The sequence below is a fragment of the Mobula birostris genome, chromosome 20 (assembly GCF_030028105.1).
Source record: "Mobula birostris isolate sMobBir1 chromosome 20, sMobBir1.hap1, whole genome shotgun sequence".
In the NCBI taxonomy this organism is placed as follows: domain Eukaryota; kingdom Metazoa; phylum Chordata; class Chondrichthyes; order Myliobatiformes; family Myliobatidae; genus Mobula; species Mobula birostris.
Window position 1 is genome coordinate 65,045,168 of NC_092389.1, and position 57,219 is coordinate 65,102,386.

Consider the following 57,219-nt stretch of genomic DNA (forward strand, 5'->3'; position numbering starts at 1 on the left):
TGAGCGGAGGCTAATGCAGTAGTTTGAGGGGATCCTGTAATATTTCCACTTTATTGTTGCATTTAGCGGTGGGAGGGTCGAGAGAGAGCGTAGAGCTGGCGGAGACAGGGAAGGGGTTTACATAGTAAAATAAAGTCAATATGATCTGAATACAGTTTCCTTACTGATGACCGAAATGTAAAGTGGCAGCAGAAAGCTAAAACTGAGCAACTACCTCCTCAGAGTCAATACTGGATGGAACAAATTCTACCCTTCCGCGTCTCGTCTGGTTGAAATGCATGAATCCGGATGCTGATGGCGGGATTCGTCCATTAGACAATCATCAACTTCCATGGCGATCCCTGTCAGCGACAGAACAGCCGACGAACGGAACAAAAACAGGAAATGCTGGAAACACATATTCAGACAAAACAGAATATGTGGAAAATAGTTAAATTATCTCTCCTCAGAATTGTTCTCAGAGAGACCCCTGACGCGAGTGTTAACCGGTTTCTCTTTCCATATGAACTGCTTGGGGCTCCGTGTTTCCAGCATTCCCCGAGTTTGTTTCCTATTCCGGAACCTCACTGACTTTACAAGAGAACATTGACTGATTCCAACAGATACAGCGCTGTCTGACACAACCTCACAGACAGACATGACGCCTCCCACTGAATCCGTCACAGGGAAGCAGGGGAGAGGATTCGAACTCGGTGCCGGAGTGAGATGTCTGTAACAGTGTCAGATGTAAATATATTATAAAACATTTCACAGTATTGATAACTATGAGGCACCACGGCTGGTGTGTTAATGGACTTCATTGTGTTGTCCATCATTTGCTTTATATTCAGTCATATCTCAGACATTTACGAAAAATCCACGACAGTTTCCTGTTACAACACTGAACTCCTCACTTTTGTTAAAGTGTTACTGCAGTCGATGGCTTGGATTGTTGCTCCTAAGTAGACAATCACTCACATTCAAATGCAGACGATCAATTGGCATAAACTCCGCGGGCTGTATAAACACAATATCTGCAAGTGAAGTGCAGCTTCGACAAGACAAAAAGCAGAGAGCCGAACATCTCATTATTAATCACAAACCGCTGGAAGAACGCTGCCTGACCCGCTCAGTCCCACAGAAACTGGCTGATTCGCTGAATTCCTGCAGCGGTTTGTTTTTAGATCCAAATCCCAGCATCTACAGCCCCGGTGTTTCCACCCCGATGCTGAAATGCTGAATACTGGGACTGGAATGTGACTGTTTAAACCAGCGGCTGAATCAATCACATCACTGGAATTAAAACTCAACAGCCACCCACGGCAGCTGACACCGCGGCTTACCGGGAATTCCAAAGGCAGAAATAAATGGATAGTAAACCTCTTGTATCCGCCAGATGACCAGAAACACCATTTCAGTGAGAATTTGTGATTTCTGCTGCTCCTGCATTCACAGCTCTGGCAGACAGCTGATGCATTCCAAGCGGCGCTGATTTATAGAGAGGATCTGTCTCCAGAGATACGGTTATACACCTCATTAACTTTAGTTACAGTTGCTTGAACAGACAGTTTAATTCAATACCATTTTCTCTCTTGTAAATATTGACGCGATTGGAGACAGAAAAAAAATGTGATGCCACTAATTCTTCCAAAATCCACGAAAGGATCAATTAAAGTGACCGTTACTTTAGCCACAGGCACTGTGTCGATCTTTCAATAATTCTCCGGGCAGGGAGAACTATCAAAGTTGTCCGTACTTTGCAACGTGCCTGTCCCAAGCTCGTGGCCCGATGCTTTCCGATGATAGTAGTCCATGGGGGAGACCCATGTCTGCTTTCCCCGGAAAGTCACCGAGTCACAGACTCACTCGCTGATTCACCGGCTTTTCGAGCACAAACACAGTTCATAAATATTCTATCTCTCTCTTTGGCTGTCACTCAGAAATCAGCCCCGCCTTTCATGACGTCACTCAGTCCCGCCTCTTAAAGTGACGCTCGGAGTTAATGAAACGAGAGCTCGTAACAGGGGCATCGGTTGCTTTGGGGTACACACTGACTTGAAGGTTGAATGTGGGTTTGTCGGTGAGCACGGATTTGTGGGTGCACACAAATTTGTACATATGTTCAGAGTAGGTGTGTTGACGGACTCGGGGGTGAACACTTAATTGGGAAAGCCGGTTGGGTTTAGCGGTGTATCAAATCTCAAAGTTTTTGCCTTTATACAGACTTCCATAATAAATGCAATATGATCATTAATCTCTGTTTTTGCTTTTTTTTTTACAAAAATACGGAGACAGTTATTCCGTGAAATGATTCTTGCTCTGGGATAACCTAACGTGCATGTGGGGCTGTGTGCTGATTTGGAGCTGTGACGAACCTCAAGGCAATTTACAGTGGCAGCATACTGTATACAATTTGTCGGGACAAACTAACTCCCACATATGGTCTAAATATTAATTCATTAATGTAATCACAATCTGTCACCGTGGGGGTTGCGCCTGTCAGATGTTATCAGGTGATCAGCGCGGTGAAATATCCGGTCACCTCGGTGTTTCAGTTCATTAGTAAAGCCGCGGGATCTTTCCCACCACCGACATCAGGCTAACCGGTCTATAATTCCCTGTTTTCTTTCTTCATCCCTTCTTGAAGAGAGGGACAACATTAGCCACCCTTCAATCCACAGGAACTGATCCTGAATCTAAAGGACATTGGAAAATGATTACCAATGCGTCCACGATTTCTAAAGCCACCTCCTTAAGTACCCTGGGATGCAAACTATCAGGTCCTGGGGACTTCCCAGCCTTCAGACCCAACAGTCTATCCAACGCCATTTCCTGTCTAATATACATTTCCTTCAGTTCATCCATTACCCTAGGTCCTTTGGCCACTATTACATCTGGGAGATTGTTTGTGCCTTCCCTAGTGAAGACAGATCCAAAGCACCTGTTCAACTCGTCTGCCATTTCCTTGTTCCCCATAATGAATTCACCCGTTTCTGTCTTCAAGGGCCCAGTTTTGGTCTTAAATATTTTTTTTTTCCCTTTTCACATACCGAAAGAAGCTTTTACTATCCTCCTTTATATTCTTGGCTAGTTTACTTTCATACCTCATTTTTTCTCTGCGTATTACCTTTTTAGTTATCTTCTGTTGCTCTTTAAAAGTTTTCCAGTCCTCCGGCTTCCCACGCATCTTTACTATGTTATACTTCTACTCTTTTATCTTTATACTGTCCTTTACTTCCCTTGTCAGCCACGGCCTCTCCTTACTCCCCTCGGGATCTTTCTTCCTCTTTGGAATGAACTGATCATGCACTTTCTGCATTATTCCCAGAAATACCCGCCATTGTTGTTCCTCTGTCATCCCTGCTAGGGTATTGTTCCATTGAACTTTGGCCAGCTCCTTCCTCATAGCTCCATAGTTCCCTTTGTTCAACTGTAATACTGACACTTCCGATTTTCCCTTCTCCCTCTCAATTTCTAGATTAAAACATCATATTATGGTCACTACCTCCTAATGGCTCCTTTACCTCGAGGTCCCTGATCAAATCCGGTTCATTGCACAACACTAAATCTAGAATTGCCTTCTCTCTGTTAGGCTCCAGTACAAGCTGTTCTAAGAATCCAACTCAGAGGCACACCACAAACTCCCTTTCTTGGGGTCCAGTACCAACATGATTATTCCAGTCTACCTGCATGTTGAAATTCCCCAGAACAATTGTAGCATTACTTTTGCTACAAGGCAATTTTAACTCTTGATTCGACTTACACCCTACATCCAGACTGCTGTTTGGGGGCCTGTAGATAACTCCCATTAGGGTCTTTCTACCCTTAGAATTTCTCAGCTCCATCCATACTGACTCTACGTCTCCTGATTCTATGTCCCCCCTCGCAAGGGACTGAATATCATTCCTCACCAACAGAGCCACCCCACCCCCTCTGCCCATCAGTCTGTCCTTTCGATAGGACGTATACCCTTGAATATTCATTTCCCGGGCCCTGTCCACTTGAAGCCATGTCTCTGTTATTCCCACAACATCATACTGACCAATGTCCAACTGTGCCTCAAGCTGATCCACTTTATTTCTCATACTCCGTGCATTCATACATAATACTTTTAATTCATTACTCCCCTCACCTTTCATATCAATTCCTATTTCACTTGGCCATACTGTACGATCCTTCTTGAGCTCTCTGCTCCGTTGATTCTGTTGTCTTTAAATTATATTCAAGTTTAAAACTTTCATGATGTTTGGATGTGATACAAGCATAGGCTTTAAGATTGTGCCGTGACGCAGTAAAGTGGCCCCTCCTTTCGGCTTCATTGACTGAAATAGGACAATTACCCTTACAATTGCGGACGCTGACGCTGATAGCAGCAGAATGGATTGACTTGAGTGGGCAAATAAATTATCATGTGTTAAACAATTGTGGGAACATCACACAAAGGTGTTTATAGTTTTGGGTGACAGGGTTCTTATCACGGAATATGGGTGTGTTGGGTAATGCAATATCTTCCACTGTCGCGTTCTCGATAACACAACCTTGTTATTAGATAATTAAGAAACGCCCTTATGATTTCTTAACAAATTTACAGATGGTGTCACTGGAAAAGAAGTTCGTCCTCATCTCCGTCCTAAATTTACTCCCCCGAATCTTGAGGCTATGCCTTCTAGTTCCAGTATCAACTACCAGTGGAAACAACTTACCGGCCTCTTACCTTATCTACCCGTTTCATACTTTTATATGTTTCCATAAGATCTCCTCTCATCATTCTGAATTACAGCGACTATAGTCCCAGGCAATTAATCTATCCTCACAGCCTAACGCCCTCATCTCAGGAACCAGACTGGTGAATTTCCTCTGTACCGCCTCCAATCTTTGCAACCTCCTTTGCAATCTTCCAATCCTCTGGTACTTCTCCCGTCCCTATTGATGATGGAAATATCATCGCCAGAGGCTCGAAAATCTCCTGTCTTGCTTCACACGGTAGACTGTGGTACATCTTCTATGGTACTGGCGACTTTACCAACTTAATACCTTTCAAAAGCTCCAGCACAGCCATTTTCTTAATGACTATCCACTCAAGCGCGGCAGTCGGCTGTAAGTCATCCCCACAATTGCCAAGGTCCTTTTCCCTGGTGAAGACTGAAGGAAAGTATTCATTAAGTACCTCTGCTGCCACCTACGTCTGCATGCACTCGATTCCAGTATCGCAACTGACTGGTTCTATTCTCGCACAGCTCATAATCTTGCACTTCACATGCCTATAGAATGCACTGGAGTTTTCCTTAATCCTGCTCACCAAGGCCTTTTCATAACTTCATTCCTAAATTCCTTCCTGAATTCTGCCCTGGAACATCGTAATTTTGCAGAGCTCTAACAGTAACTAGTCTCTTGATATACCTTTCATCCACTAAACAAGCCAAAAGAGTGGAACCACAGATCCGACAATATCACACAGCCTCTTTTCTCTCTATATATCTCCTTCTCCCTCTCCTACGCCCCCTCCACCTCCCCTTCCCATCTCCCTCTCTCTCTCTCTCTCTCTCTCTTTCTCTCTCTCTCTCTTCGTCCCTCCCTCTCCCTCTCTCTGTCCCTCCCTTTCCCTCTTTCTCTCTCTGACCCCCCTCCCCTATCTCTCCCTCTCCCTCTCCCTCTCTCTCTCTGTCTCCCTCACGATGTCTTAGTCGCTTCATTGTCTCTCTGTCTCTCTCATTCTATTTTCTCTGTCTCTCCCACATGCTCATTGCTTCGCGCTCACTTTCGCGGCATCTTCCTCGTGTCCTGTCCTTCACGCCCTCTCCGTCACGCCGACTCCCTCGTGCTCTCCCCCTCGCGGTGTCTCCCTCCCGCTCCCTCTCCCTCACGCCCTCTGCTTCACGCTCACTCTTGCGTCATCTCCATGGCACCCTCTCCCTCGCGCCCTCTCCCTCACGTGCTCTCCCGCGCGCCCTTTCCTCGCGATGTCTCATTCGCTGTCTCCTTCGCGCTCGCTTCCTCCATCTCTCTATCTCTCACACAGCGACAAGTGAAGGTAGCGGAACTTTGTCTTCAATTGTAAAACAGGAACATTCACTCACAGGAAGATAGTTCAAGTTGGCAGTGAGAAGCAAAACCTACAGGTAGAGAAGGAGGAGAGAAAAAGATGATGAAGGAAAGGACGGGTTTTGACGGGAGCGGGAATGGTTGATAGAGACGAAAATATACTCCAAGATCAGGCGGTTTTGTCAGAATCTGGAAGCGGGGGAAACAGGTTCACCTCAAGCCTCACTTTAACAGGGCGGGACGTGAGGCGTAAAGGAGATTTATCTGGGATGGTGAGGCCAGTGATGCCGTCGGGATCAGCTGTAAACAGCTGTTTGGGAACTCTAAGGCAACACAAACAAAGCGGGAAAAGAGTAAACAGTTAACGGGACTCTGATGAAGGGTCTCGGCTCGAAACGTCGGCAGCTTTCTTTTCCATTAATGCTGCCTGTCCTGCTCAGTTCCACCAACATCTTGTGTGAGGAAAAGAGTAGACAGTCGAGGTTTCGTGGCGAGACCCTTCATCAGGATCTAATTGTGTGTGTTGTTTTGTATTTCGAGCGAATACAGATTTGCTCGTGTTTGTTTTGTAACTCTGTTCATCGTGTTGCTTGCATTTACCTACAAGTGGGGGGATAGAATGGGGAGCATGAAGGCAGCTGAATTGTAAAACTTTACAGCATTTATTTCTAATGTTTAATGACTTTCAAAATCCGATTCAGTGGGTATTTCACCGCATTCTTCAGTTCCTCTCGGAATTTGCTCTGAGTCAGGGCGTAAATACACGTGTTGGTGCAGGAACTGAGAACCTGCAGCATTCCCGCTGTCTGTCCCGTGATGTAACGGGGATCCGTGGCAGAATAATCAGAACTCATTGAAATCCGTCTATAGATAAAAAATATCACGTATGTTCCCCACAACAATATGAAACTACCGGTTATGCTGAAGAGCAAAACAATAGACTTGCGTCGGTTTTCCATCTCCCGGTCTCTGTCATTCTCTCCACTCTTTTGTCCCCGGAGCCCCCTGCGGGCTCGACTGGCCGCTAGAATCCGCCTGACAGTCAGAATATTCAACAGCAACATCAGGAAGAATGGGGCACAAGGGGTTAAAATAAGGTCAAACATTTCAAATGCCGCCCAGGAGGGAGAGTTTGTGAAGCTCGGTGTATAAACACAATCCCAGGGAACACCATCAATTATTTCTCTGGGCCCGAATGCAAAGCCCCAGGGGACGGTCTCAAAACCGGCAAGCACACTCACTGTCCCGATAACCACAGCCGCCGTTCTCTCGGTGCAATGTTTTGTTTTCAGCTTCTCACAGCAAATAGCCACAAATCGATCGACGGTGAAAGCGACAGTCAGCCAGACTGAGGCCGCTGTGCTCGCAGAAATCAACCATAGACAGAGTCTGCACACAGGAGTGATGAACAGGAACGATCGGGGAAAATAAATCAGAGCAGTCCACCCCAGCAGCGGATCGAAGATAACGGCCAGGAGATCGGCGGCTGCCATTCCCACCAGGTAGCGAGTGATACATTTGGAGAGTCCGCACTTTCCCCGGGACAGGATCACAATCGCCACCGAGTTCGCTGAAAGAGAGACAGGGAATAGCAAGTTGAGAAAATACTGAACAAAAGCCAATGCGGCAGTTTGAGGGGATCCCGTAATATTTCCACGTTATTGTTGCATTAGCGGTGGGAGGGTCGAGAGAGGGCGCAGAGCTGGCGGAGAAAGAGAATGAGTTTACACAGCAAAATAAAGTCAATATGAACTGAATACGGATTCCTTGCTGACGAGCGAATTGTGGAGTGGCAGCGGAAAGCTAAAACTCTTAAACTACCTCCTTAGAATCAATATTAGATGGAACATTTTCTACCGGCGCCTTCCGCGTCCTGTGTGGATGAAATGAATAAATTCGGACGCTGATGGCGGGATTCTTCCAGCAGACAAGACCAAAAGCAGAGAGCCGAAAATTTCATTATTAAGCACAAACCGCTGGAAGAACGCTGCCTGACCCGCTCAGTCCCACAGAAAGTGTCCGATTCGCTGAATTCCTGCAGATATTTGTTTTTAGGTCCAAATCCCAGCATCTACAGTCCCGGTGTTTCCTCTCCATTCCTGAAATACGGGATACTGGGACTCGAATGTGACATAAAACCAGCGGAAGAATGAATTACAACTGTGGAATTAAACTTCAACATCCACCCACGGCAGCTGACACTGCGGCTTACCGGGAATCCCAAAGGCAGAAATAAAAGGATAGTAAACTTCTCGAATCCGCCAGATGACTGGATACATCATTTCAGTGTGATTCTGTGATTTCTAATGCTCCTGCATTCACAGCTCCGGCAGACAGCTGATGCGTTTCAAGCGGCCCTGATTTATACAGAGGATCTGTCTCCAGAGATACGGTTATATACCTCACTAACTTTCTTAGTTACAGTTGCATGAACAAACACTTTAACTCAATACCATTGTCTCTATTGTACATATTGGAGCGATTGGAGACAATATCAAAATTCTTTGGCATTATCTCAGCAGCGTTTCTGGTGGAAATGGGCCGGTAGATTTATTTTCAAAGACTGAGCTTTGTCAGGGAGCAGCTACACTTACAGATTTCGTCTTTTTGTTGGCTAATTATTCATCTCTGAACGGAGACCAGCGACACTGACCGACCCCTACCTCTGTCCCTGCAACTTCCCATTTTGAACCGTCCTTCAGTCCTTCAGCTTCTTCCTGGTGACACACACACACACACACACACACACACACACACACACAGAAACAGTTACACAAGTGTATTTCTATGTTATAGTTACTGTCCTGTTGTGCATAGTATTTATTATTAGTTACTATAAACTGCACATTACACATTTAGACAGACATAACGTAAAGATTTTTACTTCTCATGTACATGAAGGATGTAAGTAATGATGTCAATACAATTCGGAATACACAAACACAGATTCAAACAAAGATACAACAGAGAGAACGAGATCAGGATGGAAACGGAAAACTGAGCACGTTGCTAGTCTACAAACACGCGAACATCTGAAGATGTTGGCAATCCAGGGCAACACAAGGAACTCTGCTGAGTTCCTCCAGCATTTTGTGTGTCATGCTGCTGATGTAACAGTCTTTAATGAGTATCTCAAATTGCCAAAGGTTAAAAGAAATCGAGAATAAATATTTCAATCTGCAATGAAATGGGCAGACTGTTATATAGTACAAAAATACTGGAGATTGGCATATGAATAGGTGCATGGCGGCTGGAAATGAACGTTGAAAGACAATCGTGAAGTAAATCATTAGAAGTGAGAGGAAAGAGATAGAGGGAGAGAGAGGTGGGAGGGAGGGAGGGAGAGAGTGAGTGAGAGAGAGAGAGAGAGAGAGAGTGAGAGAGTAAGATAGAGGCCGATAGGCAAACTGACAAATGGATAGGTCAAGCAGGCAGAAAGACAGCCAGAAACAGATGCATAGCTTGCAGGATTGTGGTATTCCTCCTGTCTCTGGTACAGTGTGAGAGTGTGGGGTTTACTCTGTACCTCTCAGTCTATGATGCAGTGTGATACTGCACAGGACCGAAAGAAGTGCAGAAGGATATAAATCTTGTCAGCTCTATCTTGGGTACTAGCTTACAAAGTACCCAGGACATCTTTAGAGAGCGGTATCTCAGAAAGGTAACGTCCATTATTAAGGACTCCCAGCACCAAGGCATGCCCCTTTCTCACTGTTACCATCGGGTAGGAGGTGCTCAGCCCTAAAGTCGCACATTCGGTGACTGAGGGAGAGCGTCTTCCCCTCCGCCATTTGATCCCTAAACGGACATTAAATCTTTGGACAATACCTCACTTTTTTTTAAATATATGGTATTTCTGACTTTGCACGTTTTTTTAAATCATTCAATATACTTATACTGTAATTGATTTACATTTTTATTTGGTATCATTATTGTTTTTATATTCTTTATTATTATTATTTCCTCTTTTTTTCTCTTCTTGATTATGCATTGCATTATACTGCTTCTACTAAGTGAACGCATTTCACGTCACATTCCAGTGAATATAACCCTGATTCTGGCTCTGATTCTGAGAGTGTGGGGTAAATTCTGCACCTGTCAGTCTATGCTTTTGTGTGAGAGGGTTGAGTTCATTGAGTATCTGTCAAATCACTCTGTAAATAATTGCTTTCTGATGTTAGTCCGAAATCTCCCTTTAACCTGTCTCCATGTTTCCTTATTGATGGATTACTTTTGAAGCAGCTGTTGGCATCGTACTTACCTCTACCTTCAATGATTCTGAACACTTCTATCATATCTCCTCATATTATATGTCAACTTAGGCCAAATAGATTTAATTCTCTCAATCTTTCTGCATAGCTGACACCCAGCAGTCCTGCAATGAGAGTAGTCACCCTTCTCTGAAATACTTCCAGTGCCTTCACATCCCTTTCAAAATATGGAGATGAGAATTGTACACAGTTCTCAAGGCGTTGTCTCACAAGTGCATGAAACAGCTTAAGGAGACATCTCCAGCTCTGAACTCCTCTGAGCGCATTATGTAGCCCAACATTATAACAGCCTTCCTAATTACTTCAGTGCATTGCCTATATGTTGATAGTGATGTCTTGCAGGAGACGCAAATCCTTCTCATACAACGCACTTTCTTACTCAAGACCCCCATTGTATATTTATACATGTATCTATAATTATACTTACTATATGTAATATTTTACATTTACTTACATTAAATTTCATCTGCCATTTATCTGTCCAGATGTGGATTTTGTTTAGATCTACCTTTATTGATTCTGCTGCCGGAATGTGATCAGCCCATCTCTCTAATTTTGTGTCATCTGAAAACTTAACTAGTTTACTAGTTCTGTGCTGCTCCAAATCATTAATTTAAATAAAAACAGCAGCAAAATTGATTCTTGTGTAACTTCACTTTTAATATCTTCCTGGTCTGAAAATGATCCTCACCATAACTCTTTTCTTTCTGTTTTTGAGCCAATTCTGCACAGTTTCGCATCCCATACCCTGAATCTCCACCTCCTGTAATTTGAAAATTAACTTCTTCAGGGGTACGTTCTCAAAATCTTTCAGAGGCCCATGTAAATGATATAATCGCTTTAATGTTATCATAAATTTTAGTTCACTCTTCATAGACCTGCAACATATTGGTGAAACATCATTTACCCTTTCTGAACCCATGCTGCCTTTCTGCTAACAGAAGACCATAAAAATATAAGACATAGGAACAGAACTAGGCCATTTGGCCCATCGAGTCTGCTCCAACATTCAATTATGACTGATCCTTTCTTCCGCCTGCTCAAACCCATTTCCAGGTCTTTTCCCCATCAGCTTTGATGCGGCGGCCAACCAAGAAACTATCAATGTCTGCCTTAAATACACCCATCGACCTGGCCTCCACAGCTGCACGTGGAAAACATTCCTCAAATTCACCACCCTCTGGCTAAGGAAATATCTCCACATCTCTGCTTTCCATCGACTCCCCTGTATCCCGAGTCTGTGCTCCCTTGTCTTGGACTCTCCCAGCATGGGAAACATCCTTTCCACATCCACTCTGTCTCTGCCTTTCAACATTTGACAGGTTTCAATGAGAACGTCCCTCATCCTTCTAAATTCCAGTGAGCACAGACCCAGAGTCATCAAATGTTCTTCGTATGATAACCCTTTCATTCCTGGAATCATCCTTGTGAACCTCCTCTGGACCCTCCCCAATGCCAGCACATCGCTTCTGAGACGAGGAGCACAAAACTATACACAATACTCAAGGTGAGTTCTCAGCATCACATCTCTGCTCCAGTATTCTCCACCACTGAAATGAATGCTCACATTGCATTTGTCTTCCTCACCACCAACTCAATCTCCAAGTTCCAAGTTAACCTTTAGGGTGTTGCGCACAATGGCTCCAAAGTCCCTTTGCCTCTCAGGTTTTTGGATTTTCTCCCCTTTTAGAAAATAGTCTGCACATTTATCACCACTACTAAATTCATGACAATGCATTTTCCAACATTATATTTCATTTGCCACTTCCTTGCCCTTTATCCTAATCTGTCTAAGTGCTTCTGCATCCTACCTGTTTGCTCAACGCTACCTAACCCTCCAACAATCGTCGTATCATCCGCAAACTTGGAAACAAATCCATCTATTTCATCATATAAATCAGCAAAAAGTAGTGGTCCCAACACCAATCCCTGTGGAACACCACTAGTCACTGGCAGTCATCCAGACAAGGATCCTTTTATTCCTCCTTGCTGCATCCCTGTTCTTATCAGATGCTTTTCCAACTTGGTGTTTATTAATGTTTCTCTTACCATACACACGATACACATAAAGCTTCCTGGGAAGTATTTAAAAGGGACGGTGCTGTCACCCTTCAATGGGCCAGGAACATTTTAGCCCACTTCAAATCCTTAAAGGCTTCATTAATCTTTACACGGTTTGGAAAAAAGAAATCTTGTTATGTGTTCGTGTTTTTAATCATAGACTTCTGTAAGTACCCTTGGATATATGTGTCCGTCACTGAGATTTAATAACTTTCAACCATTTTAGCTGAAGCAGGACCTTACTTACTACGATCTCTGAATCAGCTAAAGCAACTTTATTTTTAATGTATTTGCAGGTGAACACTTTAGCAAAAGAAGAGTTAAGAGTATCCACTATGTCCTCGTCTGCATAATGTAACACCCAACTGTTATTCCTAATACGCTTAACTTTCCACTTAACATTTCTTTTATGACTGAACTATTGACAAAATCTCTTGCTCAATCTTAATATTATCAGCAATATCCTTCTCAAACTGCCTTTGGCAATCTGAACTTCCCACTTTACTACAGCGCTTATATTTTCATATGCCCTATGGTTAAGATGTATGACTATTTATTTTTCTGTATTCCTTGATTAGTTGTATTTTCTTCAATATTTTCATAAATCTTTGCTCATCCATGTAGTTGATCTATTGTTTTAATTTTGCATCTCCTGACCTTGGGTATGAACATTTCCTGCACTACATGTATTTCCTATTTAAATCGATGACATTGTCACTCAACTGACACAATGGTAAGCAGTTTCTTCCAGTTTGCCTTCTGAGGTTTTTGCCACATCTGCACAAATTTTGTCTTTGTGAAATTCAATCTAATGGCTTTCGCTTTTTTACTTATATACTCCCCTAAAGTACTTCGAGACTAAAAATGTGATGATCACTTGTTTCAGAAGGCTCAAGAACTTCCGTTGTTGCACGGGGCGACTGAGGAGAACCCAAGTACAGGACACCGGCACATCGACTGAGTTGGAGATGCTGGCGTAGACATGAGCGTAGAACAGCAACCCGGAGGAATCTTGACAAGGAGACGGGATCTACAGAGACTATCTTGAAACTAGAGCAGAAATTGGAACTAAACTCAGGACTAACGGTTCTAAGCGGACGAGAGAACGAAGTATCACACAAGAACAGACCAACAAACTGGCGACCTGTGTAGTGATGCCATCGTACTTATCTCAGTCTCTGATGCAAACCAGGTGGACAGTAATTAAGTAAACTAACAACAATTGGAAATCTAATGGCGGTAATTAGGGCATAATTAGGGAGAAAGGAGCATTAAAGGGGAACAACCAAACGGAACCATGATAGTACACTCCCCTCCCCATTCAACGGGAGCCTCCTGGCGATCCCCCAGGCTTGTCTGGATGGTCCCGATGGAAATCCCGGATGAGAGAAGGGTCCGTGATTTAGGAGCGGGGAATCCAGGAACGTTCCTCTGGGGCGTACCCCTCCCAGTCAACCAGGTACTGGAGACCCCTGCCCCGACGGCGGACCTCTAATAACCGCCGGACGGTGTACGCCGGGTGGTTGTCGATGATCCGGGTGTGGGGGTGGAGGGGGTTCGGTCGGAGGGCATGAGGGACTGACAGAAACTGATTTTAACTGGGAGACGTGAAATGTAGGATGGATCCGCATAGAAGTAGGTAGTTTGAGCCGAACTGCCGTGGGGTTGATAATGCTCTCAATCTCGAAAGGTCCCAGGAAGCGGGGGTCAAGCTTCTTGTGCTGGTTCTTCAGAGGAATGTCTCTGGACGAGAGCCACACCATCTGCACAGGTCGATATTTAGGAGCAGGGGCACGATAGCGGTCGGCAATTTTCCGGTTACTGTTGGCTGAGCGAAGCAGGGCCAAGCGTGTGTCTTTCCAGATTTTTTGGCTCCTGTGTATATGGGCCTGGACTGACGGCAACGTAATCTCTTCTTCCTGGGCGGGAAACAGCAGGGGTTGATAACCAAGAGAGCATTCAAAAGGAGATTTTCCGGTCGCGGTGCTGACCAGAGAGTTGTGGGCGTATTCTACCCATGCGAGATGGTTGCTCCAGGTAGACGGGTTGTTGGCTGTTATACGACGTACCGCCGCCTCCAACTCCTGGTTGACCCGCTCCCTTTGCCCGTTGGTCTGTAAGTGAAACCCACACGATATGCTAACTGAGGCACCAAGGCCTCAACAAAAAGATCTCCAAACTTGTGAAATGAATTGAGGTCCCCGGTCGGAGACAATATCCGAAGGGATTCCGTGAAGTCGGAAAACGTGGGTGACGAGAAGGTCTGCGTTCTCCTGCGCGGGAGGGAGTTTAGGGAGGGCTACAAAATGCACCGACTTGGAGAAACGGCCCACCACAGTGAGTACGACAGTGTTTTTACATGAAGGGGGTAGCCCGGTGACGAAATCCAGAGCGATGTGTGACCAGGGACGACCAGGAACAGACAGGGGACGAAGCAATTTCGCAGGTGGCCGATGGGAGGCTTTTCCACGGGCGCAGACGGATCAGAGACATAGGAACGGGTGTCGGCGTCCATGGAGGGCCACCAGAAATGTCTCTTCAGAAGGGTCAGAGTCCGATCGATTCCGGGGTGGCAGGCGAAACGAGAAGTGTGCCCCCACTGGAGAACCTGCGATCGGGCAGAATCAGGCACGAAGAGGCGATTGGGAGGTCCAATGCCTGGGTCAGGTTGCGTCCATTGGGCCTCTTTGACTCTGGACTCGATCTCCCAGGTGAGGCCAGCCACTATACAGGTTGATGGAAGGATGGTCTCGGGGTTAGGAAGGTCCCCCTCGGAAACGTATTGACGGGAGAGAGCATCGGGCTTCCTGTTCTTGGATCCCGGACGATAGGTGAGGGTATACCTGAACCGGCCAAAGAATAATGCCCAACGGGCCTGGCGAGAATTCAGGCGTTTGGCGGACTGCATATATTCAAGGTTCTTATGGTCTGTGCAGACGATGAACGGGTGATGCGCCCCCTCCAACCAGTGTCTCCATTCTTCCAACGCCAGCTTGACCACCAGCAGCTCCCGGTTCCCCACGTCGTAATTGTGTTCAGCGGGAGTCAGTCGGCGAGAGAAGAAGGCACAGGGGTGTAGTTTCTGATCCGGGGCCGAACGTTGGGACAGTACCGCTCCCACCCCGGAGTCGGAGGCGTCAACCTCCACAAGGAATTGACAGGAGGGGTCCGATTGAATCAGAACAGGAGCAGACGTGAAACGCCTCTTTAGTTCCGCGAATGCTGAGACGACTCGGAGTTCCAAGGGAAAGTTGTGGCAGGTGAGGTAAGTCGGGTCAGAGGAGCTGCCACCTGACTGTAGTTTCTGATGAACTGGCGATAGAAGTTCGCAAACCCCAGGAACCGTTGGAGTTGCTTGCGGTCCGTGGGTTTGGGCCACTCCGCCACAGCCCGGATCTTCTCGGGATCAGCTCTCACCTGTCCACTCTCGATCATTATAACCTAGGAGGCTGACCGAGGGGACGTGGAATTCGCACTTCTCCGCCTTTACGAATAACCTATTCTCCCCCAGCCTCTGCAGGACTTGGCGGACATGAAGCACGTGTTGCTGGGGACTGCTGGAAAAGATTAGGATGTCATCCAGATAGACAAACATGAAGCGGTTAATAAAGTCTCTTACTGCATCGTTAATCAAGGCTTGAAAGACTGCAGGGGCATTGGTGAGGCCAAAAGGCATGACCAAGTACTCGAAGTGGCCTAAAGGGGTATTGAATGCCGTCTTTCACTCGTCCCCCTCCCTTATTCGGACCAGACGGTAGGCGCTTCGTAGGTCTAACTTCGAGAAGATGGTGGCTCCGTGAAGTGGCTCGAACGCAGAACTTATCAGAGGCAGTGGGTACTTGTTCTTTATGGTTATATGATTTAGGCCTCGGTAGTGGATGAAAGGACGTAGAGAACCATCCTTCTTCCCCACGAAGAAGAACCCTGCGCCCACCGGGGAGGATGAGGGTCGGATGATGCCCGCCGCGAGAGTTCACTGATGTAACCCTCCATTGCTTCCCTCTCTGGCCAGGACAAGTTATACAGGCGACTGGTGGGCAGAGGAGCTCCCGGGAGAAGGTCGATCGCACAATCTTATGGTTGGTGTGGAGGCAAGGAAAGGGCGCGTTGATTACTAAACATGTGTCCCGGGTCGTGGTACTCCGCTGGAATCCTGGACAAATCAGGGGGTTCAACTGCAGGTGAGGTCGAGGTGGTTTTCACAGGGGAGAGGGCCGACTGCAGACAGGTGCCGTGACAAAACGGACTCCAACTGGCTATCCTCCCGGTGGACCAATCAATGCAAGGGTTGTGGCGGCTCAACCATGGGTACCCCAGAACTATTGGGGCTTGAGGGGAGGCGATCAAGTTAAATTGTACCTGTTCCCGATGGTTCCCAGAGAGAATCAAAGACAGTGGTGGGGTACAGTGAGTGATTCGGGTCAGAAGTCTTCCGTCAAGTGCCCGGGCTTCCAGAGGGTTGGTCAATGGCTCTCGAGGAATTCCGGCCTGGGAAGCTATATCTTCATCCAACAGATTCCCCTCAGAACCGGAGTCCATCAAGGCAGACAAGGACAGGGACTGTTGGTTGTAGCTTACAGTGGCTTGGACTCGCATCCGGGATTGGGGGACAGAAGGGAATGTGGTCTGACTCACCAGGGTCCCCCTTTCTATTGGTGAGCCCTCCCTTTTGGCCGAAGGGGACAGGTGTCACGAAAATGGCCAGACTGACCGCAATAGAAACAATCCCCTGCTCTTAATCTCCGGAGTCGCTCTGAGGGAGAAAGACGGCTCTGTCCCATCTGGATTGGTTCCTCTCCCGGGGTGGTGGAAACGGCCGGGCCGGATGCTATTCTAGGAGTGGGAGAAGGAGGAGAGAGGTTAGGGCTGGAAGTAGATGGTAAAGCGTGCCGTGGGGTGGCCAAAGTAGTAGGACGACCGGTTCTCTCCCTCTGACGTTCTCGGAGTCGGTTGTCCAGCCTTGTGGCTAGGGAGATCAATGAATCCAGGCTCTTAGTGTCATCCCTAGCCGCCAACTCGTCCTTTACCTCGTCACAGAGGCCTTGCCAGAATACCTCCTGGAGTGCCTCTTCATTCCAGCCCGAGTCGGCCGCTAGCGTCCGGAGCTCCACGTAGTATTCTGCAACACTACGTGAGCCTTGATGGAGGGTGAGTAGCCGCTTAGCGGCATCTTTACCGCAGACGGGACGGTCCAACATCTTCCTTATGTCTGAGACGAAGGTGGGGAAGGAAGAGCAAGTCTCTGGCTGACTATCCCAAATCGCAGTGGCCCACGCCAAGGCATTTCCTCGTAATAACCCCATAGTGTAAGCTATTTTAGATCTGTCCGTGGCGTACCTGGATGTCTGCTGCTCGAACCAGGGAGCATTGCAGCAGAAAAGCCCGACACTTCCCCAGATCTCCGGCGTAAGGTTCTGGTTCAGGGACGCGCTGCTCCCTTAGCGGACGTGTTGTTGACGCCTCGGGCGTCGCCACCACAGACTGTCTGGGCTGGTCAGACGGAGTTTCCGGAGTCGACGGGGTAAGATGGGTGGATACTCGGTCGACCTGTTCACTGACCTTTCTTACGTCTACTGACAGGCAACGGAGGTTTTCCATGACTTCCCGGAGCAGCTGGTCGTGCAAGTCCAATAGGGAGTCCTGGCTGGCGAGGGCTTGTTGCAGAGGATTCGTGTCCGCTGGGTTCATGTTGGCCAGTTTGTTCTGTTGCACGGGGTACCTGAGGAGAACCCAAGTGCAGGACACCGGCACGTCGACTGAGCTGGGGATGCTGGCGTAGAAGTGAACGTAGAACAGCAAACCGGAGAAATCTTGACAAGGAGACGGGATCTACAGGGACTATCTTGAAACTAGAGCTGAACATACGTTTTAATTGGACAAGAGAACGAAGTATCACACGAGAGTAGACCAGCAAACTGGTAACCTGTGATAGTGGTGCCGTCGTACTTTTTTCACAGTCCCTGGTGAAAACCAGGTGTACTGTAATTAAGTTGTCGTTGTCGTGGCTATCCCTCGAGGTCGAAGATGATGATCTTCGTTCTGAAGAAGTGGCCCACAGAGTGCAGACGTCTGTGCATGTATTTGTTTAACGTGTACTTGATTTTGCACTCCAAGAAACACACAATCAACCAACTGATTCCAATAGCACGGACACCACGACGATAAGAGCTGATGGATTTGTTGCGACCTTCATCCGCCTTCACAGCCGTTGAGTTCGAAGTAACTTCGTCCGCCTGTTCCACCGTTGAGGTCTTGGTTGGATTATTCTTTGTCAGGGACATCACCCTTGACCTTACCGCCGTGGGTGACCCTACCAGAAGCATAGCTCCAGACGGCATTGCTCTCGGGATCTCAGGACCGCACAAGCTTCTCCACCACGACAAGGTGACAATCCGCGGAGAAGTGTAATTAAGTAAACTAGCAGCAATTGGAAATCTCATGACTGAAATTAGGGCATAATCAGGGAGAAAGGAGCGTTAACGGAGAACAAACGGAACCATGACACATTCTTTAGAAATTACCTGGGGTTACCCATAGATCTCTATTCATCTAAGTTCAATGCACCTATCCAGGTGTCTCTTCAAAGACCCTATCGTATCCGCCTCCACCACAGTCGCTGGCCGGTTATTCTATGCATTCACTACTCTCTGTGTAACAAACTTACCCCTGACATCTCCTCTGTACCTACGTCTAAGCACCTTAAAACTGTGCCTTTCGTGCTAGCCACTTCAGTCCCCCGGGGGGGGGGCGGGGTGAAAAGCCTCTGACTGTCCACATGGCTAGTGCCTCTCATTATCTTATACACCTCCATCAGGTCATCTCTCATCCTACGTCACTACAAGGAGAAAGGGCTTTTTCACTCAACCTAAGGCATGCTCCCCAATCCAGGCAACATGCTTGTAAATTTCCTCTGCACCTTTTCGATAGTTTCCCCATCGTTCCTGTAGTGAGGCAATCAGCACTGAGCACCGTACTCCACGTGGGGTCTGCCCAGGGTCCTATATAGCTGCAACGAATCCTATCGGCTCCTAAACTTAGTCCCACGGTTGATGCAGGCCAATACACCGTATGCCTTCGGAACCACAGAGTCAATCTGCGTAGCGGCTTTGAGTGTCATATGGACTTGGACCCCAAGATCCCTCTGATCCTCCGCACTGCCATTAATCCTATATTCTGCCATCATAATCGACCTACGAAAATGAACCACCTCACACTTATCTGGGTTGTACTCCATCTGCTGCTTCTCAGCCCAGATATGCATCCTATGACTGCCCCGCTGTAATCGCTGACAACCCGCCGCACTATCCACAACACCCCCAATCTTTGTGTCATCAACAAGTTTACTAACCCATTCCTCCACTTCCTCACCGAGGTCATTTATAAAAATCAGCACGAGAAGGGGTCCCAGAACAGATGCCTGAGGCACACCATAGGTTACCGACCTCCATGCAGAATAAGACCCGTCTACAACACACTTTGCCTTCTGTGGGCATGCCAGTTCTGGATCCTCAGAACAAAGTACCCAGAGAGCGCATGCCTCCTTACTTTTTCAATAAGACTTGCATGGGGTTCCTGATCAAATGTTTTGCTGAAATCCATATACACTACATCTACTGCTCTACATCAACGGAAATGGCGAGAAATCAGTTGCATTTGGTTGAATAGGATCCAGGATCGGACATGATGGAATGGCTGAGCAGACTCGATAGGCTGAACGGCCTAATTCTGCTCCTATCTCTCTTTTAGCCCATAGAATCTTCACCGTAAAGTAAGTGTGTCTGTGTGTGTGTGTGTGTCTGTGTGTGTATGTGTGTGTGTGTATGTGTGTGTGTCTGTGTGTGTGTGTGTGTCTGTGTGTGTGTGTGTGTGTGTGTGTGTGTGTGTGTATATGTGTGTGTCCGTGTAAACCTTGGTGTGTGGCATTGTCGATAGGTTGGAAATGATATAGCAGGATATATTTCCTTTGGAGATGGAGTTTAATCTGGAGAGGTCTGCGTTATTTCGTCGTTGAAAAATAAATGCTAAGGGGCACTACACTGCTAATGATGCAACACTTAATATTTTCTGGTACAGAGATATCTTAAGTCCAAGCCTATGGCTTCCTCCAAGCTACAGGCTGCCCAGGTTGATGGGCTGGTCAAGAAGGCATGACGAGCTTTATTAATCAAAACACTTACCCCAACAATCAGGAAGTCAAGCTGCAGCTTTATGACTCTTTGGATACGTTGCATCTGAAATATTCTTTTCGATTCTGTTCGTCCCAATATTACCCAGATGTGGAGGCTGTCGAGAGGTTGCAGTCGTGGTCTGCCAGGATGCTGCGGGATGAGGGACTTGCGCTCCACTGTCCAACTATTTTATGATAGACAGATACACTAATGTACACTGAAATATCTCTGAATTAGGCGAGGGTGACATGACACCCGATATCAGTTTATAAGATTGGGAGAGTTATAGACAGGGTAAAGAACAGATGTCATTCTGCCAGGATAAAAGATATAATATCAGAGGCCATATGCTTCAGTTCAGAGCGGTAAGTTCAAATGACGAGTGGGGCACGAATGGAGTCCGAGGGAAAATGAAAGCGGCCACTGCAACCAATCTGTTTATTTTATGCCTTTCTATACACTGTCTACATGTTTGTTTCACTATCCCTCGTTGTCATTTGGGAGGCCTCTAGTGCACCCCCTCACAGTCATGACTTAATGCCCGTTACGCCACTGGTGTTTGGAGCAACTACACTGCTCCTTCATCTCTGCCTACCCTTGGTCTCACACAGTTATAGAATGATTCTTCATTGTTGGTTCCGTAAACTTATGACCAGTCATGGTTTTTGGCCTTGAGCTGAAAATCCGAACCTGAACGACTGGAGGACACTCTTAGTCTGGCCTCTACCGTTTACCTGTTTAGCATGGGTGACCTTCAAGAGTCAAAACACAAATCCCTGACGTCAGCCACCATAGATCCCCGAGGCATTGAAGCATGGAAGAGTCTGAACACCGTGACGAAATTATGGTCCTCTTGGAGTGCACAGACATTGTAGCTTCCCAATTCCTGAACATTAGTTTATTCCTCTCCATGGATATTGCCTGACCTGCTGAAATTCTCCAATATTTTGTGTGTGACCTTCCGTACTCCACTGCCCCACCTATATCACCATATTGTATGAAGCCTTGAGCTTGTCATCAACACTCCACAGGAGGCCATGTTGGGCTCTACAGTTACATTTTTCAAGCAGGAAATTTTATTTCTTTACGCAAGTAACATCGCTTTCAATCCATGCTTAAACACTTCCAGGATTTATTTGTTTTATTTGGTTTGTGTGTTTGTGTTCCCACAACTCATGTGGAGCCTTGAAATCGATATGGCTATTGGAAATGTGGGAACATGTTAATCGGTTGCACCTTATCAGCTTCCTCTTCTATATCCTGAGAGACACCCAGTGGGAGGGGGAAGGAGAGGGGTAATTGATTGTATCCTTGATCTGCAGTATAACGTCAGTGTTGTACTTATTTCTGCCCCTGCAGTGCTCGGACTAGACTCGCGTGTAACAGTGGACAACAGGACTGAGTGCGTGCAGGTCAGAGTACTCACTGCTTAGCACGTTCAGTTATATATCTCTGTGTCCCTTTTGCGACGGACTGGGATTGCACAGTGCCCCGTACACTCTCTCTCTTTCTCTGTTATTCAAAGCCATTGTGGACCACGACATCAGTCTGCTCGCCCTGCCTGTGCTTCCTCCGAGTCACGCTGAGCTCTGACACCAGTGAGATAACGCAACACCCTGCCGTCTCACTCGTGGCCACAGATACAGAGATGTGTGCTAAAGAGTTTCCTATCATTACCGTTCAACAAGAACACAGAACATGGCCACCCTCGGCTTAACGTGTCCGTGCTGAACACAAAGCTAAATAAAACGAAATCTCTTCTACTTGTTTTTACACTATGTGCCTCCCTTTCCTTCAAGTTCATGTGCTTATCGAAAGCTTTTAAATTCCACTGTAAATGCTTCCACAACTCCCCATGCAGAGCGTTCCAGCACCGAACCCTCTCAACGTAAAGAAATATTCCTGTTCTGTATATATTTACACATAACCTCCCTCTCACCAGAAAGCTGTGCCTTCCACTACTGGACATTTGGTACTGGTGAAATAGATGCTGACTGTCTACCCCTTCTATAGAAACCATAGAAACAACAGCACAGAAACAGGCCTTTTGGCCCTTCTTGGCTGTGCCGAACCATTTTCTGCCTAGTCCCACTGACCAGCACACGGACCATATCCCACCATGCACCTCCCATCCATGTATCTGTCCAATTTATTCTTAAATGTTAAGAAAAGAACCCGCATTTACCACCTCGTCTGGCAGCTCATTCCATACTCCCACCGCTCTCTGTGTGAAGAAGCCCCCCACCAATGTTCCCTTTAAACTTTCCCCGCCACTCACCCTTAACCCATGTCCTCTGTTTTTTTTTTCTCCCCTTGCCTCAGTGGAAAAAGCCTGCTTGCATTCACTCTATCTATACCCATTATAATTTCATATACCTCTATCAAATCTCCCCTCATTCTTCTACGCTCCAGGGAACAAAGTCCTAATCTATTCAACCTTTCTCTGTAACTGAGTTTCTCAAGTCCCGGCAACATCCTTGTAAACCTTCTCTGCACTCTTTCAACCTTATCTATATCCTTCCTGTAATTTGGTGACCAAAACTGAACACAATACTCCAGATTCGGCCTCACCAATGCCTTATACAACCTCATCATAACATTCCAGCTCTTATACTCAATACTTCGATTAATAAAGGCCAATGTACCAAAAGCTCTCTTTACGACCCTATCTACCTGTGACGACACTTTTAGGGAATTTTGTATCTGTATTCCCAGATCCCTCTGTTCCACTGAACTCCTCAGTGCCTTACCATTAACCCTGTATGTTCTACGTTGGTTTGTCCTTCCAACGTGCAATACCTCACACTTGTCAGTATTAAACTCCATCTGCCATTTTTCAGCCCATTTTTCCAGCTGGTCCAAGTCCCTCTGCAGGCTCTGAAAACCTTCCTCACTGTCTACTACACCTGCAATCTTTGTATCATCAGCAAACTTGCTGATCCAATTTACCACATTATCATCCAGATCATTGATATAGATGACAAATAACAATGGACCCAGCACTGATCCCTGTGGCACACCACTAGTCACAGGCCTCCACTCAGAGAAGCAGTTCTCTACCACCACTCTCTGGCTTCTTCCATCGAGCGAATATCTAATCCAATTTACCACCTCTCCATGTATACCTAGCGACTGAATTTTCCTAACTAACCTCCCATGCGGGACCTTGTCAAAGCCCTTACTGAAGTTCATGTAGACAACATCCACTGCCTTCCCTTCATCCACTTTCCCGGTAACCTCCTCGAAAAACTCCAACAAATTGGTCAAACATGACCTACCACGCACAAAGCCATGTTGACTCTCCCTAATAAGCCCCTGTCTATCCAAATGCTTGTAGATTCTGATTCTTAGTACTCCCTCCAATAACTTACCTACTACTGACGTTAAAGTCACCGGCCTATAATTTCCCGGATTACTTTTCGATCCTTTTTAAAACACCGGAACAACATGAGCCCCTTTCCAATCCTCCGGCACTTCACCCGTAGACAGCGACATTTTAAATATTTCTGCCAGGGCCCCCGCAATTTCAACACTAGTCTCCTTCAAGGTCCGAGGGAACACTCTGTCAGGTCCCGGGGATTTATCCACTTTAAATTTCCTCAAGACAGCAAGCACCTCCTCCTTTTCAATCTGTACAATTTCCATGGTCTCACTACTTGATTCCCTCAATTCCATAGATTTCATGCCAGCTTCCTTGGTAAATGCAGACGCAAACAACCTAATTAAGATCTCCCCCATTTCTTTTGGTTCCGCACAAAGCCGACCACTCTGATCTTCAAGAGGACCAATTTTATCCCTTACAATCCTTTTGCTCTTAATATACTTGTAAAAGCTCTTTGGATTATCCTTCACTTTGACTGTCAAGGCAACTTCATGTCTTCTTTTAGCCCTCCTGATTTCTTTCTTAAGTATTTTCTTGCACTTCTTATACTCCTCAAGCACCTGATTTACACCCTGTTTCCTATACATTTCATACAACTCCCTCTTCTTCTTTATCAGAGTTGCAATATCCCTTGAGAACCAAGGTTCCTTATTCCTATTCCTATTCAATTCCTATTCCTATGTCTCTCATGTTTTATAAAGTTCTGTCATGCCTCAGATCGGCCGGCTAGTCACCGAGGGAAACGGTCCCCGCTCATCCATTTTTTTTTTGTAACTGAAGCCCTCCTGTCCGGGCAATATCCATGTGAAACTTCTGTACACCATCCAGTTCCGGTTGCCTCACTATAGGAAGGATGTGGAAACATTGGAAAGGGTACCGAGGAGATGTACCAGGGTGCTGCCTGGTTTAGAGAGTATGCATTATGATCACAGATTAAGGGAGCTAGGGCTTTATTCTTTGGAGAGAAGGAGGATGAGAGGAGACATGATAGAGGTATACAAGATATTAAAAGGAAAAATAGAGCGGACAGCCAGCGCCTCTACCCCAGGGCACCACTGTTCAATGCAAAAGGACATGGCTTTAAGGTAAGGGGTGGGAAGTTCAAGGGGGATATTAGAGGAAGGTTTTTCACTCAGAGAGTGGTTGGTACGTGGAATGCACTGCCTGAGTCAGTGGTGGATGCAGATACACTAGTGAAGTTTAAGAGGCTACTAGACAGGTATATGGAGGAATTTAAGGTGGGCGGTTATATGGGAGGCAGGGTGTAAGTGTTGGCACAACAGTGTGGGCCGCAGGACTTGTACTGTGCTGTACTATTCTATGTTCTATGTTCTATCTCCAGATTAATAAACATCCTTCCTACGGCGTGATAACCAGAACTGCACACGGTGATCCAAATGCGACCAAATGAACAAGTTGTACAACTGTTACGCGACACTACAACACTTTCAATGCCTGTATGATGAAGGCAAATATATCGCGCACCTCCTTCACCATCCGATCTTCAAGGCACAGGACAGAGGGTCGTCGCTTTGAACAGAGATGGGAGGGTTTTCTTTAGTCTGTGGATGGTGAATCTGTGGTATTCATCGTCAAACGTTTGCTTGTGCTGAGCATTTCTGCTGGTGCACAGATTTGCTGGAATTTTTCGAATCATGAGACATTCGGGGACGCAATCAAATCTCTGTTTGAAAGTTCTACTGGCTGTCACTGTCGCCTGAAGCACTTAAGGCACAGGAAATACAAGACGAAGACTAAACTGTCCCTTCCTGTCTGTTGTAGCACCAGTAATTCTGCAGATGCTGGAAATTCAAGCAACACACATCAAAGTTGCTGGGTGATCGCAGCAGGCCAGGCAGCATCTATAGGAAGAGGTACAGTCGACGTTTCGGGCCGAGACCCTTCGTCAGGACTAACTGAAGGAAGAACTAGTAAGAGATTTGAAAAATGGGAGGGGGAAGGGGAGATCCAAAATGATAGGAGAAGACAGGAGGGGGAGGAATGGAACCAAGAGCTGGACAGGTGATTGGCAAAAGGGATATGAGAGGATCGTGGGACAGGAGGCCCAAGGAGAAAGAAAAGGGGCGGGGTGGAGAAAAACCCATAGGTTGGGCAAGGGGTATAATCAGAGGGACAGAGTGAGAAAAAGGAGAGAGAGAGAGAGAAAGAATGTGTGCATATAAATAAATAACGGATGGGGTACGAGGGGGCGGTGGGGCATTAGCGGAAGTTAGAGAAGTCAATGTTCATGCCATCAGGTTGGAGGCTACCCAGACGGAATATAAGGTGTTGTTCCTCCAACCTGAGTGTGGCTTCATCTTTACAGTAGAGGAGGCCGTGGATAGACATATCAGAATGGGAATGGAATGTGGAATTAAAATGTGTGACCACTGGAAGATCCTGCTTTCTCTGGCGGACAGAGCGTAGGTGTTCAGCAAAACGATCTCCCAGTCTGCGTCGGGTCTCGCCAATATATACAAGGCCACATCGGGAGCACCGGACGCAGTATATTACCCCAGTCGACTCACAGGCGAAGTGTCGCCTCACCTGGAAGGAGTGTCTGGGGCCCTGAATGGTGGTAAGGGAGAAAGTGTAAGGGCATGTGTAGCACAAGGATAAGTGCCAGGAGGGAGATCAGTGGGGAACTGTTCTGGCGCTCTGATTCCCATACCTTTGGAACTCTGGTTTAATCCCCAACGTGCAGCACTTCCAAACCCTCCTGTCCGGATGTTATTTCCATTCCACTTCAGGTGCAAACTGACTCTGCTGTGTAGTTGCCTCCTTCCCTGGAAGATAGCCCTTCCTTCTACAACAACTGCTTAACCTCATGCACTATTTCTTTTTTCTGAGCTTGCTAGCTCCTGGCACGGATTGAAATCCCGAGATCAGCTTTGCTCTTTGATTTAGATGCTTACTCTCTGAGGTCAGTTTGCAGGATCTCATCATTCTTCCTACCTATGTCACTGGTACCAACATGAACTTGGTTTTCACCCTCCGACTTAAAACTTTTCAGTACTACATGCATGATATCCCGGACATTTTCAGCCGGAAGACAACACACCCTCCGGTAATCTCGTTTTCGTCCACAATATCGCATTTCCTTTCCCGTGTCTAATGAATCACCGAACAGCACAGCTAGCCTCTTCACATTCCTTTCCTTCTGGGTCGAAGAGTCAGGCTCGGTGCCAGAGACCTGATTCCTGTGACTTTCCACTGCTAGGTTATCCCACACCCCATCCCCCACAGTATCCAAAGTAGATTACCTATTGTAGTGTGGGATGGTCCCAAGGTTACGCAGCACTAGCTCTTTATACCATTTTCCCATTCGGACTGTCACCCAGATTCCTGTACCCGGCACCACGAGTGTAACTTCTTCTCTATATGTCCAGTCCATAACCCCCAACCTCTCGAATGAACTCCAGCTCCAACACTAACTCATTAACGCAGAGCGTTGGAAACTTCAGCTGGATGCACTTCTCGCAGGCGTAGTGGTCAGGAACACTGGAGGTTTTCCTACTGTTCCACATCCCTCAGGAGGAGCATTCCGCTATCCTACCTGCTGTTGTAACCGAGCAAATATAAAGGAAGAAGAACAATAAGCTCTCCCTCAAATTTGTTGTTGTGTTTTGTTTTGTTTTTTTTTTTGTTGTTGTTGCCTTTTCTCATTGAAACCTCGAAGTCTCGAAGAACCAAAGCTCAAAATCCCGACTTGAGCTCTGTTTTCTCCAACGATGGCCGATACGGCAATGGTCGCTCCGCATGATACGTCTCACTTTAAGTTGTTCTTTACATTCAATCCTGTTTAAAGCTCCATACTGCCGCGAGTCGCTGCCTTTTTCTACTCAATCGGCGATCCTGCGGGAACCATGTCTACTCAAGCTTCTGCTGTCCGATTAATTGTATCCAATTCAAGGATCTTCCATTTATTGCAGCAGACGTTCAGCAATGGAATTACAACAGGAGCTAGCTAAGGTTTGAAAATCTATCCTTTGGAGTCGTCATTATCATTGTTTAAACGCACTTTGTTTCTTCTTGTCTTGCAATATTTTGCTTCCTTGCACATTCTTCACGTAATTCTCTGAATTCTTGTTGAAAATGCTTTGCGGTAACTTTGCTCAAATTCGCTGAAATTTAAACGTACTGTGTGTTCAACTGAATCGCTTGGGGATAACTGCCAAGTACGTTTCAGGAATTTCTACCCAGCCCATATTATGTTTAAAGATTCTGTTCTCTAGAGATGAAATGGCCTAGCTTGTACAATGCGAAGTAAATATTTTGAAAGCCTCCGCTATTCTGAATTGATTTCGACGATCCGCACTATTTGCTTGTTTTGTATTTTTGTTTTGATAAACTGCTTTTGGAACATGAATTATTACCTATGCTGGCTTCGTATTTAGCTTCCATGCTCTGTTCAAAACCTTTGCTTTTTTTTTATCGGGTAGGTCTAATGACAACATTACTGAAGTGAGCTGTTTTTTTTTCTCATTTTCCCTCCAGTTTTAATCCTACTTTCTCTCTGAAATGGATGGCGTGTTTCAAGAGATGAATAATAGTACGTAACGTCGACTGGCACCACTACCACGTTGAATGCAATGTCAATTTAATGACTTGTTTGGTATTCAAAACAACATCATTTAGGATGTCGTTGGGCTATTGATTATGTGGGCTGATAGATGTTAAAGAGCATCAGCGTATTCCATTAGTTCCTATTTCATGCATTTCATTACCAGGTGAACTAAAAGATCCATCTTTACATCTATGCAGAAAGCAATATCCCTTCTAGCTTGAAGCAAACAAACATTTTTATAAAAATCTGTCTTGCCCTTTAAAATTACTGTTGGTCAAAAGTCACTGAAGGCTTTGAAGCAAACTGTAATGGACAGATGTGATTGAGGTGATAGCCCCATTAACAAAGGTTTAAATTTTCCCAATCTTCACGCATTACTGTTATTCATTAACAGAGTTTCATGTTTTGCACTTTCATCATCTGGAGTAAACAAAATGTTTCGCAAGACGGTTTCATTTGGCTGTCGTAATCTATCTGTTATGTATATGAATAAATCCTCACTCATAACGTCCCTGCAGAGACAGCAACAGATATAAATACTCAGGCGATGCGGCGCCAGGGAATTAATGTGTGAGGCTGTCCCACAGCAGAAAGTGACGCGTTACTCTACATTGAAAATGCAGGGACAATACCTCAGCTTCGAGAACATAATGTACATGATTATTGCCGTCATCGGTTTGCCTGGGAAGTGAATGCAAACAATCAAGTTGTTTACCTCGGGTGTGAACAATTATGAAAATATAAGGAGCTGCCAAGGAATGGTAGCCCATCAGAGTTCTGATCAACGAAGCCTCAATTTAAATGTTCGAATCAGATCTGCAGTTATGCAAAGTAAACACCAGTCTGCAACTTATGCGTTCTTGCAGCAGTTTCCTGGACAATGTTGGAACCGGGAGGGCCACGTTTTGCTGGAACTCATTAACACTGAGTTAATTATTTGACTCATCTTTGTGGCAGGAATCAATCTGAGAAGCTGACACGACAGAAATGTGCCTGCGTTTATTCACTAACTTTACTGATCAAACTGGGCCAGCGGCTTCCTAACAGCGCAAACACCTGTCGCTGCAGATTTGCGCTTAGCTTCAGTTACTACTGATGTTGAGCAACCGAATCAATGGCAGTGAGTCAGCGGGAGCGTCTGTCACAGTAGAAGCGTACCCCTTGTTACAGTCGTCCCGAAGCACAGCGACATTGCTGAGACCATTATCATTTATTTCCTTCTCCCTCACGCCAGAATATAACTTCGCCCTTCGCCTCGCATCAGGCAGCGAGTAGTCAGAGCAGTCTGTAGTACTGCAATGCACTGACGATCGGATTGGATCACAATCTACAGGTATCGTTAAAATACTGAATATCCCCTGCCAGCGAACAGTATTCCTTCCCTCCCGCTGTTCGCCTTAATCTCATTGTGTCTTTCTTAATGAGAAAGCGGTTTGTTATGGTCCGGTTCGGAATGCGTCTAATCTTACCTCATTATAATCACTGACAGAAATTGAAAGCTTCTAGGTTGTGCATGTGACAGTGGAGACTTTGATATGACCCTGATATTAAATGTTCGTTATCCCACAATTTCTCTTCCTTTTCTCCCCTTAACTAGTTAACATAACAGCTATCGTCATCTTGTCCCGAGGAAAGTGCGGCCTGTCCACCTGCACAACCCGCTACCTCGTCGCCATGGCAGCGGCGGATTTATTACTAATTTTGACAGAAGTCATCTTGCTTCGGATTAAGGACCATTCTTTCCCGGGGACGTTCCTGGACATCACACCTGTGTGCAGTGTGATATTTGCATTGTCTCGTGCAGCAGCAGATTATTCTGTTTGGTTCACCGTCGCCTTTACCTTTGATCGATTCGTCGCTATTTGTTGCCAGAAGCTGAAAGCAAAATATTGTACCAGCGAAAATGCGGTTGCTGTTTTAACAGTAATCGGTATTTTGTTTCTTCTGAAAAATGTTCCGTTCTACTTTTTATTTGGACCTCGAGACATCATTGACAACATGCCTTGGTACTGTTATATCAATCCAAGTTTTTACTCCGACATAGGGTGGGTGGTATTTGACTGTTTTGATAAAGTTTCAACTCCGTTGACTCCGTTCGCTGTAATTCTGATGCTCAACGCTTTGACTGTCAGGCACATTTTAGTGGCCAGTCGGATTCGTAAAGAACTGGTACGTCGGAATAAAGAGGAGACCCGCTGTGACCGGGAACTGGAGAGCAGGAGGCGGTCTATTGTCCTGCTGTTCGCTCTGTCCGGCAACTTTATATTCCTGTGGCTAACGTTTATATTAGATTTCATCTATTACCATGTTACAGGAGGAGGGGAGGGTCGATATCATTCGGCAATAGTCTTAGATGACATCGGCTATTTGCTGCGGAATTTTAGCTGCTGCACGAACACATTTATTTACGTGGCAACTCAATCCAAGTTCAGGGAGCAACTAAAGAGCGCGATGAAGCATCCGGTCACCTTAACACTACATATCATTCACAAATGCGCCCCATGAATATACAGAGGTGAGCCAATTGATTCTTCAGTCCATTTGAAGCCTCTGACATTCATGTCCTATCAACAATATTTTGCTGCCTCTATCAGATTCTGACCCCCCAATTAGAAACACAAAGAGATATTTGTGTTATTTTCTTAGTGATATGGCAGGATAACAGATTCCTTGGCCCAACGACCAAATTACACGTATACGAGCAATTAAACTATTACCTCAATATGGTTTTTGGAATGTGCGAACTTAACACCCATATTTATTGCTCGTGGTCATGGGAAGGACATGCAAAATTCTTATAAAATGCGGTGGAATTAAATGTGGGTCTGCTGATGTAGACCACTTGGATGCTGAAGGAGTAACGTCGTTAAATATGACCAAAGGTGATCAGTCGCAGAGCTCAGTTCCTCCATGAAATACTCAACCATCAGCCATCCAGGGTAATGAATTCCACGGATTTATCGCGACCTTCATGACTGTAAAATTAACAATCAAACGTCCCGTTTTTGGAAAAAAAAACTCAATTACAGACACTTTCATCATAGATCTGTCACGTCCTCTTGAATGTTAAATATATATTAATGGTCATAGAACATAGAACACTGCCACTCAGTTCAGGCTGTTCGGCCTATGGTGTTATGGACAGTTTAAACTTCGCTAAAATCAATGGTATAATTCTCTCTGAAATTGATCTCCATTTTAGTCTCATCCAAGTACCTATACATGATTCTCTTAAAGATCCCTAATGTATTTGCCTCTACTATCACACCTGGCCCCCTGTGTTGGGCACGTGGCCAAGTGGTTAAGGCGTTCGTCTGGTTAGATTAGATCAGTTTATAAGGACACTGATCCTCGTTTATTGCCATTTAGAAATGCATGCATTAAAATATGATACAATGTTCCTCCAGAGTGATATCACAAAAAAAGGCCAAACCAAGACTAAAACTGACAAAACCACATAATTATAACATATAGTTACAACAATGCAAAGCAATACCATGATTTGACCATGGACACGGTAAAAAAAAACTCAAAGTCCCCGATCGACTCATCATCTACCGCAAGCGGCAGAAAGGAGAAACTCCCCCGCCATGAACCTCCAAGAGCCAACAGCTTGCCAATGCATTGGATGCACCCGACCGCAGCCGACTCAGAGTCTGTCCGAAAATTTAGAGCCTCCGAACAGCCCCTCCGATACAGTCTCTCCATGATCTGAAGGTCGCTAGTTCGAGCCTCAGCTGTAGCAGCGTGTTTGTGTCCTCCAGCAAGGCACTTAACCACACATTGCTGTAGCGTCTGTGCGAAGAGTGGCGCCCCACACAGACTTCCAATCTGCGCGTTGTAAGGCATGAAAATGCCCGACACAGTCCTCTCAAGGTCTGAGTCGACGTTCCTCCCCTCCCCATCCCCTCCCCATCACACCTGGGGCATTCCACCACTCCACCACTCTGCGTGTAAAGAAAACCAAACACCTTACTGCCGTTGTTACCTTAGCCTTTTCCCCAACACCTAAAACCTCATGCCTCCTCCTCATTACCGTTATAATTCTCGCTTTGCTTTCGAACTATCATCTTTTCATGCTCTTATCATCTGTACTCCTCTGTTATGTTATCACTCATCTTCTGAAGATCCAAAGAAAAATTCCATAGCTCGCTAAACCTATGACCTGTTCCGTAATCCAGGCAGCATCTGGTCAACTCTCCTCTGCATCCTCTTGAAAGTGTCCACATCCTTTACCAGAACTGAACAAGAAGTCCAAGTGTGGTCTAACTTTGAGCTTTATAGAGCTGGGACAACTACTCGTGGCTCTTGAGCTTAATGCCCCGACTAATGAAGGCAAACTCCACACGGCAGCTGAACAAACTTGCCAACTTTGTGTGGAAGCTTTGACAAATCTGTAACATGAGGTCCAAGTTCCCTCACTGCTCCTACATACACCGCCAATAATCCTGCCAGTAAGCACGTATTCTGACTTCAAGTTCGACATTCCAAACTGAATCAGTTCATGGTTTTCCCAGATGAACTTATTTGCAGATCTTAGTCAAGCTTTCCGTCCTATTAAGTTCCCTTTGTAAATCTGGACAGCATTATATATTATCATGACATTGTAGCAACAGCAAAATTACAAATACAGTCTTCCACTTTGTCTTCCATGTCATTTATTTATATAAAAGAAATCAGGGGGAGCAGAGGTCCCAGAATAGATTTCTGCGAATGAAATTCCAGGCAAAACACGCTCCACCCTGAACACTCTCTGCCTTCTACTGGGGGTGGGGGGGGCGTTAATTCTCAATCTGCACAATTTGGATCACTTGTCCCCTTAATCAATACACTTTGTCACATCCTCAAAGAATTCATAGACAAGGGAGCCATGAGCAGACTTCACAAAAAACATGTTGACAAATCAGACAATGGTTTTGAAATGCTACTAAATAACTTATGAAAGCATATTGTACAATTATTTTCCACCACTGAATTAAGTCTTATTATTCGATAATATACATTACCCTCAACCCTTTCCTGAATAAACGAGTAAAATTCAGGACACGCCAATATCCTGACACTACTGCTGGAGCCAATGACAATGCAAAGAACATCGCCAGTGACTTTATCATCTCTACGCTTGCATCCCGTAGTAGTCCGAGAATATCATCCGGTACTGGGATTTATCTATCCTGAGTTTAATCAAAATTCCAGACAGTCTTGTTCCATAACGTCCGTTTTTCATAATAAAGTTATTTTAAAACCTCCAACAACTATTTCAATGACAATCCGTTCATTCCTGGAATCCACCCACTACAATAGCTTGTACTCGCCGCCAATTCAACTACAGCCTTTCTTAAAGATAGACTATCAATGACACTCCAGCTGCAAATTAAATGAAAAGCTGAATACTTTTATCAAGTTTTATATACGTGCGTATATGTACGTAAACCAGACAATAAATATCAACTCCTTATTTGCATCTCCAACTCCATCTGAGCTCTTGCTATTCATACACACTACAACTAAAGTCGGGTAACATCCATTTTCAATCATTTAGATGTTCGTGTGCATTTTTGTTCCTTAGAGCGAATGGCACGATATCACATTTTAGACGCCAAGCTGCATTTGCGAAGCTATCTCAGATTTTCTCTGACTTTCAATATAGCAACATCTTCTGATCCTAAGAATCTTCCATTTCTGCTTATCGGAAAAGAATCTCCCATTCCTCTATTCTCATCCTCCCTCTCTCTCTCTCCCGCTCTCCGCCCGTCTCTGTTTCTCTAACCCCCACCTCTCTCTCTCTCTCGTTCTCTCTCTCCTCCTATACACACACACTGAGTCATTAACATGTCGTCAGATGAGATATCTTTAGATTGCAGATATATATATTTTTTTATCTGCAATCCTCTATTCCATGATGTTACACCGGAATTCGAACATTTTCCAAATTTGCAGAAGGCTCGAGTTCATCTTACTCTTTCTATCTGTCATTCATCTAACTATCTATCTATCTATCTCTCTATCTATCTATCTATCTATCTATCTATCCGTCCGTCCATCTATCTATGTATCTATCTATCTCTCTGTCTGTCTGTCTATCTGTCTGTCTGTCCGTCCGTCCGTCCGTCCGTCCGTCCGTCCGTCCGTCCGTCCGTCCGTCCGTCCGTCCGTCTGTCTGTCTGTCTGTCTGTCTGTCTGTCTGTCCGTCCGTCCGTCCATCTATCTATCTATCTATCTATCTATCTATCTATCTATCTATCTATCTATCTATCTATCTATCTATCTATCTATCTATCTATCTATCTATCTTTCTTTCTTTCCATCTATCTATCTATCTATCTATCTTTCTTTCCATCTATCTATCTATCTATCTATCTATCTATCTATCTATCTGGGTGTCTGTCTGTCTTGCTGTCTATATGTTATCTACACATACGTTTATACTTACTATATTAACAGAACTGTAGTCGCGCTGATACGCAACGAGTGAAGCAACACACTCCGTCGAGAAGGGTCTGGTTGAAGTCTTGTCTGTTTCAATCAGCGCGCTAAAGACCCCGCTCCCATTATCCCCCGCTCTTTTAGGGCGGGAGTGACGTCGGCTTCCGGGCCGAGGTCTGCCCCGCACTCGGAGCCCTCTCGGTTGCCGGTGGCTGCGGACTCGCCCGCGACTGCTGGAACCGGTTCACTTGCCGCGTGGGCGAGCCGCCACAATAGTGTGCCAAATTGTAAGTCTTCTCAATGTAATTGCTTATCTTCTTGTTTTACCCCCTTGACTCATAAAACTAACAGGTATGTATTCTGTAAAGGTGTCTCCATTGATGCCTATTATCCCACCAGTAATGCTGTAATTCATAACCCACCAATCCCTGATTTGCTAGGTGGAAGTTCTTTTATCCACGGTTGAAATTTTAACAGCTTTTGTAACTGAACCTCTATGTCCAGAGACCCATAGAAAGTGGACATATAAACCAATACTTTGTGTACGAAATAATATTTGATGAGTTTCCAACAGTAAATCTGTCCTGCTGCGAGAATTACCTGTTTTAAGACTCATCAAAACCGAAAAGACATCTGAACAAGTTACAACTTAACATGAACAAATTTTCACACCCCACTGTAAGCCTAAAATGAATGAAACGAATTCTACTGTATATACTGATAAATGGTTGGTATCTTTATCTTCAACAATAATTCATCCACAATAAACAGCCTCATTAACATCCCTGTTAAGTTATCTTCCGATTCTTCTGCAGCAATGTATAACATATCATAATAATTTTCCTCACTATACTGACAAATCAACAGATTCTCAAGCATAACAGAAATCTTAGACTTTATTAAGTCGTGTATCTAAAATCAACTAAAGGCATTGAAAAAAAAATGGTAGGGTTACCGAGAAAGCGACAGTGGGATATATTGCAAATCCAATGAACCCATATTCCCAGCGTGATGAGAACCCAGGCACCCAATACTAAAAACAGCCTTCTTGTGAAGTTCCCAACGGTCCTCCAACACACCTTTAACAGGATGATCATTTCTGCGCCCCCTCAAATTAATCATTAAATTCAATCTCCGCGATTTCAACCAGTAAATCCGAACCAGGAGACGACCTTATTGTACCAGAAGGAAATGTTAAAGCCTATGCTTGTATCACATACAAATATTTTAAAATTGAGATGAAGCTGATCCATAAGCCACACAGACATAATCAAGAACAGATCGAATTAAACAAATATAAACGGTCAACAAATATTTTCGTGCAGCACCCCAAGAATACCCACGTAGGTGCCTGAGGAGATTTACTGCTCCTTTATATTTATCAATTATTTTACTGACATGGTGCTTCTATGTCAGCTTATTATCCATCCACTTGCCTGGAAATCTTATCACTGACATATTTTCAAGAGTTTGATCATATGATTTCAAATCAATGTAGGTCTATTAATCCTGATCACAGTAAACCTTCCTTTATTAAATCCACCGGCTCCCCCAAGTCAGTGTTCAACCCTGATTCCGCCAACACACCCATTCTGTACATATCTGCAAATCGGTGTGCACCCACAAATCTCTGCTCACCGACAAACCCACGTTCAACCCTCAAATCAGTGTGCACCCGCAAAGCATCCGACACCTCAAAGTCTCTTTGCACTCACAGATTCGCTGGCATACTTCTAAGTCCGTACACATCCGCAAAGCCGCTTGCACCCCCAGATTCAGCGACAAATCTGGAAACCACTTTAAGACCAAAATGATGGCAAGCGATTCTGCTGTATATCCTGATAAATGGCTGGTAGGTCGTTTCATTATTGTTACCTATAATTCAGACACAAAAACAGCCACACCAACAATCCCAGTTAAATTATATTTTGATCCTTCTGTAAAAATGGTTAACCTCTCTCAATAATTTTCCTTAATATCTGCTGAACCAACAGATTCTCAGACATAACGTCGACTTCATTAAAACGTGTATCCTGAAATCAGCTAAAGGCATTGAAAGAAACAAAGTGGGGTTACCGAGAACAACACTGTGGGGCATTTTGCATGAGAACCCAGGCACTGGAAATTAAAAATACTCTTCTTGTGAAGTTCCCAACGAACCCACAACACATCGTTAACAGGATGATACTTTCTTTGCCCCTCAAATTAATCCAGTATATTAATATTAATTTCAACCCCCGCAGTTTCAACCAGTAAAGCCGAAACAGGAGACGACCTTACTGCACCACATCACAATCATAAAACCTCTGCTAGTATCACGCTCAAACATTCTGAAGTTGAAGATGAAGCTGATCCATGATCCACACACCCATAATCAAGAACAGATCGAACTGAACAAATATAAATGCTCAACAGATATTTTCGTGCAGCACCCCAGAATACCCACATAGACACCAGAGAATATGAAACCGGAGAGATCCCCGTCTGATCCTTCCAGTTATAGGCGAATATCAGTAACGTCTCATTTATGTAAACTTATGGAACATATGGTAATCGAGCGTTTGAATTATATTTTAGAAAAGAGAGGTGATATAGCATTTTATAACGTCAGCAAATAGATGGGATTTTAGTTTTCAGTAGCTACGAGACAGGTTATGTATTTTACAAACAGGATTAATAGACTTGCACTTGGTTTGAAATCATATGATCAAACTACTGAAAAAGAGTCAGTGGTCAGATTTCTAGGCATGTGGATGGATAATAAGCTGATATGGAATCACCGGATCAGTATAATAATTGATAAATATAAAGTGGGGGGGGGGGTGTTCACACTTTGGTGAGTGTCGTCACCTGCTCTGAATGTCTGATGGATTTCAATCAGTCATTCATCCTTGTGTCACCCTACCGACCTTCTACGCACGTAAATCAAAGAGATCAGAAGTTTGAGAGGACGTAATTCACTCAGGCTCGCCGACCGCGTATTAACGGCAGTGGTTCAGGACAGGGTATTTTTGAGCTTTCAGCAGAGGCCAATCAGCATTCAGGATTGATTATCAAGAAGATCTTAAAGTCAGTCAGGAGCAAATGGAGCGGCCAATGTTGGAGTGGACAGAGTTGGAGCGGAGACTTTGAGGTTTCCATGAGGAGAGCACTCAGTCAGAGAAGGCAAAATCATGTTGGAACCAGAATTTTTATATTAACATTTGCTCAGTTAAAACAGTAGAGATGCTATGCAGAATAGTGGTAAGCTCCTCTTGCGGGATGTGGGAAGGCAGGAGACCCTCGTATGTCCCTGATAACTACACTTGTGAGAAGAGCATCCAGCTTCAGCTCCGAACCATAAGCGGCCTTATCTATGTTTCAACTGAAACGGGCCCCGCCCTCCCAGGGGACTCCGACTGACATGCAAAATGCACAGCTTCCAGACGCCGCAATATTCTCCTGCTATTGCCAGCCGAAACACCAGTGGGCGCTCGCAGACTGACATCTGAGAAAATACATTAAAATATTTACTTCACTTGTAAATATTGCTGCTAGCAAAGAAGGTGATTTTTCAATGAGATGAAAATGAAACGCTCCTATCCTAGTGGTGCTGAAAAATGGGAACATATTAGATAACAAAACAAAACGTCTATATAGTCTCCCAAAAGTTACATCTTTCTTTGGCCCAGCATGGTTGGTATGTTATGATTGCACTGCTCCAGGCAAACGCTGTCTCATTCTGCCTTGCAGAGATGATGTACGGTTAGAATGACAATATTTTTTTTATTTGAATCTTGAATCTATAAAAGGCCCGCCAACTGCAGTTGCTGCTGCACCATCGTCACAGCATGGGGCTGCAGTGCCAAGTGACTCGGACTTCAACTACTGCACAGAGTCTTGTCATCTTCAAAAGTTTTCGGATGACTCTGCCATAGTTGGATGCATCAGCAAGGGAGATGAGGCTGAGTATAGGGCTACGGTAGGAAACTTTGTCACATGGTGTGAGCAGAATTACCTGCAGCTTAATGTGAAAAAGACTAAGGAGCTGGTGGTAGACCTGAGGAGAGCTAAGGTACCGGTGACCCCTGTTTCCATCCAGGGGGTCAGTGTGGACATGGTGGAGGATTACAAATACCTGAGGATACGAATTGACAATAAACTGGACTGGTCAAAGAACACTGAGGCTGTCTACAAGAAGGGTCAGAGCCGTCTCTATTTCCTGAGGAGACTGAGGTCCTTTAACATCTGCCGGACGATGCTGCGGATGTTCTACGAGTCTCTGCTGGCCAGTGCTATCATGTTTGCTGTTGTGTGCTGGGGCAGCAGGCTGAGGGTAGCAGACACCAACAGAATCAACAAAATCATTCGTAAGGCTAGTGATGTTGTGGGGTTGGAACTGGACTCTCTGACGGTGGTGTCTGAAAAGAGGATGCTGTCCAAGTTGCATGCCATCTTGGACAACTTCTCCCATCCACTACATAATGCACTGGGTGGGCACAGGAGTACATTTAGCCAGAGACTCATTCCACCGAGATGCAACACAGAGCGTCATAGGAAGTCATTCCTGCCTGTGGCCATCAAACTTTACAACTCCTCCCTTGGAGGGTCAGACACCCTGAGCCATTTTCTTGGCATAATTTATATATTACTATTTAACTATTTATGGTTTTATTACTAGTTACTTATTTATGGTGCAACTGTAACGAAAACCAATTTCCCCCGGGATCATTGAAGTATATAGAATAGTACAGCACAGTACAGGCCCTTCGGCCCACAATGTGCCGACCCTCAAACCCTGCCTCCCATATAAGCCCCCACCTTAGATTCCTCCATATACCTGTCTAGTAGTCTCTTAAACTTCACTAGTGTATCTGCCTCCACCACTGACTCAGGCAGTGAATTCCACGCACCAACCACTCTCTGAGTAAAAAGCCTTCCTCTAATATCCCCCTTGAATTTCCCACCCCTTACCTTAAAGCCATGTCCTCTTGTATTGAGCAGTGGTGCCCTGGGGAAGAGGTGCTAGCTATCCACTCTATCTATTCCTCTTATTATCTTGTACACCTCTATCATGGCTCCTCTCATCCACCTTCTGTCCAAAGAGTAAAGCCCTAGCTCCCTTAATCTCTGATCATAATGCAAGTATGACTATGACTGCAAATCTTACCTGGCTGGTGGTGAGAGGGCCCCTCCCAGTCTGCTCCATCAAAACCCGGAACATTAAGCACCCGTTCCTGTCCACCTCTCAGCCAAGTCTCTTGTAAAGGCCACAACATGCACTGATCCATGCTCTAAGTTCACCACCTTTACCCATAATAATCCTGGCATTAAAATGCACACATTTCAAACTATCCATTCCATCGTGTTTTTACTGACCGTGACATCTTCCTTCCTCTCAATCCCTCCACCTTCTGACATAGTGCTCTGGGCCTCATACCCCTGCCAAACCTGTTTAAACACTCACGAGTAGCACCAGCAAACGTCCCATCCAGGAAATCGGTATTCCTGCAGTCCGATGCAACCTGTCCTTCTTGTAAGGGTCATCCCTGCCCCAGAAGAGGTTTCAATGATCCAAGAACCTGAAACCCTGCCCCCTGCACCAGTTCCTTAGCCACTCATTGATCTGTATCATTATCCTATTCCTGCCCTGACTGGCACAGGTCATCAGGAGTAATCCATGGTACAGTATTTTCCTCTTCTATAAGATTTGTTCTTCTTCAGCCCTTTAGCTTACCCGCCTATCGCCTCCCAGCTTCTCACTTCACCGCCCTACACCACCTACTTACTTTCCTCTTCACAGGGCTCCACTTATCATATTCTAGATTGTACTCCTTCCGTCCTTCTTATACTGGTTTCTTCCCCCTTTCCGCCTTGTTCTCCCTTGGTTTTCAGCCATTCGGATTGCACATGGGAGCGGTGAGAGCTCCGGAGATCCACCGGCAGCCACTGCGGGGCAGCTCCCGTCCCCTAGCAACACGGAACGAGTCTGGGGGACAGCTCCAGACAACAGGCCCCGTTCCTCGGCGGGGAAAGGTCGGACGCCCTCCGTGTAGCTGAAACATCTCACGGAATCTCCGCCAGTCTCTTCAGTTCTGCCTTCGAAAGGATTCAAGGCCCCGGCAGGTGTTGCAGCCGAAACCCGAGGCGCAGCTCCCAGTCTCCGGCCTCACTCGGTCCCGGTTCCAGACTCCGGCCCGCTTCCAGCGCTCAGCGTCCCGCCCACTGACACCCTTCAACCAACGAGAGCATCCTTCTCCCAGCAGTGACCACTGATTGGCTGTGAGTGTGTCTGAGGACGGGCTGCTGCCGGGAGACGGAGATGTCAGTCACAGTTTGTTCTCAAAATCAATGGAAGTTCCCCGAAGCTCAAATTTCAAAGTAAATTTTATTATCAGAGTACAGATAAGTCACCACATACAATCCCGAGAAGCATTTTCCTGCGGACATACTAAGGAAAAGTAAACAATAGTAACCATAACAAAAGCAGGCAGTGTGCTGAAGGTAACAAACGGAACAAATGCAAATATGGAGAAATAGCGATAAATAACAAGAGATGAAATAACCGCAGCGGCTGCCGATGGATCTGGGGAGCTCTCACCGCACCCCTGTGCAATCCGAATGGCTGAAGGCCAAGGGAGAACAAGGCGCAAAGGTAAACTCGTGCTTTAGAAAATAAGAAACAGGAGCAGGCGCTGCCGTTCGGCCCCTTGCGCTGTGCTGCCCCTCAATTAGAAATGGCTGATCTTTGACCTCAGCACCACTTTCCTTCAAAGTTCCCATCCATCATCACCGAGCCCCTAAATATGTCTTTTTAAATTTCGAAAACTCCAGATATTCACCGCACTGTGGGTGGGGAAATTTCTCCTCATCTCAATCCTGCTGAGGCGACCTCGGATTTTGAGTCTGTGATCCCCGGTTCCACTGCCCAGCCAGGAGAAATATCATTCCTGCCCCTACCCTGTAAATACCCTGTGAGACCGTGTCTGCCTCAATCAGGAAGCTTCTCCATGTGAACCTTGTGATAATGAAGTTGCTTACAGTTCTTTCAGATCAGCAGCTTTGTCCACAAGAACAACCGGACAGTGGTCAGCACGGTATGTCCTGCAGTTACTGCAGGAGAAGGACTGGATGGACACAGTGGAGTGGTTCCCTGAGCAGACAGTCCAGACCATCTGACAGAATGCCTCATCACCAGATCTCACCAACAGGAACCAAGACCTTACCTGTCTGGCGGCGAGAGGGGCCCTCCCAGTCTGATTCTTGCTACATATCCGGAGATCACTCCCACAGCGCGCTGCCCCGAGATTACTGCAGTGGAGACGGGACGGTCACTCACCTCTTTGCTTACTTTGATACAAAGAAGTATCAACATCTGATCTGTGTCCAGAGTGAGGGAGACTGGGCTTCTATTGGAGACAGGACGGACAAGGGTTAAGTCACGAAGTTTTTCACATGAAGCGCTGCTGAAATCAGGACCTCGCCGAAAAAAAAAATCATTTTCCACCCTGTGATGTAGAATGATCACACGACTTCAATCGCCTTCCAGGTGAAGGTCCTTCCGATCGCAGTGATGGGGCCTTTGGAGATTCAGCTGACATTTTTGTCGCACGAGGTTTTTACGAGATGGGTTTGCTATCCGTCTAGCCAACCCTTCTCCGCTCGTAGCCGGGCTTAGACAGTCCATGGCCGCGTTTTCTTATCTGTTGCCTGTTTAATGTGTTATTGATCCAACACTAAACATAGAAATAGCCAGAATTTCCACTGAACACATCCAGCAAAACCATGTTCATCCCCCGTGTCTGCAGCGCGTGTAGTGGACAATCGCGGTACTGCAGGGGATCAGCAGCTCCCCGAAAGTGAAAGCGTTCTGAATCAGGAAGTGCTGCGAGTTAACATGGCTTCGAAAGGACCGGTCGAGAGTTTAACCGAGGAGGCAATTTGTCCCATCTGTCTGGATTTCTTCACCGATCCGGTTACACTGCAGTGTGGACACAACTTCTGTCGCTCTTGTATAACACAGTATTGGAAAAGGGAGGAGAGAAACTCCTGCCCGGAATGTAGAGAGGTGTTTGCTGACCGCACCCTCAGGGTCAATCGGGCCTTAGTAAATCTGGCCGAAAAAGCCCGAAATCTAAACCTGAATCCGAAAGGGAAGGAAAGTAAACTTCACTGCGAGGAACATGAGGAGGAACTGAAGTTGTTTTGTGAAACGGACAAGACACTGATCTGTCTGATCTGTGCAGCTGCGCAGGAACACAGAGAGCACCGCTTCAAGCCGATTAAAGAAGCTGTTACACTCTACAAGGTAAAACTAACGTTAATTTGATACTTAACATATTTCTTTTGTCCTACATACCATCACCCAAGCCTTCATAACCAACGCATCATTCGCTGCAACTTCCGCCATCTCCAACGGGATTCTAGCATCTATCCGTCCCACAGCCCATCCCACACCCCACATCTCTCCGCTCTCTGTCGGAATCGCGCCCCGTACTGTATCGCCCTTGTCCATTCGCTCCTCCCCACTGATCTCCCTCCTGGCACTGACACCTGGAAGCGAGACAAGTGCTACACCTGACTCCTAACCTCCTCGCTCGTCACCATTCAGGCTCCAAACAGCCCCAATTCCTCCCGTTTCTTCCCTGATCGATTGTCCTCTCGTATAGATTCCTTCTTCTCCAGCTCTTTACCTCTTCCGCCTGTCCCCTCTCAGCTTCTAATTTCATCACACAACCCCACGTCCCCCCTCACGTTGTCTCACCCGTCACCTGTCAGCTGGTTTTCATCCCCAACCTTTTTATTCTGGCTTCTGCCCCGTCCCTTCCCAGTCCTAATGAAGGGTCTCATCCCGAAACACAGACTGTTTATTCCCCTTCGTAGATGCTGCCTGACTCACTGAGTTCCTCCGGCATTTTGTGTGTGATGATCGGGTTTGATCAGCTGTTTGTTTTGATCTTTTTTTTGTTACTTTTTCCTTCGCTCTCTGACTTCCAGGATCAGTTGAAAACTTCCTTAGACTCTCTCACAAAAAAGAAATCAGACTTCCAGGAAAAGGAACAGCAACAGAAAGAGAAGATTTCTGGAGTTCGGGTGAGGCTTCCTGAGCGGAATTTCTGATATTACTGTATAGCTTTGCTCCCTTTAAAGCAGAATAGCAGAGTATCGCAGCTCCAGTGACCTGGGTTCGATCCTGACCTCTGGTGCTGTCTGTGTGGAGTTTGCATGCTCTCCCTGTGACCACAACAGTTTCAGACACATCCCAAGGACATGGTGGATGAATGGTTAATTACAATTAACCATGCGAAGGTGGGGGAGAGTGTATGTGAATCAGGTGGGAGTTAATGGGTCAATGGGGAGAATAGGTTTCAGGAAAACATGAGGAAATGGGGTTGATGGGAAGGTTTCAGAGCTAGCATGGACATTAATGGACCGAATGGTCTCCTTAATGTCATAAGGAAATACACATAGCAATACAGTAAATTCATCTTCACCTTTCATTTAACAGGAACTGTCACACAGCCTTCAGTCCCACGTCACATCCCAGTTTGCTGAACTGCGCCAGATTATCACTGAGAAAGAGCAGAGCTTACTCAGGGATCTCAGGGAAGAAGAGAAGAGGATTCTCAATCCAATGGAGAAAAATCTTTGTGAGATTCAGAAGCAGATAAGGCTTATTCAGGAGGAAATCACTACGTTAAAGGAACAGATGGATCAAAAAGACAGTGTGATATTTCTCAAGGTGAGGGATTTTATTTCAATTTGTTTCTGTCAAAGGACACTAAATGAACAGTGGAATATTTGAAATAAACACAGCACAGCGGCCAATTCTAACAAACCAATTGCCGCTGCTGGCGACGTCACACAGATTGTTATGATTGTATGACGAGCCCTCCAGTCACTCCAATAATGATGTTCCAAAATGTCAAAGACAGGTATTCGATCCTTTATCTGCAAGGTACAATCATGAGGCAATGAAATTTCTGCGTAATTAATCGTAAATTAATCAGCAACGAAGTGATCAACAAACGACAAGATATCTTCCATCCTCAGCTCAAAACTGCCCAGAACAAAGCATGAATATGTAACTTATTCCCTTCGCTATTACCAGGCTGCCACACACATGAGTAGTTACCGTAACAATCACGTACCACAGAAAACGATGCAGACAGGGTTATCAAAGACAGAAAACAGGTGCATTGCTCCCAGACACAGCATTAATAAATGGCAGTAAACTGTTTTTCACCAGACAATTGATGCAACTATTCAGGGTTGCTGTTTTCCCAAAACTGGACTTCCACAACTTCTGTACATTCCAGGACAGAATGCAAATTTCCCTGAGATAATTTATTCTGATCATAACACAGAGCTGCTGATTGTGTCCTTACTTATCACATTAAATATCCTCTAAAACTCCCATTAACACCCAGTTCCAGTCACAGGCTGTGAGTGTGTTTGGTGTGGTGGGTGTGAGGGTCTCTTTGTCAATTCATGAAAACATAGAATGTGACCCACACATCAGACTTATCCTCTATATCTGGTTTCCATCAGGTTAGGGAAACTTTCAATGTTTCTTTAATTTTTCACATAAGTTTCATCTTCGAAATGTAGAAACAGAAACATTGAAAACCTACAGCCGAATACAGGCCCTTCAGTCCACAATGCTGTGCCGAACATGTCCTTACTTTAGGAATTACCTAGGTTTACCCATAGCCCTCTATCTTTCTGAGCTCCATGTACCTATCCAGGAGTCTCTTAAAAGACCCCATCGTATTGGCATCCACTACCGTTGTTGGCAGCACATTCCACACATTCAGCACTCTCTGCATAAAAATATTACCCCTGACATCTCCTCTGTACATACTTCCAAGCACCTTAAAACTGTGTCCTCTCGTGCTAGCCATTTCAGTCCTGAGAAAAAGCCTCTGACTCTGATCAATGCCTCTCATCATCTTATACAGCTCTATCAGGTCACCTCTCATCCTCCGTCGCTCCAAGGAGAAAAGGCCGAGTTCACTCAACCTATTCTCATAAGGTATGCTCCCCAATCCAGGCAACATCTTTGTAAATCTCCTCTGCACCCCTTCTATGGTTTCAACATCCTTCCTGTTGTGAGGCGATCAGAACTGAGCACAGCACTCCAAGTGGGGCCTGAACAGGCTCTTACATAGCTGTGAGATTACCTCTCGGCTCCTAAACTCAGTCCCGTGGTTGATGAAGGCCAATGCACCGAATCCCTTCTTAACCACAGAGTCAACTTATGTAGCAGATTTGAGTGTCCTTTGGACTCTGACCCCAAGATCCCTCTGATCCCCCACACTTCCAAGAGTCTTATCATTAATACCAAAGTCTGCTATAAAATTTCACCATTATCTGGTTTGAACTGCAAATTGCCACTTCTCAGCCCAGATTCGCATCCTATCGCTATCCCACTGTAAACTCTGACAGCCCTCCACACTATGCACAAAACCCCGAACCTTTGTGCCATCAGCAAATGTACTAACCCATCCCTCCATTTCCTCATCCAGGTCATTTATAAAAATCACAAAGCGAAAGGGTCCCAGAACAGATTTCTGAGACACACCACTGGTCACCGACCTCCATGCAGAATATGTCCCATCTACAACCACTCTTTGTCTTCTGTGGGAAAGTCAATTCTGGTTGCACAAATCAATGTCCCCTTGGATCCCTTGCTGAAATCCATTTACACTACATCTACTGTTCTACCTTCATCAATACGTTTTGTCACATTCTCAAAAAATTCAATCAGTGTCATAAGGCACGACCTGCCTTTGACAAATCCTGCCTCTCAGAATCATCTCCATCAAATTAACAACCACAGAAGTTGACTCAGTGGTCTGTAATTTTTTGGGCTATCTCTACTCGCTTTCTTGAATAAGGGAACAACATCTGCAACCCTCCAATCCTCCGGAACATCTCCCGTCCTCATTGATGATGCAATGACTATCGCCAGAGGCTCAGCAATCTCCTCCCTCACCTCCCACAGTGGCCGGGGGTACATCTCATCCGGTCTCCATCATAAACAGGCCATTCGGTCCGTCATCCTCTACCAATTTCCCTGCTTCAGAATTCTCTTCCCACACCCAGCAACAGTGCCCTGAACTCCATGGTCCCTCACGTGTTTATCCAGTTTTCCCATTACATTCAATCTCTCCTCTTCCGCTACAACCAATCCTGTGGCAGTGAGTTCCTCTTCACTAAATTTCATATGGGATTTATTAAAATACACCTGGAATTTCATCTCCCACAATTCTTCCCATAAATAGAGGTACATCCTCCCCCCGAAACACACCCACACACACACACACACACACACGCACGCACACACACAATTAAATCCATCACTGATCTTAAATTCCTCCATCTTATCACCCTAATGTCATACCCAGATGAAAATGCACAACCTGCCCTGTCTTCCCCGTAAGTTTCATCCTCTCAGTAATGGTCTGGTGTTCAGAAACTTTCCCTGTAATTTAACCCGTGGTTCTGTATTGGTTGTGTTTGTGAGTGACTGCGGGAGTGGGAATTTTCAACACCTTTCAATGATTTGGATGAAATTCATGATGCGGACAGTGAATCCAAGTCTAATCAGATTTATGTCTGATTTATTTCAGGAGGAAGCTCGTCGGAACAGGAGGTAGGACATACCCTTTATTGAAAACCTGTATAGTTCAAACTTGCTGTTTATAACAAGTAGTTTAATATTTACAGGATTAATGACGATGTCCAGGAATTGTCAGTGACAGATGAGGCCCAACCGTTTGAAAAATTCCATCACCCCTATTTGTTGAACACAGTGCTGAGAGAAACACTTGATGCCGTTAATCGAGGTAAAACTTACAAAGATTCATTTCTCCTTGTTCAATTAAGTTCCAATGTGAAGTGAGAATTGTCTGTAATTTGGTTTGGGCGGGGAGGTTGGGAACGAGTGAAGCGATAGGACTGATTGTAAAAATGCAAAGATATCATGCAGTCAGACTGTCAGATAGGGCGGACAGGTACAAGGACAAAATTGCAGCCAGCAGGGTGAGTATCAGTGCATTAGGGATGCAGAATAGAAAGGGTAGCAGATACAGTACTCAAAGTGTTAATTCTCAATGCATGGAGTGTGAGAAATAAGGTGGATGATCTTGTTGCACTATTACAGATTGTCAGGTATGATGTTGTGGCCATCACTGAATCATGGCTGAAGGATGGTTGTAGTTGGGAGCTGAATGTCCAAGGTTACACATTGTATCGGTGGTATAGGAAGGTAGGCAGAGGGGGTGATATGGCTCTCCTGGTAAATCAATAGAAAGATGTAACATAGGATTGGAAGATGTTGATTCCTTGTGGGTTGAGTTAAGGAAATTCAGAAGTGAAAATGACACTGATGACAGTCACATACAGGATCCCAACAGTAGCTGGATGTGGACCACAGATTACAACTGGAAATAGAGAAGGCCGATCAAAAGGACAATGTTATGATCGTCATGGGATGTGAAGAGAGTGAATTTGTTGAATGCTATGTGATGGATGTTTTGAGCAGTTTGTCGTTGAGCCTACTCAGGGAACAACTCTACTGGGTTGGGTGTTATGTATTGAACCAGAGGTGATGAGGTAAAAGAACCCTTAGGAGAGAATGCTCACAACATATCTGAGTTCAACCTGAAATTTGATAAGCAGAAAGTAACGTCTGACGTTGTAGTAATCAAGGAGTTGGCCAAAGTAAATTTGTCAGAAATGGTGTCAGTTTCTGGGAAAATGAGGAAGGTGAAGGATAGACGTATTCCAAAAATAAATAAATACTCAAATGGCAAAATACTACAACAAGCTAATGTAAATGCAAAAGGGTGGGCATACAACAAAGTAAAAATTAATAGGAGACAGAGAATTGGGAAGCTTTTAAATACCTACAGAGAGGAACTGAAAGAATGATTGGGAGGGGAAAAATGAAATATTAAATTAAATTGAATTGACTATTACTTACATCCTTCATATACACGAGCAGTAAAATTCTTTACATTACGTCTCCGTCTCAATGTGCCATTTACAGTGTCCGTGCTGGGTTGAGCGTTGAGCTAGCAACGCGGCCTCATAGAAATAAGAAAGCCGGCTTAAAAAACGCCGTCATAACTGCATCCCGATGACTCCACTCGGAGTTAAGGGCTTTCTTCTTCTTCTCTTCATGATAAACTATATGTATAACATGCTTGTCAATATAACGTAGAAACACAGTTAGCTCAGCATGAGTTAAGCAGGCTGATGGCCTGGTGGAAGAAGATGTCCCTGGACTCTGTTGGTCCTGGCTTTTATGCTGCGGTACCGTTTCCTGGTTGGTAGCAACTGGTACAGTTTGTGGATGGGGTGACTCGGGTCTCCAAAGATCCTTCAGGCCCTGTTTACACACCTGCCTTTGTAAAACAAATGAGCAAACAATATCAAATTGTTTTTCAAGTATTGTACAAAAAATAAAATAGAGATGAGAGTGGATATAGGACCACTAGAAAATAAGGCCGGATATAGCAACAGGGAATAAAGAGATGGCAGATGAACTAAATGAGTATTTTGCATCAATCTTCACTGTGGAAGACACTGGCACTGTGCCAGATGTTGAAGAGTGCGAGGGAAGAGAAGTGAGTGCAGTTACTGTTACAGGGGAGAAGGTGCTCAAAAAGCTGAAAGACTTAAAGATACGTAAGTCATGCAGACCAGATGAACTGCACCCGAGTGTTCTGAAAGAGGTAACGGTAGACATTGTGGAGGCATTTGAAATAATCTTTCAAAAATCATTGGGCTCTGGCATGGTGCTAGAGGACTGGAAAACTGTAAATATCACTCAACTCTATAAGTAAGGAGGAAGGCAGCAGAAAGGAAATTATAGACCAGTTAGCCTCACCTCTGTGGTTGGGAAGACGTTAGTGTCAATTGTTAAGTATGAGGTTATGGAATACTAGGTGACACTGGACAAGATAGGACAAGTCAGCATGGCTTCCTTTAGGGAATATTTTGCCTGGCAAACCTGTTGGAATTCTTTGAGGAGATTACACGTAGGGTAGATAAAGGGGTTGTAGTGCATGTAGTATATTTGGACTTGCAGAAGCCTTTGACAAGGTTGCACACAGGTTAACAAGTTAAGAGCCCACGGTGTTACAGAAATGTTATTGGTATGGGTAGAGCATTGGCTGGTTGGTAGGATATACAATGCTGGAAAATTCATGGTCATGTACTTTGGTAGTCGACATAATATGCAGATTATTTTAAATGGGGAGAAAATCCAAAAATCTGAGATGGAAATGGACCTGGGAGTCCTTCTGCAGAACACCCTAAAGGTTAACTTGCAGGTAGAGTCAGTTGTGAGGAAGGTAAATCCAATGTTAGCATTCAGTTCAAGGGGTTTAGTATACAAGAGCAGGGATGTGATGCTGAGAATTTATAAGGCACTGGTGAGGCCTTGCCTTGGGTATTGTGAACAACTTTGGGCTCCTCATCTGAGAAAAGATGTGCTGGCATCATTGAGTGATCAGAGGAGGTCATAAGGATGATTCCGGGAATGAAAGGGTTATCAGACGTGAAACATTTGATAGCTCTGTGTCTGTATTCGCTGGAATTTAGAAAGATGAGTGGGGAATCTCATTGAAACCTTTCGAATGTTGAAAGGCCAAGACAGAGAAGATGTGGAAAGGATGTTTCCCATGGTGGGGGAGTCTAGGAAAAGAGGGCACAGCCTCAAGATAGAGGGGCGTCTATTTAGATACAGAGTTTGAACACAGTATCAAAGTTTGTGGGGAGAAGGCCAGGAAGTGGGGTTGAGGAGGAGAAAAAAAGGTTCGGTCATGATTGAATGGCGGGGCAGATTCGATGGGCCAAATGGCCTAATTCTGCTCCTATATCTTATGGTCTTATGGTTGTCAGACCACTACATTGAAGCATTGTGAGAATGAGCCCAGACACACCAACCAGCATTAGCGTCTTTCAAGATTTCATCTCAGTAGAAACACACACAGCATAACCGGCCTGGCAAAACTCCTCCACACACATACACAAGAGGAATGGGCAGATTGTAGTCAGAGTCTCAGCAATGTACATTGTTATTTCCCTCAGTAACCTGGAAACTATTGTCTTCAGACACAGTAATTTACTTATTTAAACAACTCACACTTGTCACACATTGTCAGCAACACCAGACATGTGATGACACACTGTGACATACAAATATTTCAATGTGCACACTCTCCTTCAATGTGTACACACAAACACACTGATATTCACCACAATCAACACACACACACACACATAATATCAGGGTGTGACACACGACCAAAGAGACAAGCACAAATTCCCATTTAGGAATGAAATCTGCCGTCCTTACCCAGTCTGCCTGTTCTGTGACACTGAGCTACCCTCTGACGTGACGTCACATCAACAGTTCACAGACAGACTCCAGGGTGAGATTCCTCAGGAGGATGATCTGGGAGGGTTTGACAGATATTGAACCCACGGCCCACTTCATCCATCTGCTAGACTAAGATGTCTTCCTGAGCATGTCCCGTTTGTCTGTGTTTGTCCCAGATCCCTCTGACCATTTCTTATCTGTGTACTTGTCCAAATGTATTTTAAAATATTTTAATTTTACCTGTTTCTACAGCATCTGACAGCAAATTCCATTTACCCACCTCCCTCTCTGCGAGAATGTTACCCTATAGGTCGCTCATACAAACTTCCCCTCTCACTTTCAATCTGAGCCCTCTGGTTCTGTACTCCCATTTCTCAGAAAAAAGGCTCACTTTATCTCAGCCCGTTGTGAATGTATTTACCTCGATAAGGAGTCGTTCCTCAACATCCTACACTACAGCTAAATAGCCCAAGCATATCCACTCTCCGCTTTTAATCCAAGCCCCCCAGTCCTGGTAACATCCTCCTGAAGCTTCCTGTCCAGGGTAATGACATCCTCCCCATATTCGGGGAACCGGAAATGCAGACAGTACCACACTTGGAGTATTGTGAGCAGTTTTGGGTCCCTTATATCAGAAAAGATGTGCTGGCTTTAGAAAGGGTCCAGGAGGTTCACAAGAATGATTCCAGGAATGAAAGAGTTAACCTGTGAGGAGTGTTTGATGGCCTGGGCCTGCATTCCCAGGAGTTTTGAAGAATGGCAGATGATTATCTGTCTCAACCCTATTCACCCGCCTCCTCCACATAACTTTTGACGCCCTGACTAGTCAAGAAGTTTGCGTACCAACTTCTGCTTTAAAAATCAAACATGAGAAAATCTGCAGATGCTGGTAATCCAGGCAACACAGGTCCTGATGAAAGGTCTCGGCCTGATCTCCCTTAACCTATTTGGAGAGAGTTATGTTGGGAGGATGTTTCCCATAATGGGTGGGTCGAGAACAGAAGGCACAGCCTCTGACGAGAGAATGTCCATTTAGAACAAAGATGAGGAGGAATTCCTTTATCCACAGGACAGTGAATCTGCCACAGGCAACTGTGAAGGCAATTAATTGAGTATATTTAAAGCGGAGCAACACACACACATTGCTGGAGGAAATCAGCAGGCCAGGAAGCATCTATGGAAAAGAGTAAACAGTTGACAGTTCAGACTGAAACCCTTCATCAGGACCTGTGTTTCTTCAGGGTCACTGCAACTTCTCCCCCTGTCCTAATGAGGGGATGCGGTCGATGGGGTTGTGGGAAAGGGGACAAAGGGATCCCCATCTCCATCTTTGTCCCCCTCCAGCTTCTCATAACGTTTACACACACAGTTCACCCACAGGCTTTCCACCCCTCCCCCACCTGGTTCTGGTTCAATCTGCCGTTTATCCCTCCCCTGCTGGTTCCCATTATCAACTCCTTTACTGTCTCGAACCTTCACACTCCCCCACTCCACACTTCACACTCACAAATGAATGTTAACATTGAATGAAGGGCCTGTTCCTGTGCTGTACTGTTCTGTGTTCTCTGTTCCCTGTTCGGAAGAATGAGAGGAGATCTCAGGGACACACAAAATTCTTTCAGGGCTCAACAGGCAGGATACAGGGAGGATGCTTCCTCTGTCTGAGGAGTCAAGGGTCAGGGGTCACTGTCTGTTTGGAATTCTCTGCACCCGTAGGGGGAGGTGGTTTGGGGTTTCTTATCCATTCAGTTCACAGAGCCATCGCCGTACAGCATAGAAATGTGCCCTTCGACCCATCACCTCTGTGCTGACCTATTTACCCATCTACATTCATCCTTTTGGCCGGCATGAGGTCACTCTCCTTCTGTGCCTTGCCTGTTGAAGTGTCTGTCCAAGTGTCTCTTAAACACAGAGGACTGGAGGCCTGTGACCCGCAGAGGTCGGTTCTGGGGCCGGGCGGGGTTTGTTATTCATATTAATGATTTGTATGATAGTCTAGGTGACATAGTTAGTAGGTTTGTAGGTGACACTAAAATTCATCGTATATTGGACAGCGAATAGTATTATCTACGGTCACAAAAGTCCCTAGGGGAGACATTAGTTGTCCATCCGCTTTCGTCGGGATAAACCACGGGAAAGGTTCATGTTGGCCACCAGACCACGCCTGAGGCCCAGCGGCCTTTCCACCCGGTCCCTGGGGTCGCGCTGCCCGAGTCTCCCCCGATCCTCGGAGCCGCGCTGCCCGAGTCTCCTCCCGAGCCCCGGGACCGCGCTGTCCGAGTCTCCCCGCGATCTCCGGGGCCGCGCTGCCCGAGTCTCCCCCTGGTCCCCGGGGCCGCTCTGCCCGAGTCTCTCCCCGATCACCGGGGCCGCGCTGCCCGAATCCCCCCCCCCCCCGATCCCCGGGGCCGCGCTGCCCGAGTCTCCCCCCGGTCCCCGGAGCCGCTCTGCCCGAGTCTCCCCCCGATCCCTGGGGCCGCTCTGCCCGAGTCTCCCCCCGATCCCCGGGGCCGCGCTGCCCGAGCCTCCCCCCGATCCCCGGGGCCGCGTTGCCCGAGTCTCCCCCCGATCCCCGGGGCCGCGCTGCCCGAGTCTCCCCACGATCCCCGGGGACTCTCTAATTCTCCGTTTCTCCCCCCAGTCTCTGTCACCCTGGATGTGGAAACGGCGAATCCGCGGCTCGAGGTGTCTGAGGATCGGAAGAGTGTGAGACGGAACGGGACCAGGAGCGATCTCCCTGACAGCGGGAAGAGATTCACAAACCGGGCTTGTGTGCTGGGATCGGAGGGATTCACATCGGGGAGACATTACTGGGAGGTGGAGGTGACGGGGAATCGGGTCTGGTGGCTGGGAGTCGCCGCAGAATCTGTGGAGAGGAAAAGATGGGTTAGTCTGAGTCCGGAGACCGGATTCTGGATCATCGGGCGGGATGGTGACGTGTTATATCGGGATTGTGACCTATTCTTTGGGTTTATCCCCTCCCCTGGGCCTCGTCTCCCTGCTGGTCCCATCCCCGAGAGGGTGGGAGTTTATCTCAGTTACGAGTCTGGGACAGTTTCATTTTACAACGCGGAGACCAAGTCCCACCTCCACACCTTCACTGGGAATAAATTCACGGGGAAACTTTATCCTTTCTTCTGGCCTCGGGATGTAAACCAGTGTCTGAGAATATGCTCCGGTTCCGTTCCAGGTCTGTAAACGGGTCGGGTCCCGGGACCGGCGTCAGGAGTAAAGTCCCTGTAAATATAAATGTCCGGAGAGTGAAATAAACACGAGATGAGAATTATTGATCTGTTAATTTTAACTTGTTCACTGCATCCGACAACGGAACAGAACCACCGTGCATTCAGCAGCAGACGTGGACGGCGGGTCCTGAGCTCCCCCGGGTCCTAAAGTCCACCCGTAAATCGGACAAGTGGGGGCGGTAGTGACTGGGAGAGGGGGGTCAGGGTGAATCTCGGTAAGACCATAACACACAGGAGCAGAATTAGGCCGTTCAGCCCATAGACTCCGCTCCGTCATTCCATCAGGGCTGATCCCGGATCGCAATCAACCCCATACACCTGCCTTCTCACCATGTCCTTTGATGGCCTGATCGATCAGGAAATGATCAACCTTCTCCTTAAATATGCCCACAGACTTGGCCTCCGCCGCAGTCAGTGATAGAGTATTCCACAGGGTCACTACTCTCTGGCTAAAAATATTCCTCCTGACCTCTGTTCAAAAGGTCTCCCCTCAATGTTGAGAATGTGTCCTCTAGTCTGGATATCCCCACCATATGAAACAACCTCTCCACATCCACCCTATCTAGTCCTTTCAACACTCGGTAGGTTTCAATGAGACTCCCCTTTCCTTTCTGAGATATGGGACCCAAAACGTTGATTAAACTCCCAAGTACGGCCTAACTAGTGTCTTATGAAGGCTCAGCATTATCTCCTTGCTTAAGTATTCTATTTCCCTTCAAAGAAAAGCCAGCATTGCATTTCCCTTCTTTACCACAGACTGAAAATGGGAAATAACCTTCTGGGACTCTTGCAGGAGAACTCCTAAGCCCCCTGCATCCAAGTAAATGATATCCACCGCCTCTCATTTGTCCACCTTCTTTTTCACTTCCTCAAAGACATCTAAAGGTTTGTTAGGCACGGTTTTCTTTCACAGAAATCATGCTGACATTGACTTATTTTATCATTAGTCTCCAAACACCTTGAAAACCCAACTTCGATAAAAGACTTCAATACTTTCTCTACCACTGAGGTCAGGCTAACTGGCCTATAATTTCCTTTCTTTTGCCTTTCTCCCTTCTTAGAGAGTGCAATTTTCTATTTTCCAGTCCTACAGGACCATGCCAGAATCCAGTGATTCTTGAAAGATCGTGACCAATGCATTCATTATCTCTTCAACATCCCTCAGGACTCTGGGATGTAGTCCATCTGGTCCAGGTGACTTATCCACCTAAAGACCTTTGAGTTTGTCCAGCTCTTTTTCCTTTGTAATAGCAAAGTCACTCAATCCTGCTGTGTCTTCCACAGTGAAAACTGTTGCAAAGTATTCATCAAGTTCAGCTGCCATTTCTTTGTCCCCCATTACGACCTCACCAGTATTATTTTCCAGTGGTCCAATATCAACTCTCGTCTCCCTTTCACTCCTTATTTAACTGGGGAAAAAACTCTGAGTGTCCTGCTTTATATTATTGGCTAGTTTGCCTCATATTTCATCTTTAACATTCTTATCGCTTTTTAGTTGCCTTTTGTTGCATTTTCAAAGCATCCAATAATCGAGCATCCCACTCACTTTTGCAACCTTATATGCCATTTCCTCAGGTTTTACACAGTCCCTAACTTTCCTTGTCAGCCACGGGTGCCTACCCCCGCCATTTGAGAACTTCTTCTATGTGCCAAACATACGCTAATACAATTCAAAGCAGTGCATAGGGCCCATATGTCTAAAGATAAATTAGCCCGTTTTTATTCCCATATAAACCCTATTTGTGACAGATGTTACTCTGAGGTGGCTTCCTTAACTCATATGTTTTGGTCATGTCCTCTTTTGGAAAATTTCTGGAAGATATTTTTGATATTATTTCAACAGTTTTCCATTTTGATTTACAACCTCATCCTATTACGGTAATTTTGGTTTCCCAATGATAGAACATAGACTTTTATCCTCTTCAGTCTGTTGGATGATCACATTTTTACTTTAATGGCCAGAAGATCCATTTTATTGTACTGGAAGGAGACAATCCTCCTACCACATTTCAATGGTTTTCCCAAACTATATTATGTTTAAATTTATAAAAAAAATCATAAGTGACATTTTTGATCCTTCGGTTAAATTTGAAGAGACTTGTGAATCATTTATTCCACATTTTCATGTGATGTAATTTGACTTTTCTGAATCCTTCTTATTAACTCCAAATATATGAATAGAGGAGCGGAGTTGACAACATTACTGAACGTGTTCGATTTAAGATATTGGTCTAGCTTTGTTTAGTTCCATTTGCTTTTTCTCAGGGCGCGGGGGGGTCTTTTGTTTTTTGTTTTTTTTTGTTTTTTTTTATTTTTTTCTTCTCTATAATTAATTATTTTAAGAGTTTGGAAGTCTATTATACCTGTATTATTTGAAATCTTTTTTGCACGTGCTTATCAGCAATAAGATTATTCCAATCTCTCTGTATCAATATTGTTATTCTGTTTATAATTTTGGAAAATTAATAAAAAGATTTAAAAAGAAAGAAAGAAAGAACTTCCTCTGTGGGACATGTTTATCCTGCACCTTGCAAACTATTCCCAGATACTCAGCCACCTCTGCTCACCGTCACCCCACCAGTATCCTCCTCCAATTCACCTAGGCAAGCGCCTCTCTCATGCCTCTGTAATTCCCATTTATTCCATTGTGAGCCTGATACATGTGACTTAGGTTTCTCCCTATGAAATTGCAGTATGAATTCA

General features: G+C 45.5%; 1 protein-coding gene across 1 annotated transcript; it reads left to right on the forward strand.

Annotated features, from left to right (window-relative positions):
- Positions 1–42,772: 42,772 nt before the first annotated feature.
- On the forward strand, positions 42,773–56,934 carry LOC140185370 (zinc-binding protein A33-like). The gene is made up of 6 exons (XM_072238753.1): positions 42,773–43,183; positions 43,873–43,968; positions 44,384–44,617; positions 47,511–47,533; positions 47,608–47,726; positions 53,913–56,934. The coding sequence occupies exons 1-6, from the start codon at positions 42,773–42,775 to the stop codon at positions 54,467–54,469; spliced, it is 1,440 nt and encodes a 479-aa protein (XP_072094854.1). The 3' UTR covers positions 54,470–56,934.
- Positions 56,935–57,219: the final 285 nt, after the last annotated feature.

Bases quoted from the DNA above. Each gene is read 5' to 3' on its own strand.
- LOC140185370 (XM_072238753.1), top strand. From the start codon at position 42,773: ATGGCTTCGAAAGGACCGGTCGAGAGTTTAACCGAGGAGGCAATTTGT. The intron at 43,969-44,383 runs GTGAGGCTTCCT...TTCATTTAACAG, and splicing joins AGAAGATTTCTGGAGTTCGG to GAACTGTCACACAGCCTTCA. The intron at 44,618-47,510 runs GTGAGGGATTTT...GATTTATTTCAG, and splicing joins ACAGTGTGATATTTCTCAAG to GAGGAAGCTCGTCGGAACAG.